At 42.5% G+C, this 55,911-nt stretch overlaps 1 protein-coding gene and 1 long non-coding RNA gene across 3 annotated transcripts; one reads left to right on the top strand and one right to left on the bottom strand.

Annotated features, from left to right (window-relative positions):
- Positions 1–6,780: 6,780 nt before the first annotated feature.
- Positions 6,781–11,740, top strand: nkx6.1 (NK6 homeobox 1). Of its 2 annotated transcripts, none has more exons than XM_014129456.2 (3): positions 6,781–7,835; positions 8,193–8,365; positions 9,162–11,740. In XM_014129456.2, exons 1-3 carry the CDS (start codon positions 7,283–7,285, stop codon positions 9,405–9,407), a joined length of 972 nt encoding a protein of 323 aa, XP_013984931.1. In that variant the 5' UTR covers positions 6,781–7,282; the 3' UTR covers positions 9,408–11,740. The 2 variants fall into 2 exon arrangements, with proteins under 2 accessions (XP_013984931.1, XP_013984924.1); XM_014129449.2 differs by having other exon boundaries at positions 8,169–8,365.
- Positions 11,741–20,300: 8,560 nt separating this feature from the next.
- Positions 20,301–30,460, bottom strand: LOC123725150 (uncharacterized). The gene is made up of 3 exons (XR_006757546.1): positions 30,254–30,460; positions 29,517–29,747; positions 20,301–21,436 (listed from the first exon to the last, which is right to left on the bottom strand). It is a non-coding gene; the product is annotated as an uncharacterized lncRNA (long non-coding RNA).
- Between the last annotated feature and the right edge of the window lie 25,451 nt (positions 30,461–55,911).

Here is a 55,911-nt window from a genome sequence, read left to right as displayed (position 1 = left end):
GTCTAAGAAGCAGTATATATGTTCTATGTGCACTATTTCTATGCTTCCCGTTTTTTACACCAGCTTCAACAGCTGAAAATAAAATATTTTTGGTTATGGAAAAGATTTCACAATGGTTTAGATGGTACAATGATTATATACACTATATGTGCTTGTTTTGTCACAAACTGAAAATAGGCCAACTATTAGAATTTTTGGACCAGGAAATGGTGGAGTGATTTCTGCATAGTGCAGCTATAATCTCAAGTACTAAAACTAACTGTTGCCAGTACAACAAAATACTGAAATGTAATTTTGTCCTTAACTTTAAATACTATAGACTTACATCAATTCCTGTGGTGGAGTGCCAATAGAGAGAAATATTAATGACGTCTTTTTGTAGGCACTAACTCCGCCATGGTTCGTTGGACAAAGCGTATGGGAAAATGAATGGCGTTAGATAAATGCCGAAAATGTCTGGCAAACACAGGTTTAGGAGATCTTATTTGTTTTGATCTATGAGAATCTTAATCTGCTAACAACTTTTTTTAATGAATTTTCACAAATTTATGTTAAAAAAAAGCACAAAGGCTTCATAATTCATAAAGGTTGTAACTGACTGCTATTATCTTATAGAACTATCTTATTTTCTGCATTTATTCCAAACCCTTTTCTTTCCCCATTCATTTTTCCCATAGGGATGGATTCACGAACCAGAGGTAACTAATTTCTGGGTTTTAGAACTACAAACTGAAGAGCTCTATAAGGCTGACAGGTGGCTTCAAAGCCTCTTTGGTCCCACAGTGGAGGTGTCATAATATCCATAAAACCTAGTGGTCAACAGGGAAATGGTTCCAATTGTTTTTCCACCATTCATTTTTCCCATTGGGAATTTTAGAAACACAAAATAAGGTCTGTGTTTCATGTAGGCTTACCCTGGAGTGGCATTTTGATTACCATGTAAATCTCTCTCGGACAAGGTAACTGAGTATATTCGTCTCTATTTTCTCTGATTCGAAAATGCTAATTAGCATCAAAGTAGACATGCAAGACTACAAATCTCTGCAAACTCGCATGTAATCTCTAGCTGACACCTTTGATAACAGGTATTGTATCAATTTAAAACTTGCACAAGACAGTTCACAGAATTGTCACTTTAAAGAAATGTAGCCAATTTATTCATTACTAAAAGTAGCTAACATTAGATAGTTAATCCAGAGATTCTTATCCTTGCCTCGATTTGGCAGTCTAGTCCATATCATCATTACATTTGTAGTTCTTTATGATAGCCACATTAGCAGCTAATTAGCATTTCATTTTTGGGGGGTAAATACAGGCGTTTTGATAACTGTAATTCTCTCTTGGACAAGGTTAGTTTTAACAATATATTTGCTTCCATTTACTCTCAAATTCGAAATGCTAATTAGCAACAGAGAAGACCTCAGCAAGCCTATACATTCCTACAGGAAGCTCCTGCACGTCATCTCTAGCCGACACTGTCAGCTACCATTCACCAGTTCAATCAGATAGACCTGTGCTCAATCCATGATGAATCCATGTGCTGTATTGAAATTAATTGAATAAAGTGTTGAACTTCTTCCATCCCCTGCTCTCTTATAGCATCAGCAATCCAGGGTTTACATCAGATATCTATATATACTGCTCAAAAAAATAAAGGGAACACTTAAACAACACATCCTAGATCTGAATGAAAGAAATAATGTTATTAAATACTTTTTTCTTTACATAGTTGAATGTGCTGACAACAAAACCACACAAAAATAATCAATGGAAATCCAATTTATCAACCCATGGATGTCTGGATTTGGAGTCACACTCAAAATTAAAGTGGAAAACCACACTACAGGCTGATCCAACTTTGATGTAATGTCCTTAAAACAAGTCAAAATGAGGCTCAGTAGTGTGTGTGGCCTCCACGTGCCTGTATGACCTCCCTACAACGCCTGGGCATGCTCCTGATGAGGTGGCGGATGGTCTCCTGAGGGATCTCCTCCCAGACCTGGACTCAAGCATCCGCCAACTCCTGGACAGTCTATGGTGCAACGTGGCGTTGGTGGATGGAGCGAGACATGATGTCCCAGATGTGCTCAATTGGATTCAGGTCTGGGGAACGGGCGGGCCAGTCCATAGCATCAATACCTTCCTCTTGCAGGAACTGCTGACACACTCCAGCCACATGAGGTCTAGCATTGTCTTGCATTAGGAGGAACCCAGGGCCAACCGCACCAGCATATGGTCTCACAAGGGGTCTGAGGATCTCATCTCGGTACCTAATGGCAGTCAGGCTACCTCTGGCGAGCACATGGAGGGCTGTGCGACCCCCCAAAGAAATGCCACCCCACACCATGACTGACCCACCGCCAAACCAGTCATGCTGGAGGATGTTGCAGGCAGCAGAACGTTCTCCACGGCGTCTCCAGACTCTGTCACGTCTGTCACGTGCTCAGTGTGAACCTGCTTTCATCTGTGAAGAGCACAGGGCGCCAGTGGCGAATTTGCCAATCTTGGTGTTCTCTGGAAAATGCCAAACGTCCTGCACGGTGTTGGGCAGTAAGCACAACCCCCACCTGTGGACGTCGGGCCCTCATACCACCCTCATGGAGTCTGTTTCTGACCGTTTGAGCAGACACATGCACATTTGTGGCCTGCTGGAGGTCATTTTGCAGGGCTCTGGCAGTGCTCCTCCTGCTCCTCCTTGCACAAAGGCGGAGGTAGCGGTCCTGCTGCTGGGTTGTTGCCCTCCTACAGCCTCCTCCACGTCTCCTGATGTACTGGCCTGTCTCCTGGTAGCGCCTGAGTCTGGAAGGAGAGTTTACAGTCTAACCAGACACCTAGGTATTTGTAGTTGTCCACATATTCTAAGTCAGATCCGTCCAGAGTAGTGATGCTGGACAGGCGGGCTGGTGCAGGCAGCGATCGGTTGAAGAGCATGCATTTAGTTTTACTTGTATTTAAGAGCAGTTGATGTGTCACTGCAACCTTAAAGGTCCTCAGTGATGTCACCATTGCCCTTGATTCTAAGCAATATTGTGCTGCTATTTTTATTGACTTGGCCAAAGCTTTTGATACGCTAGACCATTCCATTCTTGTGGGCAGGCTAAGGAGTATTGGTGTCTCTGAGGGGTCTTAGGCCTGGTTTGCTAACTACCTCTCTCAAAGAGTGCAGTGTATAAAGTCAGAAAATCTGCTGTCTCAGCCACTACCTGTCACCAAGGGGGTAGCCCAAGGCTCGATCCTAGGCCTCACGCTCTTCTCAATTTACATCAACAACATAGCTCATCCATTTATATGCAGATTATAGTCTTATACTCAGCTGGCCCCTTCTCGGATTTTGTGTTAAATGCTCTTCAACAAAGCTTTCTTAGTGTCCAACAAGCTTTCGCTGCCCTTAACCTTGTTCTGAACACCTCCAAAACAAAGGTCATGTGGTTTGCTAAGAACGATGCCCCTTGTCCCACAGGTGTTATTACTACCTCTGAGGGTTTAGAGCTTGAGGTAGTCACCTCATACAAGTACTTGGGAGTGTGGCTAGACGTTGCACTGTCCTCCTCTCAGCACATGCCAAAGCTGCAGGCTAAAGTTAAATCTAGACTTGGTTTCCTCTATCATAATCGCTCCTCTTTCACCCCAGCTGCCAAACTAACCCTGATTCAGATGACCATCCTACCTATGCTAGATTACGGAGACATAATTTATAGATCGGCAGTTAAGGGTGCTCTCGAGCGGCTAGGTGTTATAGGACACATCACTGCACTCTATACTCCTCTGTAAACTGGTCCTCTCTGTATACCCGTCGCAAGACCCACTGGTTGATGCTTATTTATAAAACCCTCTTAGGCCTCACTCCCCTCTATCTGAGATATTTACTGCAGCCCTCATTCTCCACATACAACACTCGTTCTGCCAGTCACATTCTGTTAAAGGTCCCCAAAGCACACACATCCCTGGGTCGCTCGTCTTTTCAGTTTGCTGCAGCTAGTGGACTGGAACAAGCCACAAAAACACTCAAACTGGACAGTTTTATCTCCATCTCTTCATTCAGATTCAATCATGGACACTCTTACTGGCAGTTGTGGCTGCTTTGTGTGATGTATTGTTGTCTTTACCTTCTTGCCCTTTGTGCTGTTGTCTGTGCCCAATAATGTTTGTACCATGTTTTGTGCTGCTACCATGTTGTGTTGCTACCATGTTGTTGTTATGTTGTGTTGCTACCATGCTGTGTTGTCATGTGTTGCTACCTTGCTATGTTGTTGTCTTAGGTCTCTCTTTATGTAGTGCTGTGTTGTCTCTCTTGTTGTGATGTGTATTTTGTCCTATATTTATATTTTATTTATTTATTTATTTTAATCCCAGGCCCCCGTCCCTGCAGGAGGCCTTTTGCCTTTCGGTAGGCCGTCATTGTAAATAAGAATTTGTTCTTAACTGACTTTCCTAGTTAAATAAAGGTTAAATAAATAAATAACAAAACGTGTGGGTAATTGAGCGCTAGTAACAAACTGCCTAGTCAAGCCTGCCAACTAAAAAGACTGAACCTACTGTTCAGTCGTGTGGTCAGGTGCCACAAAGAGGGACAGGAAAATTACAATTTGTTCAGAATAGTGCAGCACGGCTGGCCCTTAAATGTACACATAGAGAGCAAACCCTTAATAGTATTGGTATTGTATTAGGATCCCCACTAGCTGTTGCAAAAGCAGCAGCTACTCTTCCTGGGGTCCACACAAAACATGAAACAAAATACAGAATGAAATAATACAGAACATCAATAGACAAGAACAGCTCAAGGACAGAACTACATACATTTATGCATGTCAATCTCTCATTGCTCAAAGTGGAGGAGAGATTGACTTCATCACTACTTGTTTTTGTAGGAAGTGTTGACAAGCTGAATGCACCGAGCTGTCTGTTTAAACTACTAGCACACAGCACGGACACCCCACGCATACCCCTGAAAACATGCGGCCAGAGGTCTCTTCACTGTCCCCAAGTCCAGCACATACTATGGGAGGTGCACAGTACTACATAGAGCCATGGCTACATGGAACTCTTCCACATCAGGTAACTGATGCAAGCAGTAGAATCACATTTTAAAAAACAGATAAAAATACACCTTATGGAACAGCGGGGACTGTGAAGACACACACACACACACACACACACACACACACACACACACACACACACACACACACACACACACACACACACACACACACACACACACACACACTCTACATACACATACATTGTAATATTGCTGTATGGTGGTATTATACATTTTGTATTGTAGATATGTAGTGGTGTAATATTGTTATATGATGTACTGTTTTATCTTTTGTTTTATGTGTGATGTAAGTGCCTTAATGTGTTTGGACCCCAGGAAGAGTAGCTGCTGCCTTGGCTAATCGGGATCCCTAGTAAATACAAATAAATACAAATACAGGGGTAGCCTACTCAAATCTGAGCCTGGAGGTCTGGAGGATCCTAATGCTTTCTTTTCTCCTTGGTAGTTAGTTAGATGAATGTCACTGACTGGCCAGACATCCCACTCACTCATCCCACCCAGCTCTATATTTCTGAATCAGTGTCAGGTTAGAGGGGGAAACATTACAATCATCAGTAGAGGTCCAGATTTGAGAAAAGGTAACGTAATTGCAAGAAAATATTGGGTAAATGCAGCATTCCATTAACTGCAGTATTAGATTCTACCACTGGGGGTCACTGGTGTCTGTCTTGCAATCCTTCAGTCGTTCTTTAGGAACAGCTTGCAATGTGGCATAGGGAGGCCTACTCAAACATTGATCCATATCATCCATATACGAGCCATATAACTTTTTTTCCAATGCAGAATAATATTATTGACATCCATTGTTCAAGATTTTTAAATCGTCAGTAGACAATTTATTTAATGGTTATTGGTGCATTTGATTTTGTCACTCTGAATTGATAGGCTGGAAGACTGGGCATAGGGTATGATTGTTTTCAAGTCAATACCGGATAGTTACCAAAAAAAACATGTGATAATGATATAGCCCGTTAAACAATATCCCAATAGATACATTTACAATTCTGTTGGCAAAAAGTCCTAGTATGAATTCATATTCGAATAGTGGAAGTGTTGTACTCAATTGATCTAATTATGCTGACCACAGACACACGCGCACACACAAACTAGTACCCTATTTTCTCAAATAGGAAGCAATCAAATAACCTATTGTTTCAAATTAGTTTTGAACCTAAATAAGTGGGCTACAAAACTGGATAAAAACGGCTAGGCTACGCAAGACTATATTTATTCCGAATTTTGTTTGGGCTTCATTTTCATGATGGCCCTCCAACATAAACGAAAACGTTAGGGCTAGCCTACTATTTGTCCTTGTTGAACGGACAATAAATATGTCATGAGTCATATTTAGGTCTATGGCTGAAAGCATCTCTCAACAGCCTAAGCTACAGCTTCTTTAATATGAATGGGTATTGATAGACAAAAGCTACATTTGGATCTAGTAGCCTAGGCTGTCACATGATGAGCACATGCAGATGTCCCTTTATCGAAAAAGTAGATCTAGAATTGACTGGATTGATTCTGTTCCTTTTGTGTTTCGGCTAATAGTGGGTCGGGTGGCAACTCTTTTAATGTGCAAATCAAAGCTATGATGGAGAGCCAATGAGGACACACTCCTAAATCCTGTTGGCGCTCACGCTTGACACGCCGCCCACGTCACCGTTGGGTTACCCAATCGCAACAGAAACACCCCGTCTACTTTCTGTTTTCTACTCTCAAAGTTTTTACTTTTGCGGTAGACAGCGGAAAGTGATGATAATGTTTTATTATCTCAATGATCGTCTTGTGCATCGGAAAGAAATGGTGGCGTTTTATCAATAGTTTTCAAACATTCAATAATATCATCTCTATAGCAGTCTGTCCAAGTTAGCGAGGACGACGTGGGAAATGAATCTTATTTGAACGACTTTATTCTCAAGATTTGCAAGGTTGAAGAAGCAGAGTTATCCCTGTAATAATGGGTATTGGATCTCGGCTAAATTAATCTGGGATTTCACCTAGCATGGTTTCGTTTTAAAACACGACATTTTCATTTTAGAGACAATTTTTCAGGCGCTCAGTTTGCAAATGTTGAAGTTGGGCTAATATAGGCCTACCTCCAAGGAAACTTGTATTATTTTGTCTGTTTGATGAGAAAAACTTTGCATTATCACTTGAGAGCGTGAGCATTGCGGGTATTTTTGTTGTTGACAAAACCGTCGCATTTACCTGTTCTCGGTTATGTTAGCCGTGGGGCAGATGGACGGGTCCAGACAGAGCGCTTTCCTCTTAAGCACCCCACCTTTAGCAGCTCTGCATAGCATGGCGGAGATGAAGACCCCACTCTACCCAGCCTACCCGTTATCTTCCACCGGGCCGGCCTCTTCTACCTCACCTACTGCCACCTCTCCAAACCCCGGTGGCATCCCGGTGTCCTCACCGGGGATCAAACCATCCTCCGGAATGTCATCTCTCGGATCCCCCCATCAATGCAGCGCGCTAGGAACACCTCATGGAATAAACGACATCCTCAGTCGTCCCTCGGTCCTTTCCCCGGGAGCTGCTGCTGCCGTTGCTGCGTCCTCTTCTGCCGGAATCTTGTCCGGAATGCCCCGCTTCAGTAGCTTGAGCCCCCCGCCACCCCATGGGCTCTACTTCAGCCCCAGCGCTGCAGCAGTGGCAGTGGCTCGCTACCCCAAGCCGTTGACAGACCTTCCAGGCAGGACCCCGATATTCTGGCCAGGAGTCATGCAAAGCCCACACTGGAGAGACGCCAGATTCGCATGTTCACCCCGTAAGTAACTAGTCCACGTTTGTGAGCTATCTGAACTTCAATTGAACTTATTTTTATGCTTAATGTATAGGCTACAGGGGTTATTAATAATTCCCCAGTAGCCTATGGTATTTATTCCAAAAAACCGAAGCTGATCTGACTTGAATGTCTAGTTGCAATGTGCATTATTATAATGGACCAACAAAAGCTTATATTATAACAGCTCAAATTCAATTGATTATGATATCATATGAGAATATTCTAACATTAGGCCTATTCTAATATCATATAAATATTATATAGCCTACTATTGGCATATTCTATCAATAGGCTACATTTAGTTTAATGGACTAGATGCTTTATGTTTTACATTTTCAGATCAGAATTCTGTACTGCTCGACAAAGATGGAAAAAGAAAACATACTCGTCCCACCTTCTCTGGACAACAAATCTTTGCCCTGGAAAAGACTTTTGAACAAACGAAATACCTCGCTGGGCCAGAGCGAGCACGACTGGCCTACTCGTTGGGAATGACAGAGAGCCAAGTGAAGGTAAGACATATTCTGAAATAGTCTTTATAAAATCCAACAAGATGCATAATAATATTGTTTAGTAAGTAGCCTGTAGCTAACCTGCAACTAAAGGTGGAGCACACTAGCCTCTTGTAGCCTCTGCTACTCAATTTGAAAATGTCTCACGCTTTCCATTTGAAGTGCCTCGTGTATTTGAGACAATGTTTTGTCTTTCGTTTCAATATTCATAAATAGAAAGATATAGCCTACACTTTCAGTCGAATAACAGTGGTCAAACGAATCCAAATAGAAATGACTGTCTATTGCATTTCATATGAATGAATCGTTAAAGAGAATTCTCAAATAGGCCTAATTGTTATTATAGTCACAACTATAAATATTTCTAAAATATTAGTATGTATTTTTAATAAATTAATAATAAAGTAAACTACAATTTAACGAAGGATTTTGTTAATTTATGTCATGCAAATGAGGAAATAATGGTAGCAACGTTTTGCAGTGCAGAGCAGCATGTAGATGTTTGCCAACAACATGGAAGGACGCAAATTAAACCTATATTTTCTCATTAGAAAAAGATTTTGTCCATTTTTCTAAACGAACGATTAGAACGAAATATAACCTACTATTATTTGGACACGTGGTGACTTCACGTGACCTAGGCATATGCCCTTTTCATTTGGCATATTAGCAACGTTTGTAGGCCCAGGCTACATAAATGATATGCAAATTAGGTCTGATGGTTGTTAATCAATATCTTTGTCATAGATTAAGAGGTTCTTTGTTTGCATGTAATCAATGAATATCAACTTTTTAGGTGTGGTTTCAAAACCGAAGAACTAAATGGAGAAAACGGCACGCGGCTGAGATGGCTTCGGCAAAGAAGAAGCAGGATTCGGAGACCGAGAGGCTGAAAGGGGCTTCGGAGAATGAAGACGACGATGATGATTATAACAAGCCGTTGGACCCTAACTCAGACGACGAGAAAATAACACAACTACTGAAAAAACACAAACCAAACTCCTCACTCCTTATTCATACGTCAGAAAACGACAGTTCGTAGACAGACACGGGGGAAAAGACTTTTGACGCAACATTTCAAAGTGGAACTGGTGCAGGTTGTCCCTTTTCTCGTCCAAGTTTTGAAATTAATAAGTTTGCACGAGGACGGAGAACGCATGCCAGATCAAAGGAATAGACGCAATTTTGTAGTCTGGATCATTGGCCAAAACATGGACTCTTCAATTTATAGAAGTTTCAGCATTAAGAAGATGGTACTTACATGTAAATAGAAACGTGAGTTGTATTAAATAGAAATTATATTACTGTGAATATTTATGTGTAAAAAAAAAAATCGTTTTTTGTATCAAGCACTGCTGAGTCTCTTCCTCTCAGTTCTGACGTCTGACATTGTTATAGCTTTGTCAATTGTTAAAAGCGTAGCCTATATTCTCATCTTCATTTTCGTTTAGTTTTTGAAATTTGAAATTTACATTACATTTCATAGTGAAGTAATAAGATCCACCTGTTTATAGGACCCAATTTTCAACCTTTATGGACTCCGAAACAATATCAGAACAAGCTTACCTAAACCTATTGGCTTTGTATACTGAGTATAAGAAAGAAAAAAAAGAAAAATGAAATTAGCCACATATTTTACGTGTAAAAAATACTGGTTGTGACACAATTGAAGTACATTTGTAATATACATGCATACTGTTTGTCTCCCTAATGGTAAAATGTTTTTTCCCCAACATGTTACTTAATTTATATAATGTTTTAAGTTTGTAACAGTGATTGAATCCTGCATAAATGTGTAGGCCTAACGTTACCGCAGGTTCATATGTAATGCACTTTTATTTAATAAAAGATAAAATGCATGAACGTGGCTTTACTCTGGACATAAAACAATTAAATGTTGTTCTCGGCAGCATTAAGCTAATGGAGAACATAATGGAAAAAGCATAGGGGGAGGGTCAACTCATTTATTTAATATAGTTTGATTTTATCTACCTATAGGCCTACATTTCTATTTGTGTACATTAACGAAAGACATTTGAAGATATAAACAGGCTTTTGAGACACTGTTACTATTCATCTTAATGTAGGGGTAATCTCTCTTTGCAGGGCAGCGTAACGTTTTATATTTGTTTATCTAAACAGTGAATATATGAATCATTATTATTGTTATTATTGCTGGTGATGTCATGCCACGTTTCCTTGCTATGATATAGCACCAGAAATATGCACATATTTTGTTGTAGGCCTATAACCACGCTATAATAATAATAATAATTTATAGTAAATCAATAACAGTATTCACTTTGCAGTGCTTTTATAAAAAATGTTCAGCACTCTTTCCCTAGATTACTGGATCATAGAATAGATTTTTGAAAATCGAATCGAATAAGTAAGCCTAGACCCCAGAGGGTACAACTAGTATGGACTTGCGTTCACAGTATCGTATGACGCCGATATTAATGAATTATAATTGTCTATCTGGCTGAAATTGTTCCTCGTGCGATGGCGTGAAGATATAGTCGATGGGCAGAATATTCCAACAGTCACAGACAGTTAAAACATGGCCTGAAAAGTTCAGAATTAATGTATCTGTCGAAGAATCTAGAAATTCACTCCGCAGTGTCTATGCGTCTTCAGATTCGCATGATTACATCAGCATGTTCTTTTAAAATTGGAAATCACTCAACCGATTCACAGCGCTAGTAAATATTTAATTTATCAGATGTGGATATAAGTAAGATGAGGCATTTGCCAAGTCATTTTGGAGAGACTCACTGTTAGTAAATGCTAGATTTAAGACTTTAGCCTATTGAGAAGGGTATGTGATAGTGTCATCAAAGTTTGGTCTAAGTTAAAGAGACTAGGTCTAGAGAGAAATGCTATTTAAAAAAAAAAAATCTAATCGGCAATTTTATTGTACATTTGCAATATGGTAGTCCTAATAGCGACCTACATATATACAATAAACAGTTTGAAATAAAAGTAAGTTCAGGACACTGAAAGAACACAACGATGTCTCACAGTTAGATATGATTTCGAGTGCCGAAATGGTTAGTTACTCCGATGTAAAGCCTATAGGAAATATCTGCTACCAGACAGAAGGACCTGTAGCTTATGGATGCGCTATGAGGGCAGTTATGCAGTAAATGGTTTGTAGGCTTGAAAGGTAGGCCAATGCGTGCCAGTAGAGGCTGCTATTTGTATAACCATTTGAGATTCAGGCTATAACCTACTAAGTAACTTTCTCAATTAACTTCATGTTAAAAATGTGGTGGCAGTGTATTTTGGTTGACCACTTTTTCTGTCCACTTTCTCTTTGAATAATGTAGCACAACTACAACTGCAGGATTTCAATAAATACATTTTGATCTGCCATTTTGTCTCAAGTCTACACTGCCACCACATGTTTTAACATGAGGTTAATTGATAAAAGTATGCGATGGTGAAGAACAACAGCTGACAATGAGGATTTGTATGTCTCACATTATAAATATTATTGTGGCATATTTTCGAACGTCATTAGCAATTTTTTTAGCCTACTAATTCAGCCTATAGGCGATATATTTGATGCCATTTATTGACCGCACTAGGGCATGTCGTTCTGCCCCTGAACAAGGCAGTTAACCCACTGTTCCTAGGCCGTCATTGAAAATAAGAATTTGTTCTTAACTGACTAGCCTAGTTAAATAAAGATAAAATAAAAAAAATAGAATAAAAATATACAGGAACGTAATAGTTCCGACCTTCATGTTGCACAGTCCGGTCGCAGTGTCGGAGAAGCCGAATGAAAACTGCGCAGTTAAGCATGTTTTTATATTTTCACAGAAATTATGTGAGCGTCAAATGACAAGATCATGAACACGTGAAACATCCGGCCCGTTCAAGTTAGATATTTGAGCAATAGGCCCACTGTAGGCTATTGTCGATCCTATACTCCAATACAGAGCATCATGTCTGTAGGCTATGCCAATATGACTGGAATGCATTTTCTATGTGTACTGGAGTAAAATTCTTACCATATTATACTTTTTTTTTGGATGAAAAAGGCAATATTTGACTTGTGTCCTTTTTACTCGGTTCCTCCTATTGCTCCCATGCTGCTTCTGCCAACACTTGCAGTGAACATGAATCTCTCTATCACAAAACTGTGATTAGTTCGTTAAAGGCATCCATCCCAATAAAGGAAACTAACTCCAACCTAATCCATTCATGGACGCTCACCACCTTTAGCGCCTAATGACGATAGTATCTTCTGGCCGGGGGTGTTTTATTAAGAGCCCCGATACTCGTTCGGGACATTAAAACGCATCGCATGCAATAAGGCTTTGGAAACATAAGGACAGTATGTTTTACACCAGCTATAAATAATTTTCAAAAAACAAAAGGTTCAATTATCTCACACCTTTATAGGTTTAGAGTTAGTGTTCCCACACGGTCATATGATGACTACCCACTCCATTATTATTACATTGAGTAGCTAGGTTTTTTCCCACACTCAATGGAAGTATTTCAGATTGGGGGCGGTATGGCGATGTCAAGTCATGGCGTTGGGGATAGCTCCTCCATATAACCGGCATCTCACACCGCCACAGGGGTCAGTGCAGCCACTGCCATTGTGTGCTACTTGTTATTCTTAGCGGCTGCTTTTCAATTTGCTGCCTGTGCTATAATATCAGTCAGCACCAAAAGCACTCAACATGGGCTTTGTCCCGTCCACCTCTTCAAATGGATTTTGAATGAAGAATTAAATACAGACTCACTCTGGGTGAGATCTAAAGACTGCATGTTTGATGACAGAAATGGAGTTATCACTGGACATGGTTTTCATTTTGTCACGATAAGGCCACAATATTCCAACACTGGTGATTTTATTCTTGTGAGGTTTTGATAAGATATGATTTTTTAGCACAGATTGTTTTATTTGGGGGAAAATACTATTTGTTGATGCACCAGATAACACTGGTTTTGTGGATTCCAGGTGTAGGCCTAGTGAACACTGGTTCATTGGTTTCCATTGTGGGTACCACCAGACCTATATTATTTAGGCTATTTAGGGTATTTCAATTACTTTTAAAGTATTCAGATATGTTTTATTTGAAAAGGCAAGTAGGCAAGTAAGTAAAATAATACTTATATACTCAAGTACACTCGCATGCATTTAACCCAGGTATTTGAAAATAGTATTTGAAATAAGTATTTTAAAATACTTTCAAATAGTTGGCTATTTATAGGGAATTATTTGAAAATACTTCAATAGAAGTAGTTGAGCCACATTATTTGAAGATACTCAAATACACAGAAAATAAGTATATAAATAACAAATAATCAAAAACATTTTGAACCCAGGTCTGGAGAACACTGGTTCGGTGGTTTCCAGGTGTGGAGAACATTGGTTCTGTGGGTTCCAGGTGTGGAGAAATCTAGTTCTGTGGATTCCAGGTGTGGAGAAGACTAGTTCTGTGAGTTCCAGGTGTGGAGAAGACTAGTTCTGTGAGTTCCAGGTGTGGAGAAGACTAGTTCTGTGGATTCCAGGTGTGGAGAAGACTAGTTCTGTGAGTTCCAGGTGTGGAGAAGACTAGTTCTGTGAGTTCCAGGTGTGGAGAAGGTGGGTGGTGTTCCTTGGGGACTGACAGCAGCATCTGTTGACCAACTGCTCTGCCAGACTGCCAGCCAGCATGCTCGCTGACAACGCTCACCTGCACCATTCTGCCAACCACAGCTATCCTGCTACATCTACCCAGATGCTACGGAGTCTCCAGCTTCCCACATGAAACACATCCTGGAGGAGAGGTTAATTAGTAGCTAAATAAATGCCCTGCTTCTAAAAAGGGCATTTGCACTGCCTCACCTGTACAGTCTTGCTATGCCTCATCCCTTCATATACATTGTTATATACAATAGTGTTATTCTTATGCCACATAGTTAATTTCTGGTATTTTGTCTTCAAAAACATTTAGCTTGGAGCAATGTAATGGCAGGATGACTAACTGCATGGTGTTGAAAAGAACATGTTTTGGGGAAAGTGTTGCTGAGGTTCAACAAAACCCCCAAATGGATTCATCATAATACCCCAAATATACAATACAGTTGAAGGTTTTAACTCTGGCTTCATGTCCCTGCCTGTTGAATTCCCAATCGGCCGAAAATAATTAGCTATTTAGTGGTGCGACTAATGTGTTAGCCTTACACGGCTATATTTATAAAGAGCCCATTGATGGGGCTCTCAGTTGACCATGTACTACAAGAGATTACGCACAACGACATGTGTCAAAGGGGACTGTAGATCCCACACTGTGAATTGTGGCTCACATTTGCCTGCAGCCTTATCTCTCCCCTCTCCCGTTTGGAGGCTTGTGATAAGGAGCGCCTTGGGAGCCCCCATTATGAAAACCTATCCGGCCACACAGTAATTGACTGTCAGAGAGGAACAGAACAGGGGCTTTTCACAGTGTTCACATTAGAGACTGATTCCCTTCTTTATGTTGTAACTTCTCCCCTGTTTCTTCCCATTTATGCTTGAATAAAAACTTTGTGTGGTCTAGAGCTCTGATTGCACCTCATTCCATAAGAATGTAACTAATTCATTCTTGCAGTGTTACACTGCTCAGTGAGCGTAGTAATCAGTGGCCCATAGGGCCTGGAAATAAAGTCAATGTTAATTGCTCTGTCTGCTTGAGCAAATAAATTACAACTTATGTTGATGATTAACTCAATCCTACAGTGGATGAGGGTTTATGCAGGTGACAGGTGCTTCTGGAATCTAGAAGAATTTACCTGGTGTTGTGTGAGTGTGTGTGTGTGTATTTGGTCAGTCAGATAAAATCTACAGTCTTTAGGCTTTGTGGTGTTGTCACCATGTCCCCCGACTGTCCCCTGACTCTGTTTTTGGGGAAGACACCCTGGGTGGGAGGTTCTCTCAAGTATTTATTCTGAGATAATCTCCCCTAATGATGTCTCTCCTCTCTGCTTCTGTCAATGCCACCGCTCCTTCACAGGCTTATGAACAGATGTAGATGCTCAAATATAGAGTTTTGTGTAAACATGATTATAACCACACTTCAACCTAATCCTTACACAGAGACACCAGCACAGTGACTGGACACGCTTAGAAAAAAAGGTGCTATAGGAGAACCCTCTGAAGAACCCTTTTTGGTTCCAGGTAGAACCCTTTTGGTTCCAGGTAGAACCCCTTTGGGTTTCATGTAGAACCCTTTCCACAGGGGGTTCTACATGGAACCCAAAAGGGTTCTACCTGGAACCCAAAAGGGTTCTACCTGGAACCAAAAAAGGTTATCTTATGGGGATATTGTGTTTGTGTACTAGTAATAACCAATTCTCACTTTGTTCTGTTTGTGCACAGCTTCCCATTGCTGTAATGTTGTTTCTTATTAAAAAAGGGACACAAACTGCTGTGATTGATGAGGAGGCTAAAGTTTGTTATGGCCTTATTCAAAGGGCTCTGCGCAGACGCTCGCTGCTTGGCGAAAGACTGTGTCATTTCTCCTGCTTTGGAATAGGGGAAGGAGGGCAAGGGTAAGGCTGGGCTAAGTAATGACAAAATGAGCACCTTCAGTAGACTGGCTGTGAAAAAACCTGCCCTCATCACCCAAGTATTTTGTTCTGAATTTTATTAGCACTAGCCGTGCTAAAATAACCTGTTAATACGTATCATAGTGCAGCAATAATAACCTCCTCAATCATATTTTAAAAGTCACGTCAAGCCGGCCCAGTATAATTCATCTCTATGCAAATACATCAGTGTCAGCCCATTAATGTATTGCAAAGGGGTTTTAATAAAATGCATTCTTCCTTTTTTTTTTTACTCAGGAACAATAAAACACGAGCCCTGTTGCTCAAGAATTATAGCAACTATTACAGTAACACATGGACAGCATGCACTCTGAAAATAAAAACCAACAGATAAAGTGTCAGGGTCATGGTGGGGGGCAGACACTTAGGAAAATGCCAGTGAAGTAATAGATTGCGCCCTGGCTGTCTGAGGAGGCCTTAGCCTGCCTTGGAAATCAAAGCCTGATTATACATTCATTTGGGTCTGGATCCCCGACGTAGGATGCATAGCCCTCACTCACCAAGGTGGAGTTATTGCCAGCACAAAGTATAGTGAGGGTAATGAATTAAGGAGGCAGTAAAAAGGTGATGAAGTGCATTCAGAATGTGTTATGCCCATAATGAAATTAAAGCAGCAGTGTGGCGTGGGATATGGAGTGTATAGGCTCTAGGTATAGAGAAGGTAGGAAGGGAGGGAAAGTGTCCACTGGTTGGTGTAGGTTGAATAATGGTCAAAAGCTTACGTGTAGAGTTCCCAGTTTGGCGTTGTTAATGGGAGGTGTTATTTTATAGCAGGAGTTGCTAAGTCGTGTTGGAGGAGTCCAGGTCGGGAACGTTTACCTTCTGTCTGTCTGTTGTAATGCTCACACCATGCTGTCATAAGACTGCTCTTTTCTTGTTTCATATACATAATGATTGATGCTCAGTTAACCTATCAAATGGCATGACCCAGCCCAACTGTTCTCCAATTGGTGATGGAGTTTCAGTGATTTAGCATGTGTTGTTCTAAGAAGATCGTTGTAACCCTAGAATAGCTTCACAGCATGTGTTCTCTGACTTATATAGACAGCAGCAAGTTTCTCCTTCAGAATTTTGACTTTAATAGTGTATTTATCTTAGGGGGTGGTGGGGCGGGAGCGTACCCCCACCCCACCCCCCCCCGATGATGAGACGCCCCACCCCCTGATTATCTGTCATTTAACGGTTTATCAAAGTCCCAAGATCCTGTCATGGCTGTGTGAACGGTGGATTTCTCTTTTTTATGGAGTCATTAATTTCATGTGGATCATTAGCTTCTATACACATCCTGTGTTTTGACAAATGCAGCCTGGGAATTATGTACATAATGTCCCTCCCACGGCCATGGCGCCGCCATCGTCGTAGGCCCCCCTTCCCATCCGGCAAATGCATCACGTGATAAACAGGGAAGTGCCCCCCCCCCCATATTACCCAAATGTGTTTCAAGGGGTGTCTCTGCTCAGGCCCATCACTCCATTGCTGTAGACGGCTCATTCAATAGCAACCGCGGTGTCGCTGTGACACATGTGGCCATTGACAGCGTTTTCATTGTGACTATTGGTGCGTTTGGGGGAAACAGCATTAAATATTAGGTCTGTATGATAAATGATGAAAAGGTGAACATCCTCTGTAGCCACAGTAATATTATGATCACATCTGATGTTGCTTCACTGTGACCAGTGATGTTTTGGGAGGAATAAGGGGTTCACGTCTCATTCAAGATGCATTTGGTTGGTTTTAGAGGATTGCTCAGATTAGTAATTTGTCTGTGGTCCCAAGGTTGTCGCTTCTGCATGAATAACTGCAATTGAAAATAGTGATTTTAAAACTTTCCCCCTGAAATTCACTCTGTCCCAAAAGTATTATTGGGCTAATGTCTTTAAAATCCCTTTACTGTGAATAAGTCATTGCAGCAAGTAATGGAATTTTCAGGATGAAAATGGAATTGAAACCATTGCCTCTAAACACCTCCACTATGTTATTGAACCTGGGGTGGAGACGATTGTTGTAATGTTATATTTTTTGGCGACTCATTGTAAATGTGGATGATTCACCCATATGTTCTCAGAGTTTATTGCTCTGGTGAAAGCTTAAGTGAGAGGCAGGAGCATGAACTCCAGACAGCCTCACTTTGTAAAGCGCTAATATCTAAAATGCTTCTTATGACGTACTTATGAAGTCAATCTGGGAGAATCTATTGATCTGAATACCAAATCATAGGATGACTGTCTATGCCAAATCTGGCCGGACCAAGGAGAGAGGGGTACTTAAGTGCACGGTCCTGACCTGGCTCTCCTTCCTGCGACCCTCATGACTACTGCTCCAGACGCTCCCCAGTGTCAAAGGGCAAAGGTCAAACAACCCGCCCCAAGGTCACCCGACATTAACATTGCTGGGCATTTCATTTCATTTTCAAGACAACATAGTATATACACAAAAGATGAAATCCTTTTTAACAGTGGTGATTTTGTGCGGTGAAGGGGAGAGGCTAATTGAATAAAACTCTGATTTAACTGCCAAAGTATTTTCTCTGTTGTATTTAATCAATACTTAAGACTCATAATACCCCAGGTCATCGGGAGAGACATTTCCATAATCAATGATAAGAGGCTCTCAAGTTCAGCAGGTTATTGTGCTCTCCCTCCTTCCTCATCTTTCATATACTTATTTATTGTCAGGCTGCCTGTCAGATAGATAGGGAAAACACTACAGGAGCCCAGGAGGTATCGCAGCGGACTCTCAGCTGTGTCAGTTGCCTGGGTAACCAACCACTCTCACTCTCTCTGTGTGGCCCTCTCACTCAGAGGTCAGGGTGAGATCACTGGTGCTGTGGACCTTGGTTCAGGCCTGACCTGACGTAGCAAAGGCTCTTTCTGTGAGGACTTGTGATGACCTCATCTGACACTGTGCTTCTATGACCCCTCACTCTGGTCAGAGTGGTCATTTTGGTGGGACAGTTTTCTCAGACCAAGTAGCAGTAATGGAAAGGGGTTTGTTGTCAGATGGTTAAATGGTACCCAGGTAAAGCCACTCCTCTGTTAGGCACTTGAAATGTTCAGTATAGTGTACCTTTTGTAAAAACGGAAGAATGTGTAAAATATATAACGTTTTGTAAGATGGTAATGGTGGCATTGTAACACAATGTTTTCATACAAAGTGCATATTCAGTTGTTACGCATGTCGTTTAAGGTATGAATTGTAGATACATCAGCATATACAGTATATCAACAGCAGCTATGTATTCCTGTTGTAAATCATCACCTAGTGTAAGCCCCATGTCCTCTGTCTGTTTGTTCTCAGTGGACGTCATGGCATGTCCAGCTCCTGACTGTTGTTCTTTAGATTTTATTTCATTTCGTTTTATTTTTACGAGAGCCAATAAAACACACATTGATGCCCCGAGCTGTTAAACTCGTAAGAGCTTCAACAAAACTCCTCAGTCATTGGCCTGCCAATAAAAAATGAAAACCCATTTAACCCAGTGGAGGTGCTGTGGTCAGTCAATAAACCAAACAAGGCGGAGTGCAGGTTGGACTGGGCTGCGCAGGCCTCTGGTGGAGATGGCAAGGTCAGAGAAGAGATTGTAGTGAAAGGTTCAACAGACAACAAAGAACAATCCGATTATAATATGGATATGTGCAGACCTAGAAGTGTCTGTCAGGGGAGTGGTGAGAGAAAGTTGGAAAAGTCGTGCTTCTCTTGCAGTTATAGAAACATTTACGCATAACCTTTTGGTGTATGGTGTGTTGTGTTTGTGTGTCAATGTGGGGGCGGGAAGGACACTAGAGAGATCAGTGAAGTTGATTCGGCTTTGCATTTTCGAAAATCAACTGCAAGCCCAAATGACTTCGTTAATAAAGACCAATAGCAATTGTTCCTCCGTACATACAGAGAGAAAAAAAGCAATGCATGTGAAAGAAGCACGGTGGCTAGGAAAAACTCCCTAGGAAAAACTCCCTAGAAAGGCCAAAAACCTAGGAAGAAACCTAGAGAGGAACCAGGCTATGAGGGGTGGCCAGTCCTCTTCTGGCTGTGCAGGATGGATATTATAACAGAACATGGTCAAGATGTTAAAATGTTCATAAATGACCAGCATGGTCAAATAATAATAATCATAGTAGTTGTCGAGGGTGCAACAAGCACGTCCGGTGAACAGGTCAGGGTTCCATAGCCGCAGGCAGAACAGTTGAAACTGGAGCAGCAGCACGGCCAGGTGGACTGGGGACAGCAAGGAGTCATCATACCAGGTAGTCCTGAGGCATGGTCCTAGGGCTCAGGTCCTCCGAGAGAAAGACAGAAAGAGAGAAAGAGAGAATTAGAGAGAGCATATTTAAATTCACACAGGACACCGGATAAGACAAGAGAAATACTCCAGATGTAACAGACTGACCCTAGCCCCCCCGACACATAAACTACTGCAGCATAAATACTGGAGGCTGAGACAGGAGGGATCAGAAGACACTGTGGCCCCATCCGATGGCCCATAATGGGGCCTGCAGCTTTTCCCTCCTCATGTATGAGAGGAATGAGGATAGGGGCATATGATCACATTCATTCACTAGTCTTTACACTATCTCTGGTATCGTTGACTAGTAAACCTTAACAAATGATCTGTAGCAGGATGTGGTCACGTGTTCTGTACTGTAACTAGAAGCTAAGCCTCCAGGATGCTGTTTGATTTCATTACAGAAGGATGTTCTCGGTTTGAGAGAGAAACAGGGAAATAGTGACAAGTTTCTATCATGTATAGTAACTTTCCCAGGCAGAATCAGGTCCATATACTGTGAGGCCCTGTTCCTGTGTGTGAGGTGATGCATCAGGCTGGCGGGATCTCGCCTCTCTCTCACCTCTCTCTCACCTCTCTCTCACCTCGCTCCCAGCACACACAACAAGCAAACAGACACAGCTCCTGTCTATTCTCAGGGATGCACGGCCCTGCAGGTCTCTCAAGCCTGTGGCAGAAACTAGGCCACCATCTCAATCATGCTCTGTTGACCTACTCACTTACTGACCCTAGACGGGATAGATTTAATTGATACTTTTTAACTCAATATCTAGATATAAATTCACAGGTGCCTGTTCATTTATCAAATTCATTTATTCTCAAAATATCCAAAGGCCAAAACCTGTCAAAAATGTAAAGGGTAACTTAACAACGTCCTCTAAATCTTTATGGCATCATTGCAATACTTTGACTCCTCAAGTCAATATCATAAGAGTATACCTTAGTAACAGCATCAGCAGCATTAATGTACCACTGCACGTCAGGTTGTCAAGGATCAGAGGTTGTCAGTTGTCCTGAGGTGTCGCCGTATGGCCTGATCTGGCTGCAGGGTAAGGAGGAGACTGACCCTGACAGCAGTTGGCAGCTAATTCCCTGAGCCTCTTTGTTCATTAACAGCCCGTGTCTCCCTCCCTGCTGCTGCTGCTGCTGTCTGCTGGTTCTGGCTCATGGAGACGCCCGTTAGGGGCCCTTTTGTAATCCTATAAAGAGGAAAAATACCAATTTGTCACAATTTGTCTCACAGCTTTGTAGGATGTTAAAGAGGGGGTTGATAACTCCTCTCTCTGCCCACCACCAGCCCCCATCACACAAACTCAACATGGGATCCTAGCTGACTGTCACCTACTACAGATATATACTGGGATCATTGGAAGGGTTAAAGTGGCGGTTGGTGCCGTTCAAGATTAGGGATGACCAAAAAAATGTTTTATGAGCACGGCCTTATTTCTATTACAGCATATTGGATGACTGTCATTCATATTCCATTCACCCAGCTCAATGTAACATCGATATGTTTAGGCTACTATATATTAAACTAGAATTTGCTCTATACCCATCATGAGGTTGCTACAACCTAGCCACAGGTCAAGAGACAAATTGGAGAAGTCAAGGTGACAGAGTGACACATTCAATATCGCCTTGAACACTCTTGCCTGCATCTGATCACTCGCACATACAGTTCATTTTCATAGCAGCCGTGTATAGCACCATCACTTTGCTCACATCTACGCGATCTGCCCCTCCCTTCACTTGTGGACTTCACAGCACAACACACAGCTGTCTGTGACCAGGCGCAATAACCTCTCCAAGCCAAACCTTCATACCATAACCGCTAACCTCTACACAGCCTACAACATAGTTGTCACCACATTAATGTTATATGTAACAAACTAGAACTAACGTGTTAGTAAACACACAATCCAATCCATGTGTACAATCACGCAAGACTGTGTACAGCAAGCAGTTTAACAGTTACACAGGCAGGCCCCGGTGGCAATACCTTAATAAAACCGAAAGCTTACCTTGACTTGGAAGAGTTTCAGTGTTGGATAGCCTTAGCCAGCTAGCTAACATAAATAGTACTCCTTTCTGTTTGAGTCAGGTTGTTGAGTAGGCTAAATTAGCTGCATTACCTAGCTAAGTAAGTAAAAGGTAAACTAAGAAGAAAAAAATATGATGAAATATAGCTCTCCTTCTCTCTCACTCTCTGCTGCTTCCCCTTAATTTTTTTAGAAATGAATTTGTTCAAAACTGTTAAACTACTGTCTTTCTCTCTCTTTGAGCCAACTACTCACCACACTTTATGCACTGCAGTGCTAGCTAGCTGTAGCTTATGCTTTCAGTACTAGATTCATTTTATGATCCTTTGATTGGGTGGACAGCATGTCAGTTCATGCTGCAAGAGCTCTAATAGGTTGGAGGATGTCCTCCAGAAATTGTCATAATTACTATGTAAGTCTATGGAAGGGGGTGAGAACCATGAGCCTCCTAGGTTTTGTATTGAAGTCAATGTACCTAGAGGAGGACAGAAGCTGGCTGTCCTCCGGCTACACCATGGTGCTACCCTACAGAGTGCTGTTAAGGCTACTATAGATGTTCATTCCAAAACAGTGTGTTTTAATCAATTATTTGGTGACGTGAATATATTTATTATCGTTTCATCTAAAAAGGATAACTTTTGTAATGTTTCACTAATTTTATTTTTCGAAAATTCACGAAGGATGATGGTCCTTCCCTTCCTCCTCTGAGGAGCCTCCCTGGTGTGAGGCTACTGTTGACCTTCATTGTAAAACAGTGTGTTTTATTCAGTTATTTGCTGACGTGAATATAAGTTAGTATGGTTTTATCTAAAAAGGATAACTTTTAAAATGTTTCTCTAGTCAAATGTTTATGAAATTCACTGAGTTAGATGGTCCTCCCATTCCTCATCTGAGGAGGCCACTGAAGGGTTATGTATGGCACAACTTTTATTGAGTACTGGCGAAGTAAGTTTAATATGAATGTTACAGTGTCTTATAAACTTTAGATCTTTACAGAATAAGAAAAATATAGAATGTGAATGAAAAAAGAAACAACACAGTGCATTGGTCTCTTGGTCTTGCAAGTGAAAGAGGTCTCTGTGGAATGTTTCTGGATTTAATTACAGCCCGTGTCGTCTTTCAATGGACAGATCATTTTATATTTATTTATGTTTAATGGAGGGCTGCTTCATAGCTTTCTACTTAATTCCTGAATTCAGTAAGAAATAGAGTATACGTCACATGGAATAAGGAGTGCAATGAAAGTATGAGGCTGGGGCTGTATTTTTAGAATTGGTCATTTGATTTCCATACCAACTTAAGGACAGATGAGGAATTTATAATATAATGATAAACAAATTATAATGATAATGGCATAGGGAGAAGCAGAAGCAGGCCAGCCAGACATTCTTAAAGTAAACCATTATAGAATTACATACTTAAGGATCAATCCATTTTCCTTCCAGAAGACCCAAGACTCAGGGAAAACGCGCGCATGCACTCACACGCGCGCGCGCACACACACACACACACACACACACACACACACACACACACACACACACACACACACACACACACACACACACACACACACACACACACACACACATAATTTAACCTTAAGTTACCTCTATTCTCTATTAAAATACAGTAGGTCCACAATAAAGGCACAGTGGGACACAAAGTAATTAGTACTTCAAGAATTAAATGCAGAATGAGCTTTCCAGAGTTATTGGAGTGGTGCTGTTGACTTATTGATCAATAGACAGACCAAAACTCCAAACCGTGTTGCAAACAGCATGGATCTCCTGGAATGATCTGCATCTGTGACACGCTGACTCATGAGAATCAAAGACATTTCATTGGTTTTTGTACCACAGAAATACTCAAAGCTGCCAATCAGCAACATGTAGAACACGGCAGAACATCAGCATAGTTAGGAGCTGTATAGATGGAGAAATCAATCTATCAATTGGTCATTCAGAGCTACCCAGACCAGAGAGGAGGTGTTTAGGCTGGTTCAATACATTGGACCCACAGTGTGATAATTAATGTGACAATGACCTTAAATAATTCAGTTTGCTGTATATGTTTGCGGGGACGACGACAGGAGTGTTAAAGCAAAGCAATCCACAGTCCCCACAAAGCAATACTTCACACGTTCTAAGCAATTTCTTCACAGGGTCACTCTCAGGCAGATTATAATGGGTCTATAAAGTCTGGTGACCTCACAGTCTCTCTCATTTACAGCCAATGACTTTAAGTGTGTCCAATCCAATCCTCAGGTATTTATTGAGAGGGAAGCACAGACCTGCTCTCTAAGTAAATTGAAATCTTTCCTCCCCCTTGGGATATCTTTTCACCTGAATCCGATGACTTGAAAATAGCCTCAGGACTTGAGGGAGGCGGGGGATCATGTACTTAAGTGCCCGGGAATCTAAATATATGTATATTTCTACCAATATTTGAATTATTCTATATCATTAAAAAAGTGAATATTGTCGTTTTAGGAGTTATGTTTGATCGTCTTTTGAACAATTGAGATAATACTCAATAGCTAATGTGACGCAAATTCAGTTGTTAAACATACATTTAGACCATACAAGAAAACGCAACTTGATGTATGTGAGCCACTTCTCACATGATGTAAAGTGTGGGTTTGAACCATATAAATCTGTACACAAACTCCCTCAGCCGTTGGGAGTGAGTGTCCTGCTCTGTGGCCCTCCAAGGCACTCTGCTGCAGCTGTATAAATGGGTTATGTGTGAAACGTAAGCTATGCAGGTCAGAATGGGAAAGAGTCCTGCTAGGCAAATAAACAGTGTGATGTAATAACACAAAGAGACTTTCTCAGCCCTTCCAGGCTCAACCCACACTTCATTACCAATGAAACAAGTTTAACCCCATACAAGAACTCTTATGTCCCCATGGCCCCTTTCAATGATGAGGCATCAATCAAATAATGGTAAATATGCTGTTCAAAAGGTGCACTTTAGTGTGGTCTATGGTGGGTTATAATGCAGAAAGATGGATCCTAAAATCAATACAGGATATTCTGTAGAAAGGTGTCAGCGTTTAGTATTATGGATCATTTTGACAGATAAGCGGTGGCTATTTTAAGATGAAAACGTTATGGTTTTGCCAATCGATGAAGGGTCCACTCCTTTTAGCATGGTCCCTTTTCACAGAGCATTCATCTTTTTAAGTATACTTAAACAGGTCACACCCGATTCTCTGGATAGACTAATGGTGATTTCCGAGGCACAATTCTCTGTCCATTCAAGGCTAATTGTGGATATCTAAGTAAATGTAATATTCTTAATGCTTCGTTTTGCATTTTGTCCCCTCAACCCATGAGGTTAACACTCGTCCTGCTTTCATCTAATCTTTTGTCCAGGGCATTACCCTGGATGGATTGAGAGAGAGCAACAGCTAAAGGGAGAGGAGAGGGTCAGGTGGTCTGGTCCCTATCCAGAGTGTCAGGTGGTCTGGTCCCTATCCAGAGGGTCAGGTGGTCTGGTCCCTATCCAGAGGGTCAGGTGGTCTGGTCCCTATCCAGAGGGTCAGGTGGTCTGGTCCCTATCCAGAGGGTCAGGTGGTCTGGTCCCTATCCAGAGGGTCAGGTGGTCTGGTCCATATCCAGAGGGTCAGGTCGTCTGGTCCCTATCCAGAGGGTCAGGTGGTCTGGTCCCTATCCAGAGGGTCAGGTGGTCTGGTCCATATCCAGAGGGTCAGGTCATCTGGTCCCTATCCAGAGGGTCAGGTGGTCTGGTCCCTATCCAGAGGGTCAGGTGGTCTGGTCCCTATCCAGAGGGTCAGGTGGTCTGGTCCCTATCCAGAGGGTCAGGTCGTCTGGTCCATATCCAGAGGGTCAGGTCGTCTGGTCCCTATCCAGAGGGTCAGGTCATCTGGTCCCTATCCAGAGGGTCAGGTGGTCTGGTCCCTATCCAGAGGGTCAGGTCGTCTGGTCCATATCCAGAGGGTCAGGTCGTCTGGTCCATATCCAGAGGGTCAGGTGGTCTGGTCCCTATCCAGAGGGTCAGGTCGTCTGGTCCCTATCCAGAGGGTCAGGTCGTCTGGTCCCTATCCAGAGGGTCAGGTCATCTGGTCCCTATCCAGAGGGTCAGGTGGTCTGGTCCCTATCCAGAGGGTCAGGTGGTCTGGTCCCTATCCAGAGGGTCAGGTCGTCTGGTCCCTATCCAGAGGGTCAGGTCGTCTGGTCCATATCCAGAGGGTCAGGTCGTCTGGTCCCTATCCAGAGGGTCAGGTGGTCTGGTCCCTATCCAGAGGGTCAGGTCGTCTGGTCCATATCCAGATGGTCAGGTGGTCTGGTCCCTATCCAGAGGGTCAGGTGGTCTGGTCCATATCCAGAGGGTCAGGTCGTCGGGTCCCTATCCAGAGGGTCAGGTGGTCTGGTCCATATCCAGAGGGTCAGGTCGTCTGGTCCCTATCCAGAGGGTCAGGTCGTCTGGTCCCTATCCAGAGGGTCAGGTCGTCTGGTCCATATCCAGAGGGTCAGGTCGTCTGGTCCCTATCCAGAGGGTCAGGTCGTCTGGTCCCTATCCAGAGGGTCAGGTGGTCTGGTCCATATCCAGAGGGTCAGGTCGTCTGGTCCCTATCCAGAGGGTCAGGTCGTCTGGTCCCTATCCAGAGGGTCAGGTCGTCTGGTCCCTATCCAGAGGGTCAGGTCGTCTGGTCCCTATCCAGAGGGTCAGGTCGTCTGGTCCCTATCCAGAGGGTCAGGTCGTCTGGTCCCTATCCAGAGGGTCAGGTCGTCTGGTCCCTATCCAGAGGGTCAGGTCGTCTGGTCCCTATCCAGAGGGTCAGGTCGTCTGGTCCATATCCAGAGGGTCAGGTCGTCTGGTCCCTATCCAGAGGGTCAGGTGGTCTGGTCCCTATCCAGAGGGTCAGGTCGTCTGGTCCATATCCAGAGGGTCAGGTCGTCTGGTCCATATCCAGAGGGTCAGGTCGTCTGGTCCCTATCCAGAGGGTCAGGTCGTCTGGTCCATATCCAGAGGGTCAGGTGGTCTGGTCCATATCCAGAGGGTCAGGTGGTCTGGTCCATATCCAGAGGGTCAGGTCGTCTGGTCCCTATCCAGAGGGTCAGGTCGTCTGGTCCATATCCAGAGGGTCAGGTCGTCTGGTCCCTATCCAGAGGGTCAGGTCGTCTGGTCCATATCCAGAGGGTCAGGTCGTCTGGTCCCTATCCAGAGGGTCAGGTCGTCTGGTCCCTATCCAGAGGGTCAGGTCGTCTGGTCCATATCCAGAGGGTCAGGTCGTCTGGTCCCTATCCAGAGGGTCAGGTCGTCTGGTCCCTATCCAGAGGGTCAGGTCGTCTGGTCCCTATCCAGAGGGTCAGGTCGTCTGGTCCCTATCCAGAGGGTCAGGTCGTCTGGTCCATATCCAGAGGGTCAGGTCGTCTGGTCCCTATCCAGAGGGTCAGGTCGTCTGGTCCCTATCCAGAGGGTCAGGTCGTCTGGTCCATATCCACTTCTCTGCTTCCTTCATCCCATTTTATCGATCGCACAGCCTCATGAAACACTGTTTTTGTTGTTGGTCCGATTCTTTGAGAATCACTGATTGCTGTGTCTATTTGACATCCTGTTTCACACTGCCAAGGAGAAAAACATCCACCAAAGCCATGGAGGATGAAGTATTTCAGCACCTGCGAATTTGATTTGACGTTGAGTTCTTGTTTGGGTGCTTGTGATAGTGCTTGGCATTTCCACACGTTGACACAGTTCTCTCTGTCTTGTGGTTTGAGGGATGCAGACATGTAGATGAAGACATTAATGGTCCAGCACCTCCTTATTGTTATATAAACCAAGTGTAGAGACAGACAAGCCAATCTCAGATTGATTATGCTGTTACTCTCCATTGATTGTCCTGCTGATCTCCTCTGAAGTGTGTAAAAAACAAGAGAGAAAGTATTATTCAGGAAGAAAATGACAAAAACACTAATTTCTATTTGTATTTATTATTTTCTACCATGAAGAGAGGCGAGTGATTGAAGAATTGTTTTTTTTAAATTAATTTCATGGATTATTTGCTCATTATGCATTAATCATGGTGCCCCATCTGGAGGGTGCAGGCGTGACTGTGTGAGAAACAGCCATTCTGATCTCAATTAGATTATGCCTCTCCTCTCCGTCAAGCCATAAATCACTTCTCCAAAGTGAAATTAACAGTTACTGGAGCGCATTAATAACCCGCGTCAGGCATGAGGGAAGGGCAGCCACTGGAACAACCACCCATCTCTCACAATGTTGAAAACATCATTTTGTTTGTGAAATATCAACATTTCACGCCAAGGTTGCTGCCCCCCCCCTCTCTCTCGCTCTCTCTCGCGGCGCTATGACAGGGAAAAATGACGGTACGTAGAGCACCAAACATCCACTTACCCGGTCACCAAACACTGGCTGCATGTGCAGCGTGTGGTGTGCGCAGCAGCTAAACCAGACCGCGGTCCATATGGGCTCGTAGCTGAACACAAACTCAGTCCACATAACAATCTCTCTGGATGGAATACCCAGGATAGGGGATGTCTTAATCCCAATGTAAAGTCATTAAATAGATCATAATTATTTGCCCTAGAAAATAGCTAATGATTATTTGCTTAAAGCTAGAATCCATAGCGGTGAAACTGCCACGTCCGTTTGCGATATGTTACGTCAAACAATAAGCACTGTTTTTACCATCTGCCATCGTCGAACATCATTGCACGCAATAGAGCAGCAGAATAACAATGTTTTAACCACTATGCTAGATTCTAATTTCCTCAAAAGTTAAAATAATAACAAATGCTCCAGGGGCAGCCAATGAGGCTGTTTTCGCCTGTGACAGATCTCAACTTTAAAGAAATAGTATAAATAATATTAAGATCGACATCAACAACACAAGAATCAAATCAAATCTAAAGAAAATTGTCACGTGCGCTGAATACAACAGGTGTAGACCTTACAGTGAAATGCTTACTTACAGGCTCTAACCAATAGTGCAAAAAAGGTATTAGGTGAACAATAGGTAAGTAAAGAAATAAAACAACAGTAAAAAGACAGGCTATATACAGTAGCGAGGCTATAGAAGTAGCGAGGCTACATACAGACACCGGTTAGTCAGGCTGATTGAGGTAGTATGTACATGTAGATATGGTTAAAGTGACTATGCATATATGATAAACAGAGAGTAGCAGCAGCGTAAAAAGAGGGGTTGGGGGGGGGCACACAATGCAAATAGTCCGGGCCGCCATTTGATTACCTGTTCAGGAGTCTTATGGCTTAGGGGTAAACACTGTTGAGAAGCCTTTTTGTCCTAGACTTGGCGCTCCAGTACCACTTGCCATGCGGTAGTAGAGAGAACAGTCTATGACTGGGGTGGCTGGGGTCTTTGACAATTTTTAGGGCCTTCTTCTGGCACCACCTGGTGTAGAGGTCCTGGATGGTTGTTATGTGTTGTCATCATTATGGGCCATATGAATAATCCTCGCGGCTGTATAAATCCAGAGATAGACATTGGTTGCAGTCCAAACACTTAAAAGACACACCCTATCCCCTCAGCCCTCAAATTAAGTGGACACTTCTGATGACATGACGTCTGACGAGTATACACTTTCAGGGCAAAGTGCAAGGGAGGGAGGAAGGAATGATTTTTAATGGACCGCCCTTGCCTGGAAATTCGTCACTAGCTCATCCCGCGATTATTGTGTTTTCAGTCATCGGTAGCTTGTGGGTGCTTCATATGCGCTACAGTCAATTATGATTGCATGTCTTCTTATATTAACTATATAATTATTAATATACGCCTACTGTATGATAGCTAGCAAATTAATTAGCTAACTAACGTTAGCCTGCCTAGCTGGAACTTCTGAAGAAGGAAAATGTTTTATTTCTACAATTTCCAAAAGCTAACCAAACAAAAACATCATTACTTTACAAAAGATGTTTTTGTGCATTAGTAGCACGATTTTGAACCTTTTTACATTCATTTTTACTTACACTCGTATGTTGATTTATCCATATTGACGTTGAGGTTTTAAGTTTCGGCAGATTTTTCTTAGCGGTCATCGCAAATTGAATTATGGGTGTTTCAGGCTCCGAGGTGAACATAATTGTACACTCGCAAACTCGATCAAAAATGAGGGCTGAGGGGCTTACGTTGCGAACTTCCCTTGTTTGGCTAATCGTTTGGACCTTTTGTCCAAGATGGTGACGGGGATTCCCACAAGGGCATAAGGCGAGGGTAAAGGGACAAGGGTGTGTCTTTTATGATTTTGAAACGCAGCCATTGTGTCTTATACTGTACCCTCTATCACACACTTCCAATGCCTTGGAGGCAGTCAGTTGTGGCCTGGCCAATAGTGTTACTACACAAGGGGCAACAGATAGTGAGATATGAGGGGTAATTCTGCTGATTACCCAGGTGAAAGCACAGGGGCCCTGTGATTTATGAAGAGCACTTAAACCCTTTGTGTCGTGTACATCACATCTTTGATAGATTAGAAGTGGGACATTGAAATGGAAATTACTTCGGGGAAGCTTGACCAGGGACTGTGGACCACCCCTGACCTCCCAGTGAGACCACAGGCTGACCGTGCAATCCCTCAGAGAAAGAGTGACAGAGAGAGAGAGAATGGAGATGGGGTAAGATAGGTGAGAGTGTAAATAATGTATTGAAATACCTGTTTGAGATTGATGAGATTAAGACCAATCTACCAATCAATCAATGATACACGAAGCAAGTTATTTTTAGTTCTCTCTTGCTAAGAGATCTCCCTTGCCACCACAACGGTTATATTTCACCGACTGGTATTTCACCAGCTCAACAAGAGATGACTTATTTCATTATTTTAACAAGAGCAGAGCAGCATGTTTCTATCCGATTAACAAGACCTTTCAGTCACATAGGATGAATGAGGAACAAGAGCCAGGAACCAGGGACCAGAGACATTGTACATTACTCAGAGATGAGAGAGAGAAAGATAGAGAGAGAATGAGAGAGAGTATGTGTGTGTGAGAGACAGAGAGAATAAAAGGGTGATAAAGAACAGTAGATAGAGAGAGAGAGAGAGAGATGGATTCTGGGACTGAGGAATTCCCCAAACCGCTGATTGGTCGTCTTACATCTGCCATGTGAACCAGAGGAAGGGCCTTGTTCTGTCGTTGTCTCCCAGCAGCACTCTGACACCACCATCCATAATTAATGGCATCATTTCCATTAGACTATTGACTAAACAAATACATAAATCACACAGGCCTGAGTCTATAGACGCAGACATATTTAATCATGTTCTAAATAATGATTACTGTTCCCATAATACAATCGTTATTTTCAGCAGTTGACTTGAATTAATCCTCTGTCACTGTGCCATCAAATACAGAGAGAGAGGTTGAGAGCGAGAGATGCAGAGAGATGGAGGCATAGAAAGAGGGAGAGGCAGAGAGAGGGAGAGGCAGAGAGAGAGAGGGAGAGAAAGAGAGTTTGGAAGGCTAACGCGTGAGTGACAGTGATAGAGAAAAAAGACATGGGAATTTGGGGGCCACTTGTCTCTTTACGTGGAGTGGCAGGTGAAAAGTGGCTGTCAGAAATGCACTGGATATTTGCTGTTTTGTTTATCAGCTGGCTGGCGCTGAATAAAAGAGGAGGAACATGTATTGCCTGTCCGTCTGTCTTTTCATCTGCTCCCTAAATGGGTCTGGGGATTGGAGAGTGCAGTTTATCCCCTCCATTCCCCCTGACAGAGAAACCATTTAAAGCTCACCGCCAAGGAGACAGCAGTCTGTCACCAGAGACACCGCTCAAATCAACTCCTCAAACGCTGCTAGCCTGTTTAGCCATGGCACCGCACGGTGCTCTGAGTTTCATTAGGTTGTCGCCCCCCGCCTCATTTTCCTTGTCTTACCATATGTGAGCGATACATTACCATGACTCCCATGGCTTCTCTCTCCATTTTATCTCAATAGTCATTGGGAAACTGTCATGATGATTAACCAAATATATTGTTTTCCTTTTAATTTATTTAATTTCCTGCTCTTTTCCCTGTGGATATAGGTAATACATTGTATTTGCTCTGAGTGGACTCTCCCGTGCACATTACAAACATGAATGGAGATTTATACAGGTTAACAACTGTCATTATCACTGTGAAGGTAAAGCCAATTTGATGAGCCCATTTCTTTCTGAAACCTCCCAAAGCTCCTGGGAATCTCCTTTTCAAACAGTGGGATGAGGAGATCACCATCCCCCAGCCTGTGATCGAGCGAGGTCGGAGGTTAATGACTTTGTGTTTACCATCCAACCCGCTCTTTGATAACAGGACAGCCCTTCCCGTTTCTACTTTTCCACTGTTTTAATAAAGACGCTCAGTATAGCAACATGGAATGTGATGCCAGAAATGGCTTTGTGAGGAGAACAAGCACCCACAAGCTGGAGGGAGAGTGAGAACCTCTAATATTTATTCATGATAGAGAGAAAGTAGTAGAGTGTTGGCACAGGCTACTTCATTTACATGTTGTTATAGACTCTTGTCTCCAAATAGATGAACCTGTCTTGCTCACTCCCTTTCCTTGTCATCCTGTCTTCCTGCTGGGGAAAGAGAATGCCTTCAAAACTCCTTGTCCCTCCATCCTCTTGCATCCGCCGCCTGGTTGTTGTTCTCAGTAATGGGCTTGAGACGCCAAGGTGAAAATATTCTATCATAATCATATTAGATCATCACAATAGGTTTGAAAATCAGGCAATTAGCTAATGCACAAATAGTTCTCTCTCAAGAATATGGTTAGCAATGTGTTGGAGTACTTCAACGTGAGAGCTGATGAATCATGGGACTCTAAAGATGTTTCGCTCATTTCAGTTCTGATTGCGTGGGAACCAGACATCACTGGCAAAGTTTCTCGTGATAAATGTGATGATGACGATTGCTCTGGCTGGCAGGATGAGATTTGGACACTGAACCACTTGTGTGTGAGAGAGAGACTAGGAGGGTAGTAGATAAGGCAGATGGGAGACCTGTGGCGTTGAACGCTGGATATATTGACTACCACCGACACCAACTGCAGTGTTTCTCACCATTACGATAGCCTTATCAGAGTCTTACGACAAGGCTGAATATCTCACTAACTAGAGGGCCAACTGGCCGTAGACTAGTGGAATTTTCACAGTAACATTTGTCGGTGTTGTGGGTGTGTTGTTTGAAATGCTGTTTAAATATATTCCAACAGACAGATACACAGAGCCAGAAACACATGGATAAACATAGCCCTAGTCTTCCGATTGTTATAGGTGCAACTCTGAAGGAAGCTCTTTATTCGGTTCAAATGTCTGAGAAGGTGTAGCTTAGCGTTTACCACAAACCTCTACCCGAACAGGGGCTACCTGAAAGGGAGCTGAGTCTGTTTGAATCAACCTTCCCTTCGCTGCATGTCAGCAGAACTCTAACCTGTGCATCCTTAATGACACATGTTTAATTTGCACCTCAAACAGGATCATTTTCTTTTTCAGCCTCAAGTTGTTAAATTGCCCTCTTCCTGGTAAAATGTATTGCCATTTAAACATGACAAAGAGGCCGTTGAGGTGATCATTACAATAATCCATCATGTCTACCACTACTGGTAGCCAGTGTTGCGGTAAATCCCATCTGGCCAAGGTCAACAGTGGGGTTTCTCCCCAACATGGCTGCATGCTGTGTCTCTTTGACTGTCATCCGTTTGCTTTTGTCAACAGAAGGCCACCACCAAATGAATGCTGCAGATGATCTGACGAGCGGCTGAGAACAAACAAACCCACAAATACCTGTTGATTGTCAGATCAGCTGATTCAGAGATACTCTAGCTATTGCCTTACACATGCATAACATATATTTACATGGTTAGAAACTGGCCTGCCATTAACATCATAATACTGCCATATAGCCTAGTACATACTATATATAGCATGCTTCAGCACCACTGTGTATGTGGTGTGAATTAATCATATTGTAGTAAGTACACAAGGTGTGGGCTACAGTACCTATGCCCATAAATGAGGAATAGAGATATAATGAGGAGACATATCAATAGTATGTACTAATCCCTTAAACATCGCCTTTTGTTTATGGATTGTGTGTCTTCCTATAGCATTATCAGAGTCCCAGACATCCTCAGGGCAGCCTAAGGAACCCCTGCATAGAGTTAATCATTGCATCCCAACCCCTACCCCCATTGATTACCCACATAGTAAAGCCTCTTGAACAGTCAATCTTGCCTTCGATGCAGATTGCAGTGGCAGAGCAGTCGCCTCAGCCCTTAAAAGTGCTTTCATTTTGTGTGGTTGTGCTTAAGAAGTATCGATCTGCCCATTGGTTCGACTCAAGAAGTTTGTGTCGAGTCGGTCTTCAGCATAACCGTCCTATATCAAATACTGTTTTAGCACCTGCATAGCCTTTCTTTCCAACACACGAATGGACTCATACACACGCACACACGCACGCACGCACGCACACGCACGCACGCACGCACGCACACACACACACACACACACACTCCTATGTGAATTGAGTTTTCATCAAAGTTTAATTGACTTTTTCTTTTCTCGCTGCTTGTGAGGCTTCAGCTGTCTGCTGAGACCTGTTTGTGATGTGGCCTCGAAAAATGGTGAGGCAGGATACACAAGTTTAACTGAGCCCGATGATGAACTAGATTCCCATGGCTGAAACCCCATCCTCAGGCATACGCTGTCGACCATCTAAGAATCTTTCTTTTCACAATCACAGAATCCCATTTGCATCCCCTGGAGCTGATTGACTGTACACAAGCATTTCTGCATGAATGTGTAAGCATCAGCACCTTATGACATCGTAGTATAACCCCTATGTCACATTATCTACCACTGACAATGAAATATGCTTGTTTACTTTCTTGAGAACATGAACTATTTCATTTGATCTGAAATACTTATTATTATAAGTGCCCCTGCCTTTTATCAATAATACAGCTTCAGGTTTATCAATTCTGTGGAATGGCCAGCAGTCACAGACAGAGCTAGTCTTTCCTGAACGACGGCAGGCAGGGCAACATTACATTCTACAGTTGTAAATCTGAAGGGTCATACACATCATTCAACCCAGGGCCCTTTAAAACATGGACCAATGAAGATGCTCTAAAAAACAACCCTGCTCAGACAAAAGAGAGTGAAATGAGCGTTTTACATGCTTTTTCTAAGTCAAGAAAAGCTGGCTAGTGTTTCAGGCAATAGTTAAATACTGGAGAGTCCGTGTTGACCCACAGCTGTTTAAATAGGGCCACGCCACCTCCACTCACTGAGTGTTACAATGACTCTTTGCTTAGCTTCAAGAGAAAAAGCCCCGCACTGTCTCCAAGTGCTGTGCACAACTGTCAAGTTACAACTCAATAAACTTTGACCACAGCTGCAGCTAAATGAAAAACACCCAGATGACAGAGAAAGAAGTGTTGTTCCTTTTTCAAAGCAATTTTTCTGAGCTTAAAGAAATGTCCACTTTCAATAATCGTAGTCAACGATGGAGGATGTATTTCTTTATTCCCAGAAAGACACGTTCACTTTAAAAGCAACTTCACTTTAATCTCTACTTAAACCACAAGAGATAAAGACCATCTCCTTTGCCATGGCATTTTCCTCCCCAACATCCTAAGAGTGATCACTGTCTGTCTGCTGCAGGAGGATTTGAGTAGCTTAGCCTTGTGATGGCAACGTCTCCTTATGACTTCAGCTCCGGTTTATAAGATGTAAAAGCTTTGTTATAGATGTGCTAACTCAAAATATGTTCCCCCTCCCTCCGGCTCCCTCGAGACATTAAGCAAATGTGCAAAAAGCTTAATCTGTCTTGATTAATATTTCCTCCCAGGGAATGAGTTACAGGGCTTTAAAGTCCCTGCTATTATACCCCCGGCACAGTTATAAGAAATGTTGGAGGACTTATTTAAGTCTTTTGCAATTTATAGCTCGGAATTTCTGGTTTCCCATCATATCAGCCAACTAATGTACATGCCCTGGTTTGGATGGAACAGATAATTGTATTAATATATATGTTTTATTAGGTAATTGTCGGATATGAAACTATTAAAAGTCAGATATAACAGGAAGAACAAGCTGAATCCAACATGGTAGTACAGCTTCATGAATACCCCTATTATTTGTATAGATCGTAGATTAATTGCAATGTTTGATGGCGAATTAATATTACTTAGTCTCCAATAGGCTGTATGGTGAAAAAGTAAATCACAATAAAGACGTGTCAAATTATGACAATAATAATTCTCAAACCATACTGATTCTTCTTCCATTGGTAGTCTACCTATAAAGGATCCACACACATCGCTTTCATCCGTTGTGGTTTATGTTGATCTCAGCCCGGCCAGCGGGGTTGCTCACCTTGTCCCTGTGCTTATCTGATGTTTACAACGGAGATGTAAAAGTGCCTGAGTAAACTCCATTTAATGTGCCCGGCTGTATCTGAAATACATAAATATGTCAAGTAAAGGAGCCTTAATAGACCTGCGTAGGCTGGTAATTGCAGCAGTATTGTTTCCCCCTGATTAGGACAAAATCTGTCCCAGAGGACCTCCCATCCTTCAGCAGTTTCATCTGCATTAGCTTGCTCTTCCTCTGCTTTAATCTTGTCCATGCTCAGGTATTTAGAATAAATCAATGGGAATACATGATTGTTTAATGATTTTTGGAGGAGCTCTCTTCGACCACAGCTGCATGATTTAGAATGACTAATTCCACTTTTTACCATTGATCCACCACTATGGGAACCATGCATCCTTGCCAGGGAATGTCCGCAGAGAGAGAGAGTGTGTTTGTGTTTGTGTGATGAGATTGCTGAACGTTATTGAGAAAGTAGGAAATAATAGATTTACTTCTGTGTGTGTCGTGAAGTGAGACTGTGTGTGCGGAGATCTTTTCTCCAAAATACTAAGACACGTTTAATGATAAAATTATTGCTTGCAGCATACACTTAGTATACAAAACGTTAAGAACACCTGCTTTTTCCATGACATAAACTGACCAGTTGAATCCAGGTCAAAGATATGATCTCTTATTGATGTCACCTGTTAAATCCACTAAAATCTGTGTTAATGAAGGGGAGAAGACAGGTTAAATAAGGATTTTTAAACCTTGAGACAATTGAGACATGTATTGTGTATGTGCGCCATTCAGAAGGTGAATGGGCAAGACTAAATATTTAAGTGTCTTTGAACAGGGTATGGTAGTAGGTGCCAGGCGCACCGGTTTGTGACAAGAACTACAAATCTGCTGTTTTTTTCTTCACACTTAACAATTTCCCGTGTGTGTCAAGAATGGTCCACCACCCGAAGGACATCCAGCCAACTTGACAACTGTGGGAAGTATTGGAGTCAACATGGGCCAGCATCCCTGTGGAATGCTTTCAACACCTTGTAGAGTCCATGCCCCGACAAATTGAGGCTGTTCTGGCGGAAAACCCAGAGATTCACAATATTAGAGTAGTGGGCTGTACAGTGAAGTTAAAACCTATGCCATTTAAAAAAATACATCATACCTACCTGCCTTGGTCATTGGTGATAAAGGGATTCATTAACTACATGTTGTTAATATGCATAGGCTGTTAATTTAATACTATGCCAGTTACAGGTTAATTCATTATTCCGGCAGGTCTGTTTGCAACGATGCTACAGCTACAGGGTAGCAGGGCTGCAGGACAGACACTGTGACACAGTAGCCTTGCTTGTTGATGGACACCTTAATTACACTGGAAGCTGATTAATTATGGGTCTGCCAGTTGCCACTCATCTCAGCCCAGGTCTGCTTTCTGCTCAACCCCTCAGAGAAGCTGCTTATGAAAGGTGCTTCCCCTGAACCTCACAGTGTCAGTGAGATGAATGCAGCGTATGGTGCTTCCTCTGTGTCTCATCAGTGCATTTCGCTGTGTCGAGAGAATATAAATCCACAACCCACTCAAAATGAATGGAAATAAATAAATGGATGTCTTTCCATTTCCAATCAGTAGCTTTGCTCTGCTTTGGTTCAAACAGCCTGCACTGTATAAAGTAATTAGATCTGCTAACAAGATCTTTTGGTGGAAACCCGTTGCCTAGAACCATTTGACTAACCCAACTCAAAGTAGGCAGTGTTCAATACTTAAAGTAATGAAGTGACATCATCACCCAAATGGTTTTTAAGTTGTAAATACTTTACTGTTTTGTGTTTTTATGAACTTTTTGACACTAAATTGCATGATGTGTTCTGAACTATAACAATTAAAGTTACTTGACCATGAATATTTGTTGTATTGAACATAAACATTTCGGGTCCCTTCTACTTAAATATTGAAGTGTAAGTAGTAAGTAGTTCTGATTAGTAATTTTCAGTGGCCGTGTCTAACATTGTTTTATGTATTTGACCGTTTGTCATGTTAACCCACCTTAGCAGGCGTTGTTGAGCACAGTGCTCGTTCCTCTAGCAGTAACTGGAGGTAGAGCTGGAAACATGACATGATTCCGCATTTGCCTCTGTCATTAAGAGTGGTCCCCACCTTGTTGATGGTGGGAATGGCTGGTCTCATTATTTAACGTCATGATCAATTGCATCTCATAGCACAACAAACTGCTTAAAACTATTTTAGAAACATACTTTTCTTTCTTCAAACACGCATACAACGTTGTTTGAAAGACTCTTAAAGTCTAAGCATTTTGAATTACCCACAATCCTTTAACAACAGAGCCACGTGGCACTATTAAGTATTCATAAATGGCAAAAACCTAATAATTCTATATCTGCACAAGACAGTTAAATGAAGTGTTTTTTACTCAAAATTCAATGTCTGACTGCTACTTTTATTATTTTCAGTAAAAACTTCAAACGTAATAGAATCAAGTAAAAACAACTTATTTAATAAATGTTAGATTGACTTTAAAATATTCAATAATCATAACTTGTAAGAACTCAACTTTAGGTTAGCAGAACACAAATAGATAGTTATATTTACTCAATAACCCAATATTTGTTAACAGTATTCAAAAACATTAAGTGATAAGAAATCTTATTGATACCACTTTTATGATTTGAGTTCTACTGACTGTTGGAGATTTTATGATTTAGGTAGTTACTTTTTACAGTGTATGGATGTTATCCAATACCCCACAGGAAGCCTGTTCTCAATGTGTTACAGTGTAGTATTAAGGTGTTGAATTGAGGTTAAGTGACCTAGACTGGTCTGGCCTGGCATATGTCCTGGTCTGTCATCCCTGTTTACCTGTAGACGTGCCTTGAAACTGGGGCTTAAATGGCCGCCAATAGAAACTTGTAACGTAGAAATCAGCACCTCGGACCTCCACTCTTGCCTGTTCACCTCCTCTGCTCCGGGCTCATATGCAGCCAGAGACTGAGGTTCCATGGACTGGTGGACCCTCCTGCCCTCCCACCCACCTGCAGCTACTGTGGAGATCACAGATGGGTGTCCATGGTGATCCTAATGAGCTGTTGAATATTCACGAGGATATTCTGGGAATTTGTGGACTGTAGTAAAGGGATGGGATAATGAGGACTTTACCCTGGTCATTGGGGATGGGGTTGTCATGTTCATCTTGGGTTTACGAAACATTAATGAACAGTAAAGATGATATTCAAATACAGTTGTCAAAGACTGCAATGTTTTAGGTGCCAATTATATGCTTTATTTTACATGAAATATAGCACAGTAATTTAAAAAGAACACCACCAAGCTAAAACAATAAATGAACTCTGCATTAGGATCAATTTAAACTCATTTGAATTCTAATTCAAAAAAACATTCAAATAATTCCATCCTAAATCCTCATTATAGTGCTTATGCCTTGGTCTGTGGGCACAGCAAAGCACAGCACAGCACTCCCTATTCATCCTAACATTTGCTTTTCCAAAGTGGAGGGAGCACAGCATTTAAAAGTCACTTCCTCTCACCGACCAATGCTCTTAGCCCCCCTCCCAGACCACCCTTTTCTGTCGCCTTCCCATCAGAAGAGCCCCAAGTCAGACTGTTTACCCACAGAGTAAACGTATTAAGTCAGTGATGTCAGATTACAGGAAGAATGGAGGCTGAATCAAAGCTGTTGGTATGTCGGGGCTTAAGGGACAGAGCAGCAGGAACCAGACAATCCAGTGTTCAACCTCAGTCGTTTGCATCCGGTGAACAGGGCGCAGTTTGCCACTGGCTGTCTTCATGGTCCTTTACTTACTCGGAATACTGTTGTGCAGTGTTGGATTCTCAACACTCTCATCCTTCTAGCGACAGGTGAAATGGAAAAATAAATCAAAGTTATACTTTATTTGCGAGTGCTGCCTATATTTCTCATATTCTCATCCCACCTTCCTCACACATCAAGGAGAAGTGACAGGAACTGGCGAAACAAAGAAAGGTTTAAAGTCTCGGCTGGCAATGATTGTCCTTAGCCTTATTTCAGTTATTGGGCTTTAATCAAAATTACTTTGTAATTGGTGTCTATGATTTGATTAGTTGGAATAAAGTCAACCTCCCCTTTTTAAAAGGATTAAGGTGACTAAAAAAGCAGCCATTAAAAAGTGTTCATTCTAAACTCTGTAGTGGTGGTGGGATGGTGGATAGAAATGCAATCTTGTAAAAAAAAAAAAAGAAAACGATGAAGAAAAAACGTTGACTTGTTGGGAATGCAAATCATCCCAATCGCATTTTATGCTAATAAAAGGAATGGCAAAACATTTCAATGTATTCTTGTCTTGTTACAGCCGGGCTAAGAGCTTCTAAATCCCTACCATTTACCAAATTAAACTAATTTAAAGTGCTTCCAAAAGGCACATCTGTAGGCTGACGTTTGTCCCAAGCCTTGAGAGTGGGCTGCGAAAGCATTCGACATTCCATTGATCCTTGAATAGTCATGCCTGTCAGGGAGGCATATCAACCATTATCATTCTAATTTTACTGCCTTTCTTGGCCCCTAATCTAATTTGCAATGATGCTGGAGCATTTCCTGAGGCCACTGCACTTTCTTCAGAATTTCAACAAGGGCATTAAAGCCCCCCAATTTACATTAATGAAGTGCACATTTAATTAAACAGTGACTGCCCCTAAAAACCAACTAATCCCTTTGAATATATATATATATATATTTTTAAATGTAACCTTTATTTAACTAGCCAAGTCAGTTAAGAACAAATTCTTATTTACAATGACGGCCTACACCGGCAAAACCTAGACGTCGCTGGGGCCAATTGTGCGCCGCCCAATGGGACTCCAATCATGGCCGGTTGAGATACAGCCTGGAATCAAACCAGGGTGTCTGTAGCGACGCCTCAAGCACTTTGTGACACCTCCTCCGTTGATGCCCGTCTCCCTCGACTCCTATGAAAAGGCCATGCCATCATGAGGCCTCTGATAGTGACCCTAGTTGCTGCCCTGATCCACAGACAACTTCATCAACAACGTCAGGTAATGTGTATTTTGTCAAATGTGAAAAGTTCTATAAAAAAATACCCGGCTTGAGAAACTAGTAGGTTAATTCCCCAGCCAAGCAGATACAACTAGTACAGTCATTTTGGTTGTGAAGTACATTAGCAAAAATCTTTCTTATTATACCACCATATCACAGGCCCTCCCAGTCAACACCACCTCATATAACTGCCTGCTGCAGTTGTTCGAGAGACGTCCAGTTTGCAGCCGAACATGCAGCATAGAGAAGACCAGCAAGGGGCCCCTCATCCGGCCAGCAACCTTTACCTGTCAGCAGCAACAGCTTTCACAAATTCATAATTTGTACAAATACAGAAGGTAACCCACTTCATTACTTTTGATACATTCGATAACCAATTGTGAAACATAATTTATGTAAACTGACATTATTTGTTGGTAATTATCTGCTTCTTAGATGCAAATAATGTCCAGGGCACTACCTAGCCTGGTGGAACCAGCCTGATCGCCATTCTATTTCACTTCACATTTGATGATATCTGAAGTGAAATAGAAAGGCGATCAGGTTGGTTCCACCAGGCTAATCATAACCACCATTGATAATGTGATCAGTGCTCTGTGTGTGTATGTGTGTGACCGACCAGTATCTTTGATGAGGGGCCAGGAGCCGATCTACACTGCTGTACTCATCAATGGGGCTCTGGCAAAGACTTCACCTCCAGCCTCACCTCTTGCCAGTCGTCGATGGGGAGAACAAAATGTAGGTAGGTTTAGTCTGACCTGTTCAAACTTCAACATAGTATATATTTGTGTGTCAGATATCACCTATCCCGAACTGCCACTGGTAATAGAACAGTGACTGTGTGTACTGTATGTGTTCACAGATGCATGAAGTCCAGACTGACAGATGGTCTCGATACTGGTGTCTCTGAATGGAGAGATACCTATCACTCTGCATATACATTTTATTAAATACAACTTTTACTTGTACTGTCTTTTTTTATTATTGAATTGAATGGTATCAGTCAATATGGGAGGGAGAAACCCTGTGTATTCTGCACCAGGATCAGGGAACTCCTGTTGTATACGGGACACCACACAGGAAGGTACAGTATGACCACTTATTTTTACCAAGGTAGCCCCATTACCACCAGACAAAATGCCGATAGGCACAGTGTCTGTATCGGCTGGGAATGAAAGATGCACATTGTTATATTAGCATAACACTGCTTCTATGGTATTATGTAAAGGGTTGTTCATTCTACATGGACCTGTTGCTACATTTGAAAGTAATTTTTTTACATTTTAGTCATTTAGCAGACGCTCTTATCCAGAGCGACTTACAGTAGTGAATACCGTAAATTCCGGACTATAAGCCGCAACTTTTTCCCCACGCTTTGAACCTCGCGGCTTAAACAATGACGCGGCTAATATATGGATTTTTCCCGCTTAAAATATTTTTTTCTCCAAAAAAACACATTCTGTGACGTGCTCAGTTTTTTGGCGGCATGAAGCTTTCATTAGACCAATGAAATTGCCGAACGGGTTAAGGTCAAACAACTTTTTTGTTTACTGTTTAGATTAAATCGAGCGCTCTCAAACTTCCCATCATTCTGATTACGGTAGTCATTTTGTCACCCTCATCATGGCAAAGACACGGAGATATGCATATGGTGCAGCTTTCAAGTTGAAGGCGATTTATCTGGCTGTTGGAAAAGGAAATAGAGCTGCTGCATGGGAGCTTGGTCTTAATGAGTTGATGATAAGACGTTGGAAACAGCAGTGTGAGGAATTGACTCAGTTTAAAAAGACAACTAAAGCTTACTGCAAATTTTTTATTTTTTGTTACAAGCCGTGTTTCGTTAAAGCCTATTTATTTTTGTTACAAGCCGTGTTTCGTTAAAGCCTGTGTAAAGTTAATTTGTTTCAATGTACCGGTAGGCATCTGCGGCTTATAGACATGTGCGGCTTATTTATGTTCAAAATAAATAAAACATTTAAATTCAGTGGGTGCGGCTTATAATCAGGTGCGCTTAATAGTCCGGAAATTACAGTACATACATTTCATGCATTTTTTTTTTTGTACTGGCCCCCCGTGGGAATCAAACCCTCAACCCTGGCGTGGCACACACCATGCTGGCGTTGCAAACACCATGCTCTACCAACAGAGCCACAGGGAAGGCTAAGTTATCACTTAGAATATCTACATACTGTAAATTAAGCAATTGCATTCTTCTCATATTACTCTGTTGGCTGCTGACCTATTTAAAGCTTCTTCTGGCATCTCACCATACATCTGCCTGTAGTTATTGAAATCAACCTGCAGGAGGTTTGTTTGTTGTGATTGAGTGGAAGGAAACAGCTGCGGGCAAGGTTCTGACAGATAGGCATGTCTTGTTGGTGACACTCCCAAGAAACATCCACATCAAACCACACCCTCAAGCCAACTCACGTTTGGCTCCTGTCATGGCCGCCAGCATTTCTTGAGGAGCAAGCCAAAAAACGAGGCCAAATCAGCAGGTGCAGTTCCCCGTTAAGGGGGAAAGGAAGGAGGAGAAGTGGTGGAGGAGGATAGATGGAGGGATGGAGGAAGAGAGATGGAAGAGGAGAAATGGAGGAGGAGTTGAGCAGGTTGAGGAGAGATGGAAGATTGGAGGAAGAAAGATGGACAAGGAGAGCTGAAGGGCTCAAATGGGGTGGGAAATTATCTCCTTTTCAAGTGTTCCATAGTAATGTCAATGATCTCCAGCCACCGAGGACCTCAATGCGTTCCTATCTTCTCTCACTATGTTTCTCCAGGAATCAGTCCATTGGGGGACTGATCATCTAAAAGAGAGTGTATTGTTTAATTTGAGTGTTTCTCTTTCTTCTAAAAGTATGTAGTGTCTGTCTCAAGAGTCCTACGCAAACACCTGCTATAATTCAATATTACAATTCTTCAACGAGATAATATGTTTTTCAATACCCTTGATGAGAACATTAGCTATCCTTTCCCATGGAGTTGAATAACAAATTGTTTTTAGACATTACTTCCTGTCCATTGTGATTGGCTTAACTGTGACTATTCTGTTCGATGTCTGGCATCTCCTTCAGACAGGGATTAAGAAGAGAACGCCTTGGTCAGGGCCGTCTGCCAATCAACAGGGGCTTGGACCTTTTTGGACTCCCCCTGCCGCCACCACTCTCTTCTGTGTGTCAGAATTTTCCCCCTTTCCCTCATCGCTCTCCATGATAGGGCTGGGGGGAATAAGGGAGGAGGGCCAGTACCAATGTCCTGGGCTGCTGAGAATGGGGGAGGCCAGATTCAGTTTGGGTGGTATGGAGGGGGAGAAAAGGCCCTGTTTTGAGACTGAGTGGTGCTTTCTGGACTGGAACAGCGGGGGGAGGGGGAGGGGGGGCAGACGGGACACAATATCCTCCGCTCCACTCGCAACGTGAAAAGGAAAAAGTTATAAATTCATCTATTTGCTCTCTGCTGACCCCAGCTTTCAGGCTGATCCATGCAGGGAGTGGAGGCTCAGACACAATGCATGAGCCTGTCACAATATTGAGCAACATTGAAAAGAGTAAGAAAGACCACCAGATGCTTTATTGTCTTTGCCATTTCCACATAATTAGCTGGGAAGAAAAGTTCCTGCTCTGGTTTAATCGCGCCGAATGAACTTGAGGATTGCCATTCTTCCTGACGACACCAGAAAGGGCAACCACTGTTCGGCCCCTGTCCTCTTCCTCCTCCTCCACTTCCCCTGTACGTACCCTGTGAGTATCCTGGGGTCTCTCTGCCAAAAATGTGTTGGTGGAAAGTTTAACTGTGCGTGACAGATGGGCGTGAAATTGGTTAACACACACACGCTCGCACGCACACACACACACACACACACACACACACACAGAAGCTACTGGCTGCATTAAGGAAGCTGACCTGCACCATGCTGACTGTTGGTGTAGTTGAACAGATTAGGCAAATCAATCTGTAAACACCTCCCAACATTAACTTGGGCAGGCTGATTTAATGGAGCTACACTGATGGCTAGGCCCTGTCATTAGTTAAGACTTCATACGCAGCACAATCAAAGGGACGTTAGTGTGTTGATGATGTATAATTTGCTTTTGATATGCGACCTGAAAGTTGTCCTCAGTTGATGATCTTAATAGTTACTAATTATGAAGAAATGATGAATAGATTAAAAATGCATTAACTTCGTTGACTTAAACTACTCAATCACTCCGGCTGGCGTATAGTTCAACTTCTAAGTAACTTTGGGTTGCTGCTAAGTCGTCATCTCCAACATTGTGACCTTCCATTACGGAACTTTGCTTTGGTGTGGATTAAGGCTAGTAACCGAAAGGTTGCAAGATCGAATCCCCGAGCTGACAAGGTACAAATCTGTCGTTCTGCCCCTGAACAAGGCAGTTAACCCACTGTTCCTAGGCCATCATTGAAAATAAGAATTTGTTCTTAACTGACTTGTCTTGTTAAATAAAAAAGGGCTATACCAGGGTTCCCCAACTAGTGGCCCGCAGGTGGTTTTAAATCGCCTTAAATATATATATATATATATATATTTTTTGTACATTTTCATTGTAGGACATAAAAGACTGTAAAAACACCAGGAAATCAACTCCAAATGGTTTTAACTTCAGAAATCTGTTCCCAACTATTCCCACGCATAATAGAGAGATGTGATCTTATACACACGTAAGCAAGGTATGAAATGATTATGTTCTAGTCAAATATGATATTTGTTTGGGCTTCTTGTGGTCAATTTGCAGTCTACCAAATAATTTTTTGTGATTATGTTCCGGCCCCACGACCATCCACTCAATATAAAATTGTCCCCTGGCCTATGAATTCATATGTTGTGTTCCTCCACAGTATTCACCTGTCCTTTTTTCTAATGGGGATTGTGTTTCTGCTTGCTGATGAAAGGTCTATTAACCTATGAGAAAATGAGCCTATGTATTGAATACATGGAATTGGCATGTGATGATACCAGTGGTGAATATTCTGCACACAATGTGCTTATTTTCCATTTTCCTCTTCATTAGGAATAATATTTGATTTGATGTAGACGTTTGGTGAAATATGCATAAGAGGAGAGTAATTACCCATAATTCTGCACCTTTTGATAGTTCTAATTTTGATCATCAGGATTTAGTGACTGCAAATAAAATGTATTGATTTACTGGGATTTTTAAAAGACAGACTAACTTTAGTTTTTTTCTGCTTGGACTACGGTTGAGTTAACTGTTTTGTGGGCAGTTGGGTTCTTTTGATGAATGTATTTGCAATTTTTACGGTATAATATAGTTTTGAATAACGTATTTATGTTTTGAGAAGGCAACTACATTTTGAAAACACATTTACTGTTTTGCAAAAAGGCCACAGAGTTCTTTCTTTTGGACTCTGTTTAGAAAATCGACAACATTGTTCCAAAGAATTCTTGTACGCGATTGAGAAAAACTGGAATATCTTATTATATTATTGCCTAGAAACCCCAGCATAACAACATTTCAGTGAATCCAAAATAAATATGACGGTACATATTCAATAGATTTACAGCAAATTGTCAATATTTAACAATATATAAGGGAAGATCTGCTCAACATTTGTAAAGGTTTTGCTTCGGGTGGTCAGTATGTTAAGATGCTAACGTTTTGAGGAAGCTCTCCTCCTCTGATCCGCCTGCATGGTGTTCAAGTGGTGATGACTACTTACTCCACCACTGGAAGAGTGGCCAGTCATCCTCATAATCTCATACCACAGCTCACCCTCTGACAATAGCAGGAGGAAGAAGAGCCAGGAAATGGGGAACAGAAAAGCCACCCTAAGATGTGTGTGCATGAATCCAAAAGATCAATTCAATCTATTGCAGCTGGCTGTGCTTTGGCACTCCATACACAAGCACCCTACCCTAAACTTCCCCCTCAGTGAGTCAGTGAAAGGGAGCGTGGGATGAATGGGCCACTTTATTACAGCGTGCCATGATCGGTCAAACGGCAGTGCCGGGCCCATTCTCTCCCCTTCAGACCCATTATTAACCAGGCTTTAGGGGGGCTTGTAAAAGTGTTCTCTCCACAGGGGGAAGTGGGGGGGCTGCATAACAAAAAATCAGTCTCGAATTAAAGCCCCCGCCGACAGACCGAGCCCAAAAGACTGTGGGTGGGCTAGCTACTGTAGCTACCCGCCTGACCTGAACCCCGTTGTGACAGAACATTCCCACCGTCTTTTAGCCGACCCTGGCCTGGCCTGGCCTAACCGCCTCTATGGGGCTCTATGGGCCTGACAGCTTCATGGGCGAAGAAGATGCTAACTATTCACTAATGCTACAACTTCATGCCAGTTCTCCATTATAAAACATGCTGCATGTCTCTTCAAACTCCAATAATACATTGTGGTTTGATTACTGGTGAAAGGAACATGACAGTTTCACATTAACATATTAGATGTTTAGGACAATATTGTAGCTTTTCTGACTGATGGTTCCAGTGTGTTTAGGAACAGAGGGCTTACCACAGAGGTGAACATGGCATGAAATCAGCCACAAAAGGAGAGGCAGCGGGTGAGCAAACACCAAGCAGGCAGTGATGAGAGCGACAGAGGGAGGACAGAGGGAGACTGAAGAGACAGATGTCCACAAAAAAGACCTGAGAGGAGGAGGTTAACCTGATCAGGACAAGGATGAGCAGATACCAGGAGTGAGAGAAAGAGAATAGGAACAAATTGAAAAGATGTGAGGAGCTAGAGGCCAGACAGACTGACTGACTGACTGACAGACTGACTCTGGGAGGTCTGGATGAGGAGAAGGGGAAGATGAGATATGGTGGCTGAGTAAAAAGGTGGAGGAAAGAGTGGAGGAGTTTTTTTTGGGGGGGGGTGAAGTTGGGAATGGAGGGTGCAGGGGGGGTTGGGGTGGTGGTGGCGGGATGGGGCAGGGTGTGTAAAGCCAATGAATAAATCAGGGCCTGGTAACAGTAGCAAAATAATAGGGCGGTGGGAGGGGACCGGGGCTGAATATGCTAAAGTGTTTTTCTTTCTGTAGAGAGAACAGGACTGGTCCTTTGCAGCTGTAACACTTAGCAGACAATGGCCACTCAACAGATGGGGAGAGTTTGGTAAAAGAAACTCAGTGTGGCTTAGTTAAGGAGAACACCGCCCCCAAATCCTCTCCAGCCAATCCCACAGGCAGACCTGCTGTGTTGCGTGTCTGCTTTGGCAGGTGTCCTCTGACAGGGAACATCACTCAGCTCAGGCTCATGCCTTTCACCCAGAAGGTGTAACAGTTTGTCTCCTGATTTCACAGGGGTGTGCCTCATTGTTTTCAGAGGCTACTATTGGTAAAGGCACTGGGGTCCAGGCAGGGGCTTTATATGTCCCTTGCTAATCCTTATCCTATTCTCTGAAGACATGTAAGGAAATGATAAAGCCACAGCTGTCTCATCATGATATTCTCAGTTAGAACACACAGAACATTTCTAGTGTGTGTGGCGGGAGGGGTTTGGACAGACACATGTCCATGGAAGAACTTTATTTTATCTGTCGGTTCTGGAATTGCATATAAAGTGCTACAATTTTCCCTGAAACGAGGCTGGATCTGATTTTAAACATGGAGACTTAGGGAAGCTTAAATTATAGCAATTTTAATCAACACTTTTACAGTTTTACAAGTCTTCTAGCCCAGCCCCTAATCTGTAGCGTGTCATAGAGTATGTGAACAGAATATCAATATACGAATGTGGATCATTGTACAGAATCAGAATCAAACGTTAATGTATGACTTCTTGATGGTACATGAGCCAGTCTGTAATTTCACAACATAATGGATTGCTGGAAAAAAGATCTGTGAGCCACAGTTTGTTCATTTGTCTTGTGCATGGTCACACACTTACCCTACAGATGGATTGACCCAATCTGACATCCACACGTTCATGGGTAATATTCTAGATCTATGTCTGAACACCTCCATAAAAGCACTTGGGATGACATACTACAAGATAAAGACCCCCTCTCTCTTGATGATGTATATTGTATTGTAATAGTTGAGTAGAAGAATCAGATCCACATTTTTCCGTTTTTTTTCTCCCATTCGTCCCCTACAGTGGTAGTTCACACTGTGAAGATGAGAAAGGCATTAAGTGGAGAGGTCTGCGCTCAAGAAAAAAAGACAGGTTAAGTGTTTTCGCATGGTTTTATTTCTATTCAAATATACAAGAAACCAATGTACTGTACGACGTATAATTCATTTGCTTATCCATGTCTGTTATATCACACAAGCCACATAGCAAACAAAGCAATAGGACTAGCCTTACATTCTCAGATGTTATTATCTTATCATGGAATGACTTCTATCCCAGCGCCTCACTTACAAAAAATGTAAATTCAGATATAAAATGTTGAATAAATAATGTTGACATTTTCCCGTCAGACACGGAGTTTTCAGACACATGGGTGAATTTCACACGTACATTTTTTTTCCCCACATGTTTATTTTTCACCACTTACAGCTACATCTGGTCTCCCATCCAGGGACCGACCAGGACCGACCTTCAGACGCAAACCAGCAGTGGGATGCAGGGTAATATGTTTCCGGAAGGAATGTGCCGAAACTTGCAACTAGAAAATTGTCAGCGAAAGCAAAGGCCAGGGTAACATATCCAAAGATAGGGAAAATTGCAGGAAAGTGGGAGGCGTTTTATTTAATCGTGTTGTCATAAAAATCTTTTCACAGATTTGTCTTTTTTTGCATCCATTTACAACTTATTTGTTCTCGTATTTCGAAATGATTTCCTTGCAATATTTTGTTTTGCTATCAATACTTTGGGGTTTATGTTTTGTTTTCAATATCATTATTTTTGTTTGCAATGCTACGAATCTTGCTCTCGACTTCACAGGTTTTGCTTGATATGAATTTTGCTTGATATGAATTTTGCTTGATATTAATGACACAAAGGTCACTCACTCACTAAAGTATTGCACTATTAATATTAACACTATGACATCATTAAATGTGTTTAAAGCGGAATTCCTTCATTTAAACATGAAAAGTGTTCTCCACACCACAGTTTCAGTGAAAAGCTGAAGGATGGGGCTGGAGAAATGCAACCACCGTCAAATCCATAGACTACGCTATGGATGCGAGGACTGACCATCCATGATATAAAATGATAGTTTTAACCGTTTTAACCGTTTATATTTACTTTGTTTACAAACATTGGAGCAAAACAAGTTGATATTTTGGCAGTGACCTTCATACAGCAGAACTACAATATGTCGCCACATGTGAAAGTGCAATTTTGATTTTCATGGGATTGATTTTCACATGTAAACATGCAATTCCATATGTGAAAGTTAGTTTTTTTTATGCAATTCACAAGTGATGTGAAAACATGTCATTCTCCTCACATGTGAACAGGCGGCGTTAACAGGTACATTCTAAATGTAATACCTGTGAAAATATGGTTTCATGTGTGAAATTTAACCTCAACATGTGAAAACAGCTATTTCACATGTGAAATCTGTAAATTTGACATGTGTATTGTTTTATAAGGACTCTTATGCTCTCATGCTGCTAAATCTACATCTGTAAGTCTAGGGACGTTGAGGACATCTGAGTTAATCACTCTATCTCTCTGCTTTTGGCTTGCGCCGTGCGTTCACTCGTTCCCGCTCTAATATCGCTCAAACCGATAATGATATTTCCCCTCATTGGGATAAGGGCCTCTTACTCTTCCCTGTGAAGGTTGAAATTAAAGTGTGGTTGTCGTCAGAAGGAAGGACAAACCTTCTGGTGTTATCCCCCGTTCCTCAGTTGGTGATTGTCTTTGAATGAATTATGAATGAATATTTTTTTTTAACTGAATTAGCCAGGATGCATGGACATGAAGGAAAGCCTGATTTGGAGCTTTGTAGAATCCCATTAAAAACAGCTTCGTTAGGGCGGAGCCCCGCTAATGACATGCAGAAGGCTTGGAACGGCCATAGGTATGCTTATAATGTGGCTGATTCATGGGACTTTGATTGCTGTGTAGAATTGGATTAAAGGATCATCTTGGTTCCTAAACACTGCATAAAAATAAATGGCTTATGCCCGTGCCAAACTATGAGCAGTTGCACAGCCGCCTCCTGCTTTGCATACATCAGCGCGTCGCACAAGGAGAGGTGAAAGGCAACTTAAAGTTCATGCTTCCACTGTAAAACGGCTCTGCTGGAATGATCATGTTGTACCCCTTATGTTGCACCTCTTGTAATGTTTGTTCCTCAAAGGTATCTTTTTTGCGCTTTTTTTGCAATAGAAAATGGTATAAAATGTTGACAAAAACCACAGCATGAAAAGATAAGATACAACTAAATGCCCAGTGTAGTCTTGTCATTCAGTGGGGTTGATGAAAGTGATTACGATCAGTCCAATGGTTTAAGATACTCTCTGCTCTACGCTTTAAGGCTGGGCCCTCAAACCACTGGCCTGCCTCTCTTCAGGGTCTTGGGACTCTTTAAAACGAGATGATTATGATCAAATTCACTGAATTAATGACACATTACATACAGGCACGTGTGGAGAGTAAGCCGCACAACCACACTGGGCTTTGGCATGAGGAGCAGTATGTCCCAAGGGTCAAGGGTCAACCCAAAATCACAGATGGGTCATCAGCAAACCACCGTCCCCATTCAGAGGCCCACCCCTCCTCTCTCCTATTGCCCCCCCACCCTCCAATTTATGAGCGATATATTCATTACCCACCATCCCTGCGCACTTGATTAAAGATCAGGCGTCCATGACTGTCACCCCTGCTCACCGTGACATCTCCCTCCCGGCCTAATGTCTCAACGTGGATCCCGGACCCCCCCGGTAACCCTCCCACCCCCACTTCCTGTGTGTCCCTGCGTGGCGGTGTGTGTGGATCATGTGACAGGGGTTATTAATGGCCGTAGTCTCTCCGCCACTTGACACGTTGCTCCAGCTGTCACTCTGCTAGTGAGGCCGTATGAGTCTTGGTCTGGGGTAGTGCCAGTGGCGGGCTGACCCATCCGTCACTGTCAGCGCCAGCCTGGTGATGAATGGTTCGGGGATCCACACCGTGGACAGAGGGGAGAGGTGTGTGTGTGAGGCGTGTGTAGGGGGTGTATGTTTGGGACGTGCGTGTATGTGTTTTTCGGTGTGTGTGTGTCGGCATATATGTGTGTGTGTATAGGTGGGGTGGACCCAGTGATGAATTGGTCTGGAATCCGCTGTGTGGACATTAGAAAGGTGCATTATGGGTAAACACTACCTGATACTCCCAGGTCTTTTCTGCCATACATATGCCAAATACTGTGTGCCAAACCACTGTCCACCACGCAACATCTGTGTTGTCCACGCAATTCACACGCTATAGTCACTTTCTCTTCATTCAGAATCAGCACACATTTTTTTAGTTACCCATAATATTTACACTTACCAAAATCCTCACCTGTTGGCAACTACCTGACTGCTTACTTCCTAAACCCCACACTCTTCTCTAGCGCCATATCCAGTCCCATGTTCCATATCTGTATCTCCTCTCAGTCTCACTCACTAGCAGTGGCATGCTATCCCTGCATCTCTTCCTCCTCCCTCCCTTCCTCCCTCCCTTTCTTTTCACTCGCGCACAAACACAAAGGATTCCATACTAATGTAATTGTATCACTAATTATGCATTTAATTCAGTTATAAGGAGCTAACAGCTCCCTCAGTGGCAGCTTATACTGCTAAAAGGCAATTCATCCCTGAGATTGAGAAATCTAATTAGGAGGAAATGCTTAGTGGAGAAATCCTTTCTGAGGATAATCCTGTTTGCTGGCATTAACATCCCAGCTGTGGCTGCTGTTTGCCCATTATGAGAGTGTGTGTGTGTGCATATGGGTGCATTTGAGTGTGTGTGTACGTGTATGTGTGTGCACTGATATGTCTTGTTTTTTTCAAGCAGCACTTGAATGCCTATGGGATGGATCCTCATCCCCAACACATCTGTTCACCTTATGGGTTCAGACCCAGGCTAAGGCAGGACCTCTACAGGACCAGGGTGTTCGTATCCGTAACAGCTATTTATCGCTGGTGTATTGACACAAGCAGGACATTCAAGAGTTTCAGGCCTGAACTTCACTTACGCTCTATGAGCTGCTGATATCATCTGTAAACATTGGAGGTGGGCCAAGTATGACTATAATTTGACCCAGAGTGGATATGAGAGGAGGAGAAGGGAAACGACAGGCTGGAACTTAGTGACATCATGATATTGTTATTTTTGTCTTTGCCACATTCTCTCTATTCTAACCTGGATTTCTTGCACATTGTCAAATATGCAGAAAACAACTTAAGCAGAAATATTACTGCTACATTATTCGAGGATATGTAACATGCTCCTGCTACATTACTCGAGGATATGTAACATGCTACTGCTACATTACATGAGGATATGTAACATGCTACTGCTACATTACTCGAGGATATGTAACATGCTCCTGCTACATTACTCGAGGATATGTAACATGCTCCTGCTACATTACTCGAGGATATGTAACATGCTACTGCTACATTACTCAAGGATATGTAACATGCTCCTGCTACATTACTCGAGGATATGTAACATGCTCCTGCTACATTACTCGAGGATATGTAACATGCTACTGCTACATTACTCAAGGATATGTAACATGCTCCTGCTACATTACTTGAGGATATGTAACATGCTCCTGCTACATTACTCAAGGATATGTAACATGCTACTGCTACATTACTCAAGGATATGTAACATGCTACTGCTACATTACTCAAGGATATGTAACATGCTCCTGCTACATTATTCAAGATATGTAACATGCTCCTGCTACATTACTTAAGGATATGTAACATACTAATGCTACATTACTCAAGGATATGTAACATGCTCCTGCTACATTACTCGAGGATGTGTAACATGCTACTGCTACATTACTCGAGAGATATGTAACATGCTCCTGCTACATTACTCGAGAGATATGTAACATGCTCCTGCTACATTACTCGAGGATATGTAACACGCTACTACTACATTACTCAAGGATATGTAACATGCTACTGCTACATCACTCGAGGATATGTAACATGCTTAAGCGTAACTCTGTGAGATATGTAAAAAGCTGTGGTATTGTTGTGTTCATCATAAAACCAGGTGGCTAGTACCAGAACAGTTGGTGCAGACAGAGAGAGAGAGTCAGTGTGTTGTGGCATGTGATGTGTGCAATGCCTCCCTGCCATTAGCTTAGTGACACAGACATGATCCCTACACACATGTTCTAACAGCCTCTAAATGGCAGCCATCCATAAAGACCCCCAAGCTGGTGAGGAGAGCACAGAGAAGTCTCACATTCATTTGAATGTGTGCTGAGCAGAGGGGGCTTATTGCAAAGTTACAGTCTGCTGTGCGTGTGCGTATGTGTGTGTGTGTGTGTGTGTGTGTGTGTGTGTGTGTGTGTGTGTGTGTGTGTGTGTGTGCGGGCGCGTGCGCCAGTATATGTGTGTGTTTTTTCCAGAAAAGGGGCAGCATGGGTAGAGGCAGAACCTCCCAAGCTGAGACTTCTGGGAACCCCCGGCCCTATTCTCCGTATCCTCTCCATCTCTGTCAACATGGAGGACCCCTTACATAATTTCATTTACTACGTGAATGATTACATAGCTCATTGCCTGGCCATTGTCTCGCTGATGGATTTAATTAAGTTGGGATTATTCACGGCAGGTGATATTTAATGTTTGGGATGAGAGAGCAGGAAAGAGGGCCCATGGATGGGAGAAATCCACTGTAGTATCATGTACCGTCTAGCCAGTCAGAGGTTGGATGGAGAGAAATCCACTGCAGTATCATCTACCATCTAGCCAGTCAGAGGTTGCCGTTAGATTAATGCACTTTGTGGACAGGGGTTGGAAAAGAAATGTCACCCCTGTTCTGGCTGTTAGCTTTTCCTTTTCTCTCTGAATTCTTTCCACATCATGGACTGCTGGTTCCCCTTCCCATCCTGTCTGTTACTGTGTGGGGATGACTTATTTTATGTTGGGAAGAAATAGATAGGTCAGAGGAAATAGAAGCCCTTTCACACACCTCACCCACATGCAAGCGCGCGCGCGCACACACACACACACACACACACACACACACACACACACACACACACACACACACACACACACACACACACACACACACACACACACACACACAGACACACACACACACACACACACACAC

Source organism: Salmo salar, chromosome ssa01 (genome assembly GCF_905237065.1).
Source record: "Salmo salar chromosome ssa01, Ssal_v3.1, whole genome shotgun sequence".
Classification (NCBI taxonomy): domain Eukaryota; kingdom Metazoa; phylum Chordata; class Actinopteri; order Salmoniformes; family Salmonidae; genus Salmo; species Salmo salar.
Note: the sequence above shows the minus strand (reverse complement) of the source record. Positions and strands in the feature narration are given on the sequence as shown.

What these genes read in the sequence shown, in the direction of transcription:
- nkx6.1 (XM_014129449.2), top strand. Translation starts at nt 7,283, where the DNA reads ATGTTAGCCGTGGGGCAGATGGACGGGTCCAGACAGAGCGCTTTCCTC. An exon ending in CAGATTCGCATGTTCACCCC is followed by an intron (nt 7,836 to 8,168) that starts GTAAGTAACTAG and finishes TTAATGGACTAG; the next exon opens with ATGCTTTATGTTTTACATTT. An exon ending in TGACAGAGAGCCAAGTGAAG is followed by an intron (nt 8,366 to 9,161) that starts GTAAGACATATT and finishes TCAACTTTTTAG; the next exon opens with GTGTGGTTTCAAAACCGAAG.